Raw genomic sequence first — 72,089 nt, 5'->3', positions numbered from 1 at the left:
TGTTCTTGCAGGGAGTGCATTCTCTGATTGAGTGCGTGATTCAACATTATGGTGCAAATTTTTATTCAGCAATTTTTTAAGCTAATTACAAAGTAACTCGCATTACATTTTTAAAAAAGTAACACAAATATTATTACCTAATTGTTTTAAAATAATACATAACTTGTTACTTAGAATTTATTATTACTTATTAATGTCTTAAAATTTATAAATGTTACTCCATGATTCATGTATACACCCTCAACATCCATACATGCCTGAACAAACTAAACTAAGGGAGAAAATAGATGAAAACAGCAAGCCAAGCACAATTGATCTTAATGTGTTTTGCAAATGTTGTGTTTTCAGCATCGGCGCTGGAGTTCAGCCCAGGCTCGAGAGTTTCTGCATCTCCACAACACTCTGGCCCTCATAGTGCTGCACACTGACCTCACATCTCAGCGGACAGAAGGTAAAGCACATTTCGAAAACCAAAACTATTAATGATGGCATAAATATGTAATTGGTGAACACATTTGGTCTGCTGTGCGTTCAGCTCAAGGAGTGTTCAAGCAGGGCCTCATCAGGTCTGGTGGCTCCGTCTTCAGTCCTCCTGCCTCTTCATCCAGATATCAACACTCTGCTCTTCAAGGCTGATGGACAGGCGTATCTGATGGAGGTAATTCTCTCCCTGTTTACACCTGCTGTTAAGATGCCTTTGGGTTGATTGCATCACAACTAGATGATGGAAACCTTGTTGTTCACAACTAACACTGAGATACGTCTCTTGTTCACTTTCAACCACTTTTATAATGCAGATTGTGTCAAAGCCACCTTACGTAGATGATCGGTGGAAAAGTTTTTCATTTTTATTTAAACAACTCAATTTTTTTCATATTGTGGAGTTCAAAATATGCCTTTTAAAAACTATTCTTGGTCAACATTTAATGTCTTTTTTGCTAACCCTTAAGGCCCGTTCACACCGGGATGCTTTTTGCTTACGTTTTGTTGACTTTTAAAGTCTTGTGACTAAACAAATCGCGCTTATGTGATCGTGCACACCAATGTGCAAAACGCCAGTGTAAAATCATCAGTTTGAAAGAAATGCGCCACTTTAAAACTTCTCCACCAATCAGACTGGCATTTTTGTTGCTGCTGAAGTAACAGTAAACACCGCTTGGAGGTGCTCAAGTGCAAAACAGTGGAGCTGATTCCAGTTTTACTAACATTCAATAAAGAATGTTAAATAATAAAATAATATAGATGGTTTACGGAGCAAGGAATCTTTCACAGTATTTTCTATATATTTTTTTTCTGTTGGAGAAAGTTTTTTATTTTATTTAAAACCATTTTATGGTGAATATAATTAGCCCCCTTAAGCAATATTTTTTTTTTCGATTGTCTACAGAAACAAACATATGGTTCAAAAACATCTAAATCACATTTAAAGTTGACAAAATAAAGTGCTTAACAATACACTTTATTAATAAAAAAAGTTTTTGATACATCAGTATTTTCATGGAACATGGTCTTTACTTACTTTACTGGTATAAAAAAATGGATTACTAAAAAGATACTCCATAAATTTGCCATTGTAACAAATTTAGTAACCAGAATGGGGATCCATTAAACGAAACATTGATAACCCGAACAGTTTTACATATATATTCTAGATCTATCACTAATAATATTTTCATATCACTTGTGTGAGATTCTGAGTTTTTATGGAGGTTTGTATAAATCCACAAAATTATTTTTAAAACCTTATAAACATGTTGTTTAATCACACTTAACAAAAAACATTTTAATATAAGTTTTAAACATGACTTGTTTGAATGTATCGCACACTGCTGACCAAGGCACTTGTTTTATAGGTGATGTTTGCCAGGCGTGAGCTGTCCGGCCCTTTGTCTTTTTCTCATCGAGATGATCACGTACTGCTCCTTTTGTAATGAACCTTTCTCACTTGGAGTCCTGCAGTTACTCAAGGTTGGTACAGTGACTACTTTAAATGTACAGTATTTAAATAAAATATAATTTTATGTATTCGTTATTGTTAACTAAAATAAAATAAATAAATGTACAGATAAACAATATACAAATCACAAAGCAATCTCAGCCTGCCTCTAGTTTTCTACAAATTCAAATAAACCTGCAACAATCCTTCTTATAATATGTTCTTGTGAATTGTAGAATCATTTGGAAACAGCTCCTCCTCATGAACTGAAGAACGTCTTTCAGATGCTGCTGGAATCCTAGTAAGTGTGGCATATATGTGCAGTTTAAATATTGTTTTTGAGTATACTATAATGATGTAACGCTTTACCTTTTCAGATGGTAGAAGATCCCCTGCAGTCTCAGAGACTCAAATTTGCTTTTGAATCTGAAAAAGGTCTTCTGGGTAAGAATTGGATCACTTGGTTCTTTTACTTTAGGATTTATAAGATCAGTTGATTTTTTAAAATTTATTTTATTATTTATTTTTTTACTAATATAATAACTAACATGTTATTTTCATTCATTTACAGCTTTGATGCATCAGAGCAACAATGTGGACAGCAGTCGCTGCTACCAGTGTGTGAAGTTCCTGGTCACACTGGCACAAAAGTGAGTGTGGAATTCTGGGTAGGGCTGGGAGTCCATTCTCAAAAGACTTGATTCTTTGATTCTAAGGTGGTTAGAATAGACTCTATCAGTGAGAATCAACTGCTCTTTAAGAGGCTTTTAAAATGAAAAAGAAGTAATAAATAACGTGACTCTTGCTTTGCTATCAAAACATTTCCACAGACAGAATCTTTCCCTGCAGAAAAAACTGACTGCTTAAACCAACCTAGGCAGGTTGGCTGGTTTTAGCTGGTCAGGTTGGGAGATGACCAGCTAAAACCAGCTTGACCAGCCTAGCCAAAACCAGCTATTTTCATCTTAAACCAGATTGGTTTTAGCTGGTTTAGGCTGTTCATTTTCCAGCCTGACCATCTAAGACCAGGCTGGAAATGGCTAGAAACCAGCCTAGAATGGTCAAAACACCTCTAAACCAGGCTGTTGACCAGCTAAAACTTTAGAGTTGTAAAAGTGGCTGACTGTAATATTGGTAATCTAGTAACCAACAATGAACAAGGCAAGCCTAATGGAGACAGCTCATTAGCTATGTTTCCATCCAAATCTGTGAATTAAATTTATGCACAAAATTGGAATATCCCATAAAAGATTTGTGAATAAAGCAGCATTTCCATCCAATTAGTTGAAGAGAACAAAATTGTCACTTCCTGATTAACTGGTGCCAAATATCAAACTTATAAAACGCTAGTTACATATGTAACTGTGGTTCTGTGAATTCCGGATAACCACCAGAGACGGTGCAAAGCACTAGTGGATTGTCGCTGCGCCAGCTAGACAGGTTGAGATAATATACCAAAATGGTCACATGGTGACACAGGCTGAGCCTCGAGGATATGAGCTGCTCCAGCTCAATTATCTGCCTCGATGAGCACATTCTGAGTGAAAAATTACTCTGGCGGTCGTTCGGAGTTCACAGAACCACAGTTTTTATTCCTCCTGACCAGAGATGGTGCAAAGCACTAGTGGATGACTTGTTACTAACATAGTCATGAGGAATGCCACTCACCCTGCCAACCAGTCATGCCTGATCCTGAAGTACCGCTGAACTGATAGCATGCAGGGTTAGCGATGTTGAGCTTGTAAAAATGTCCAAAAGTACAAGGGGAGGCCCAAGTAGCTGCTGCACAGATCTCTGACATAAAAACACCTCTAAATGCAGCCCAGAACATTGACACAGACGTACTGGAATGGCAAAAGACACTCTCTGGTAGAGGCTTCTGAGGTCTTTTATATGCCATATTGATAACTTCCACAACCCAATTTGAAAGTCTCTGTTTCAATATGGCGGTGCCCTTCCAGGCAGCGCTATAACAAACAAAAAGCTGGTCTGTCTTTCTAAGATGAGTTGTAGCAGTTACATAACATCTCAAGGCTCGCACAGGACACGGAAGTTATCCCCTGACTGGTCGGATGAAGATCCAGACTGGAAGTAGCCAGACTGATTAATTGGTTTAAAAACTGCGGAAGCAAAACTTGGGAAGAAAGATGGATTGGTCTAACACAACTCCAGAATCATCCAGCTGCCAACGCATGCATATCTCACTGACGAATAAAGCATGCAGCTTGTTTCCCAAAGGCCAAACCCAAAGTTGCAGCTGGGCTAGATCTGGGTGCCAACTGCACCATCCATCTGTGACAACAGGTCCTTCCAGAGCGGAAGTTGCCATGGCTGTGTCTGCCAACAGTTTCAAAAGCATGGGAAACCATGGTCTGGCTGGCCATCGTGGTGCAATGAGCAATACTCTGTGGCTGCTGTTGTGCTATCCTGTGCAATGTCTCAAGCAACAGTGGAAGAGGAGGAAAAGCATAGAGGAGACAATCGGGCCACGCGTGAGACAGGGTGTCCTATCCCCAATGGGCTGGACGGCTCAGTCCTCGCAAACCATAAGCGACAGTGAGTGGTCACCTCCGTGCAAAAAAGTCCACGTCCCGCTCTTCCGAACTGTTTCCCCATATCATCTATACTACATCTGGGTGAATCCTCCATTCCTCTGGGTGTAGATGAACCCTGGAGAGAGCATCTGCCACTTGGTTGTTTGACCTCGACAGTGAACTGCCCTCAGCAATGCTAGACGAGGGAGAGAAAAAGAAAAGGAAAAAGAGAGGAAAATGAAAAGAAGTAATCAATAACGTGACTCTTGCTTTGCTATCAAAACATTTCCACAGACAGAATCTTTTCCTGCAGAAAAAAACTGCTTAAACCAACCTAGGCAGGTTGGCTGGTTTTAGCTGGTCAGGTTGGGAGATGACCAGCTAAAACCAGCTTGACCAGCATAGCCAAAACCAACTATTTCATCTTAAACCAGATTGGTTTTAGCTGGTTTAGGCTGGTCATTTTCCAGCCTGACCATCTAAGACCAGGCTGGAAATGGCTAGAAACCAGCCTAGAAATGGGTAAAAACACCTCTAAACCAAGCTGGTTGACCAGCTTAAAAATTTAGCGTTGTAAAAGTGGCTGACTGTAATATTGGTAATCTAGTAATCAACAATGAACAAGGCAAGCCTAATGGAGACAGTTCATTAGCTATATTTCCATCCAAATCTGTGAATTAAATTTATGCACAAAATTGGAATATCACATAAAAGATTTGTGAATATAGCAGCATTTCCATCCAATCAGTTGAAGAGAACAAAATCGGCACTTCCTGATTAACTGTAGTGCCAAATATCAAACTTATAAAATGCTAGTTACATATGTAACTGTGGTTCTGTGAATTCCTGAACTCTGGAATTCCGGAACTGCCCTCAGTGATGCTAGACGAGGGAGAGACCATGTGAGAATCTTTGAGTGAGAATGTAGAGACTTGAGAGACTTTGTGCCACCTTAATGATTTAGATAGGAGGTGTTATCTGACCGAATAAGCACATGACGGCCTACTAGAACTTTTAAAAAATATTGCAGTGCCAGTAAAACCGCACGCAGCTCCAGGAGATTGATGTGATCCTTGGACCATACTGGAGACCATCGGCCACAGACACCTCTGTGATTCCATGTCGCCCCCCCCAGCCGCTGAGAGAAGCAGCGGTTGTGACTACAGGGCACACCTGAACTTCAGAATAGTCCTGGCGATTCCATGGTCTCAACGCTTGAACACAACGGTGTGAGACAACAATCAAGTGATGTCGATGTCAGTAGTATCACTGATGTGGCAGCAGTCAGCAAACCCAAGAGTTTAAGCAACACTCTGTATTGAAGACTCAACTCCCAGCCGGAAGTGAGTGATGAGCTGAAGAATGTGTCCACTCTGGTTTGTGGACAGGGTTGCAGACATCGCATGGGAGTCCAGAAACATCCCGATGTAAGTGATTTGTTGCATTGAAACAAGGCAACTTTTTCCTCTGTTTACAGAGAGACCCTTTGCACATGGTCCCAAACTGTGGGAACAATTCTTGAGAACTTTAGTGGCCGGCGCCAAAACAGCCAGGGTATATCCCCTGCTCAGAGTAGTCCAAACCCAAGGATCTACTGTAGTCCTGCCTCCAATACAGTAATTGTGGGCTTAAAAAATGTCTGACCACCGGCCCCCACCTTTTCATGCCTTGTGGTACGACTTTTAGTGGCACAGGGGAAGCTGACATAGGCCCCCAGACAATTGCCGCTGATGTGGTTGGAAAAACCTGTGTGTTTTCAGCAACCACATGGCCTATGTGAACCCAGAGGCTGTGGGGTAGGACGCTGACGTAGACGATGCTCTGGTACCATGAGAGGATGGTGAACATGAGTATGTGGAACTTTAAAGACAAGGTTCCAGTGAGTTTGGGTAAGTTGGCGAGTAGTTTCTGACAACTTCACCCTTTTATCTAGAAGCTCAGAGAAACATTAGGTCCAAAGGTATGTCCAGGAAACGATTGGAAGGTCTCTTAAAGTCTTCTTACACTCTTCCGGCAACTTAGCTTGTGCCAGCCACACTTAGCGCCGGGTTGACAGAAGCGTGGCAGTAAGCCGTACCCAGTTCACGTATGACATGTCCCACAGTCAAAAGAGCAGTTTGGAGGAACTGAGAGACTGAGGGGTCAAACATTCATCGATTGCAGAGTCCTAGTGGTGGCGAGAAGCAGTTGGCATAATGTGTTCTCTGCCCAGCTTACATATGCAGTAGACTTGTAGGCTTTCTTCAACAATGAATCTGTGTGATTGCATTGGGTGCTGGAGCAATGTGGATTACCTCGTATGGCCTCATCCGGTGAAACAACCAGGGCAGCAACGGCCTCCTCTATTTCCAGAACACAGCCAGCACCAATACTATCCGCATCAGTCATTGACGTTACAGTGCAGGCAGTCTTAGACTGTCGTTTAGGTACTCTAGTGCTCGTCAGGGCATCAGAAAATTCCGCCATAAAGTCCTTACACGGTGGCATAGAAAGAGACCCAGCCAGACCCAATTAGCGAGACCATCTGTCTTTCAGACATAGGCAAAAGACTACAGTGCAAGCAAGGGTCTGTGAAAGCTTCTTTTAAAATGTCGAATTCTTAGACGGGCATGGCAAATGTCATGGCCGTCATCGGGCAGAAGAGTATTAGGGCATAGTTTACACGGTCACACGGTGTTTAGAAGACCAATAATATAATTCAGTACGATGACAAACATCAGCAAGGCTGCATGAAAAGGAGCGATAACCACTGTATAGTAGGTTGGGCATCGTTTGGGGTTATGTCGATACCGGTGCTAAATCGATACTTTTAAAACGAACTGGTGCCAAAACGGTGCCTGAGCCGATACTTTTAGACACAAAATTATTTGACAAAAAATAATTATTTTAATCATTATAATTGAACAATATAAATGTATGTTTATAATAAGTTTAAAGTAAACATTTCATATTTTACATATTCTAATTGCATTAAAATATTTTTTTGATCATTTGTTTGTTAGCATGAATATAAGATTTGCATTAGCTATTAACATTACATTAGCTTACTACTAACCTGTGGAAAGGCTGTCATCAAAATCGGGGAACATCTTTTTCTGGTTTTAGGGCTTGTGACTACTTTTACATGGACATCAGTGATCTAATATTTTTTTCTTAATCTAATAAGACAATAATATGATTCAGGTGTTTACATGAATTGCTTTTTGAATGTACATGTTATAGCAACATAGTTCCTTTAACGTTATTGCATCACCAGCTTATAAATATTTCCTCTGTTGTTTGTGTCTGTGGTCCTTTTAAGATAATTAAAATTCACTGTTACGTGGTAGACTCTTGATCAGAATATTGTCTTAATCATATTAAAATCAGAGTATTGGTGTCCATTAGGGATGCAACAATACAGTTAGCCTATGGTACAACACATGCTTCGGTTTTTTTAACATGGTTTTCGGTTCGGTTTGGTTCTGATGGCTTGACAGCTTTTTTTGTTATTCTATGCTTAGGCAATAGGAACAGTAAGAGGTTAAGGATACATTTTTAAACATTTTTTTTAACAATTTATTGCAATACACCTTTGTTTTACTTAAAAGCCAAAAAAAGCACACTAGTTCCTAGTGTATTGTATAAAAAAAAATGTACACTGGAATCTCAGCAGCCTCTGTACAAACTGGGGAACAGATAAATTCCTACATTTTGAAAACAAACATTCATGTGAAGTTAATAAACATAAATGGACCATTTCAAATAAACATATTATTACTTTAGTAAACATAAATAAACCTTAATCTTAATTATCTTTGAAAAAGTGTGACGGTAGTATGTAACTCGGATCGAGTGCTTTTATTAGATGACAAAAGCCCACATCTCCAATCACCGAAAACGGCTGGAAATCTTTAGCAATGAACACCCCCACTGCCTTTGTTATTTTTATGCATACGGACCAGTTGGATATGTTTGCTGGAAGGATTCAGCGAGGGATTGTTGTTTTTGAAGGTCTTTATTACCTTCTCTGCTATCCTGCCTTCAGACAGTGATATTGCTGTGTGATGGAGCCGCAGATGTGCAGTCATGGTTATATGTGTAGTACAAAGCTTGCACACTGTCATTTTTTGTTTACTATTTTTTCTGTCATTGGCTTTATACTTAAAGACAAAAAAACCGAAATGTCCTCACACAGCAGATTTGAAAGGACACCGGCGCTTCCTTGTACTGTTGCCTTACTTCACCGCTGCTCATCATGTTAAAGTGTGGAATGATGGTTAAGCATAGTAATTGAATATTTACTCACGGGGAGGAGTTTTCCTCATCTCAGCTCGTAGACTTACAGGCACACACAAACAGTCAATTCGGGGAGATATAAAATGCACATAAATTATTTAAACGCAAAACCGGAAAAACCACAAGTTCACAAACGCATATTAAACCGTGGATGTTGTACCGAACGGTTCAATATAATATTGAGATTTATTGCATCTCAAGTGTCCATGTAAACGTACTCACTGAAAGTGCCAGATGATGTCACAAGCTGTCAAAGACAGTCCATTCCTCACCTTTAAGTTGATTCCATGAGCCCTCAAATCTTATAAGTTTGACATGTTTCTCCCCCTACACGCAACTTTTGTAAAGTGTCTGCTGCATGTTGGTGTGTCAGAAAATATAGCTTGTAAAATATAGCCATACTTTAGAATGCTTAGTTTATGCAAATTAGATGAAATGCAATCACGCGTGTTGATGAAAGGTGTCGCTCACCGCATTCGCCGTACTGCGCGCTTTGCCTTCTATAAGCAACAAGAACAAATGCCTGACATAGCTTGGTGTCCATATCCCTCAAAGCTGTTTAGATATTAAAGATGGTGTGACACAATGCGCACTTATGTGTGCCTTTGATGCACCCCTTGATGCTGCTTACGTTCTTATCGCAGCACCAGTGGCACTGGAATTAGGCACCGAAATTCATATGCTGATTCAGTCCGGTGCATACTGGTTACAAATGTTTCAGTATCCATCGGTACCCACGCGCTATCAAATTCTTCCAGCAGATCATACTCTCATCCAATATCTCGTTTGTCACAGAGGCATGCATGAAATATTCCTGAATGAAAGTGAAAGTGCCAAAATGCCAGTTAAAATCGACAAATTTAAAACGAAACAACCGAAATTACGTGAAACTCCTGAGGAAATGTGGATAGTGTAGTGACACAATGACATTATTGAATTATGTGCTATAACATGTAAAACAGGATCATGAAAGGAACATTCAAAAAGCATATCATAATCATATTATTGTCTTATTCTGATTAAGGCAAATAATTCGATTACTGATTTTACGTAACTTAGTCATTCATGATGATTTGAAGTTGCTTAATTGTAATCCTCAACAAAAGTTTTTGGATTTCAATCTGAGTGCAAAAAAAAAATTGTGTTTGTTTTAAAAAAAAAAAAAATTACCTCTTTCTTGCTGAAATAGTGCAGAAAAGTCTGCCGCTGCCAAAACAAAACACTCACCAACATCTGATTGACAAACTTTTTTTTAATGTTGTAATTTGATAGATCTATTTCAACATAGTTTGTTCAGTACCTTTACTGTTTGAATCTAAATAAATAATATCTTATTTGTATGCTTCTAGTAATTATGATTGTCTTTGATAAATGAAGCATTCTTTGATATATTGTGATATACGATTTGATATATCGCGCTTACGAGTCTCTGTGTGTTTGTTAGATGTTCTCCAGCTAAGGATTATTTTAAGGAACTTTCAGGACACTGGAGTTGGGCAGTGCAGTGGCTTCAGAAGAAGGCAAGAGAAAACGCACACACACACAACTTCAGTAGGTGTTTGTTTTAAGATGGCATTTACCATTCTTTTTTATATCTCCTGCGCTCCTTTTTCAGATGTCTGAGCACTACTGGACGCCCCAGAGTAATGTATCGAATGAGACGTCCACGGCTAAAAACCTTCCAGCGCACCATTTCAGCACAGGTATAGCACTATAACAGAGGAATTATATTGCATTACATCATCTCGTTACATTAATCGAAACCAATATGCGTCATGTGTTCAGCTTGTAATTGGCAAATTACTAGTTGATGTTAAAATCTTGATGTCATGCAAACTGATCAGTATACAGAGATCATTTTTGTTATTACCATTTTGAACTAGATTTATTTGGTTTTAATTTAAATTTTTAACAGTTCTGTTTGTTGCTATTTTTTATTTTTATTTATTGATCGTTCTAAGTAGCTTTCATTTATTTGTATTACATTTAACCTTAACATATTTCAGTTGATTACCAAGGGAACATTTTTTAAATCGTCTAACTACAGTGCATCCGGAAAGTATACCTAGCGCTTTACTTTTTCCACAATTTTTTATGTTACAGCCTTATTCCAAAATGGATTAAATTAATTTATTTCCTCAAAATTCTACACACAATACCCCATAATGACAATGTAAAAAAAGCTTTTTGAAATTGTTGCAAATTTATTAAAAAGAAAAAACCTGAAAAATCACATGTACATAAGTATTCACAGCTTTTGCTTAATACTTTGTTGATGCTCCTTGGGCAGCAATTACAGCCTCAAGTCTTTTTGAATATGATGCCCGCAAGCTTGGCACACCTGTCTTTGGGAATTTTTGCCCATTCCTCTTTGCAGTACCTCTCAAGCTCTTTCAGGTTGGATGGGAAGCGATGGTGTAACAGCCATTTTCAGATCTCTCCAGAGGTGCTCAATAGGATTTAGTTCTAGGCTCTGGCTGGGCCACTCAAGGACATTCACCGAGTTGTTGTGAGCCACACCATTAATATTTTGGCTGTGTGCTTTGGGTCATTGTCCTGCTGGAAGATGGACTGGTCGTCTGAGGTCAAGAGCACTCTGAAGCAGCTTTTCATTCAGGATGTCTCTGTACATTGCTGCATTCATCTATCCCTCTATCCTGACTAGTTTTCAGTTCCTGCTGCTGAAAAAACACCCTCACAGCATGATGCTGCGACCACCATGCTTTACTGTAGGGATGGTATTAGCCTGGTGATGAGTGGTGCCTGGTTTACTTCAAACTTAACGCCTGGCATTCACTCCAAAGAGTTCAATTTTAGTCTCATCAGACCAGAGAATTTATTTCTTATTTTCTGAGAGTCCTTTAGATGCCTTTTGAAAATTCCAGGTGGGAAGTGGCTTCCATCTGGCCCCTCTACCATACAGGCCTGATTGGTGGATTTCTGCACAGGTTGTCCTTCTATAAGGTTCTCCTTTCTCCACAGAAGAACGCTGGAGCTCAGACAGAGTGACCATCGGGTTATTGGTCATCTCCCTGACTAAGGCCCTTCTCCCCCGATCACTCAGCCTAGATGGTGGTTCCAAACATCTTCCACTTACGGACGATGGAGGCCACTGTGCTCATTGGAACTTTCAGAGCAGCATACATTTTTTCCGTAACCTTCCTCAGTCTCGGAGGTCTACAGACAATTCTTTCATGCTTCATGCTTGTTTGTGCTTTGACATGTACTGTCAACCCTGGGACCAATCAATGTCCAATTAACTGAATTGCACTGAACTGCAGGTGACTCCAATTAAGCTGCTGAAACATCGCAAGAATGATCAGTGAAAACAGAATGTACCTGAGCTCAATTTAGAGCTTCACTGCAAAGGCTGTGAATACTTATGTACAGGTTTTTTATTTTTAATAAATTTGCAACAATTTCAAAAAATCTTTTTTTACAGAAAATATTTTTTTTGAGGAAATAAAGGAATTTAATCCATTTTGGAATAAGGCTGTAACAAAAAATGTGGAAAAAGTGAAGTGCTATCAAAACTTTCCAAATGCACTGTATATAGATTTTGTTGACCAGAAAGAAACATTTCTTAGACACATTTGTGGAAATTTGTCATTTGAATCTACAATATGATCTTTTTGAATCTACAATAAGGCTTTATGAGGTTTAAAAGTAAAAAAGCTGGGTTATTTCAGTGTCAATTTAATGTAGCTTTAGTGAAATGTAGTTTATAATATAATAGTTTAGTTAGATCTTGTTTTATTTCAGTTGTATTATTTTAGTAATTTGGTGTTTTGTTATTTTTATTTAGCTTGTAACGTGTTTAATTTAATTAATTTTAATATTATTTTTAATAATTTAACATTTGTTTTATTCAAAGTATCAAAATAGGTTTCAGTTTTAGCGAAATATAAAAATATGTCCCTTTCTTATTTGAGAACTGCTCTTGATGTGAAGCAAATTACAAACACAAAACGGTAATATCCTAAACTGTTTAAGAATTATTTTAAGCATGTTTTTAATACATTACACACACAAAACACAAACAATATATCATCAAGGTGTCTGCCGGGTCTTAAAATGTCTTAAATTTCAAAAACTAAATTTTAAGTCCTTAAAAAGTTTTAAATTCACTGAAATCTTGACTTGTACTGTAGGTATTAAATAATTGTAAACAGGTCTTAATTTTTTTATGTCCATGTAAAGCTACCCAACACGCATCCAATTACCAAAAATCCATCTCTATAAAACTTTTCTCAAAACTATTTAGAACTCTATTTACAATATGGTTTAATTATTGTCCTTACAGTCATATTTGTTTAAAAGGTCTCTGTGTATTTATAGTCCATATATTGTGAGGACAACTGACCTGGACAGACTGTTGTGCATACATCAAGTTTATTATAGTTTTTAAATATATGTTTTATTGAAAAAGGGTATGTATACAACTAGAGTTTGCTTGTTTTGACAATTTATTTAAAAGAAATAACTAATTATAATATTTAAGTAACATAAAATTTCATTCATAAATGTCTTAAAAAGGTCTTAAAAGTCTTAAATTTGACTTTGTGAAATTTGCAGAAACCCTGGTCATGTATGTGAACTCCAAAATGAATATGAAATTGTGTGTATTTATGTGTGTGTGTGCGTGCGTGCGTGCGTGCATGCGTGCGTGCGTGTGTGTGTGTGTGTGTGTGTGTGGTGTGTGTCTGTGTGTGTGTGTGTGTGTGTGTGTGTGTGTGTTGTTTAGGACACTCTAGCTTACGCCACAGCTTTACTGAATGAGAAGGATCAGTCCGGCAGCAGTAATGGATCTGACGGCAGTCCAGCCAATGAGAACTCAGACCGAAGCCTCAGACAGGTAGAATTCAATCCATCGTCAAAAAAAAAAAAACATTATTAAAGAACTTTCACAACTACAGCGTTTCTTTTTCTCTCAGGGATCCGAATCCCCAATGATGCTGGGCGACTCCCGGAGTGATCTAGAAGACGTGGACCCATAAGCGCAGCCGTTTGTATGCAACAAAAACAACACAAAAAGGTTCTCTCTGACGGTTAAAAAACATGTTGTGGCTCTATAGAGACAATCAGAAAACTGCATTTGATCTTGTATGGACCAAAAGCAGAAAAAGGGCCCGTCGGAGCACTCGCTCGCTCTTCAGGACGCATCGCGGAAGACGTGAACGAAAAGCGTTATTTTTTTTTTTTTTTTTTTTTTTTTTTTTTTTTTCTACTGGTGGTTAAAACTGGCTGGATGAAACTAAGAGTTGTTCAGTTTTTTCGTCAAATTCGACGAGTTCTGTCAGACGATTGGGACTTAATAAAAACAAAGGCTCTCGTTTTCCTTGAGGTTTTTACGCAGGAAACTACTGCTCCACAGTGTCAGATGGGGGCGTTTTAAAAAGAAATCCAAAATCAGCGTGTATTTGCCAATGTAATTACGTAGATACTGTTCATGAGAAATGTAAAGATGTGTTCCATATGTGTAATTTCAAATGTAAAATAATATTTTAAGAATCCTTTTCTGATTTTTCTTTATTTTATTTTTTCTGGATCTGCTTGAGAGGTGCCTCAAGTCAATTTGAAAAAAAAAAACAGAAAACGATGAGAGAGGAGCTTGCCAGGTCTCTGAGAGTCAAATAATCACACTATTTTGTTTATTTCTCCCCCAACTTATCTTCATCCTCGTTGGCGTTTTTTTTAAATGCACTTTATATTGGAGTTCAGTTTGTGACAAATTCATCACATGGAGACAATTGGACAGAAATGTCCCTTGCTGCTCTCTGTCCATACTTCATATTCTTCGCTGGGCAACAGAAGACACAAGCTGTTTCACGCAAAACGAAGACAAACTTTACAGCGGAAGACAAATGCAAGACCCACAATCCAACAAGCTTTTCTTCCTGAGAAACTGCCTCTCTCGCTCTTTCTGTTTGTCCATTTTAATGTTGTCTTGTCCCGCTCCGGTGTGAGGGTCAAGGAGACCCTTTTTCAGGGTTGATTTTTGCCAAATTCTCCTTTTTTGTTGTTGTCGTTCATTTGCCTGCATCTTGTTCATTCAGTCTGCCTTATGAATCGGAGGACGGGCGAGGATGGGGCAGAAATGGGGTGAAGGAGAAGGGAAAAGAGAAAGATGGAGCTTGTTTGGAGGGATGGGACGTTTAGTAAAGTGCCTTTACTCGACTCCTCCCCAAACGCTGCTCACGTCCTCACCTTGACACAAAGCAGTTGTGCTCCACAAATGCCTGAAGCCACTCGACATGTACACACACACACACACAAGGACACCGGCGGAAGTCCGCAGGGTCAGCCAGCTGCTCATTTTGTATTTAGTCTAGAACATTTTAGTGATGTTTTGATGCTTCAGTGTTTACAGCAGAAGGACCTCAACACCTCCTTACGCAGACGTTTGCTGATGAGTGAACCGTAGCGCTGCTTTTTACCTCACTGCTTTTTACCTCACGCTCACACATGCTCTTGTTGTCTCTTGTTTTTAATTCGCTGCGCTTTGTATGTTTGTTGTGTGAGAGACTCTTTTTGCTGGATGAAAAGGGCATAAACCAGCCAGAGCTGAAGCAAACTGGTCTTCTAATTGAGAAAAACAAAAGTCTTAAGCCAGCCCAAGTGTACGCTGGTCTCTAGTCTGATCTAGTTAGGTGGCCGATAATAAGAAGCAAGCCAATCATGACTAGTTAAAGCATGTTTTTTTAATGGGAGTTTGGCACTTAAACTCTACTTTTGTTTTACCTGGCTGAGAGAGCAGGTAAAGCCAGCACACCATGTTGGACCCATTTGCTGGTTTTAAAGTGGTTTGGTGTCATTTGAAATAATGATTAAGATGAGAAACCATGTTAAAACCATCAGATCATCTTGAACTGATTTAACTTTTTTTTTACAGAAGAGCCAGCATAATTTGCTGGCTTTAAGAGCACTTAAACCCAATAGTTGGTCTCCCAACTAAAACCAGCCTACCAACTTAAACCAATTTGTTATTAATATTTATTAATTATAAAAGGTCCAATCTAGTTTGTTGGTTTCAGGTGAGTTTTTAATTGGTCAAGCTCATAGACCGGGTGTCCATCTTGGATAATTTAGACCTTCTTTTTTCCAGCTGGGTCTGGTGATTCCAGGGTTGGATTGTGCACTTAAACTCTATATTGTGTAAGCTGAGCAGAGGCTTGGTTTGCTGGTTTTCAAATGATCTGGTATTTAATGATCTCCAATAAAAGATTGGTTAAACTGAGAAACCAGGTTCAACTAAGGGATCATCTTACAACATTTTATCTTAAAACATTTTATTATTATTATATTTTCTGTTTTTCAAAAGAGCCAGCATAATTTGCTGGATTTGAGGGAACTTTGGAATCTTAAGCCTGAGACTGATCTGCCTATTGAAACCAGTTCACAAACCAAACTTTCTTCTTCTAACCAGACCAGACTGGTTTGCTGGTTTCAATGTGGTTTTAGGCACTTTTTATTTGGTTAAGCTGATAGACCAAGTGTCCATCTTGTACTAGTTACATTTTTTTTTCAGCAGGTCAGTCTGATGTACTGATTCAAACAACTCTATATTGGTCAAACTGGTAAAGCAAGACCTGGTAAAAAAAAAAAAACTACTTTTTTTTTAACAGGTTGACTGGTTTGCTGCTGTTGGAGTTTTTGACAAACCAGGAGATTAGAAAACCGGAATAAAACATAAATTCTAATCTTAATTTATAACAGGACCAGCCTGGGTATCTAGTTTTTGGTGAGTTCTGGTTTAGAGTGATTTGGGAAAGTCAACTCTGAACTGTTCTGGCTGGAAGACTATGTAAAGCTGGCTCTTGAATGTTTCTCGTTTTCCTCATTTGCTGGTTTGATTGCTCAGGCTCATAGACCAAGTGTCCAATTTGTACTAGATTTTTATTTCAGCAGGTCGGACTGATTTACTGATTCAAGAGGAGGTTTCTGCACTTAATCTCTATAATGATCAAACTGCTAAAGCAAGACATGGTAAAACCAGCATACAACTTAAGCTTGTTTAACTTTTTTCTTTTCAACAGGTTGAGTTTGGTTTGCTGGTTTTAGAGTTTCTCGTACTCTAAATCAGTGTTTCTCTGCCACGTTCCTGAAGGGCCACCGACACTGCATGTTTTGGATGTCTGCTTTGTCACACCCATTACAGGTCTTTCAGTCTCTACTAATGAGCTGATGATCTGAATCGGATGTGTTTGGTTAAGGAGACATGGAAAATGTGCAGAGCTGGTGGTCCTCAAGGAATGTGGTTGAGAAACACTGCTTTAAATGATTAAATAAGGGTGTTTGGGCAGTAAACCTCTTATTTGGTTATGCTAGAAATACCCAGTTAAGCCAGCATACCATTTTAAACTGGTTTACATATATAACTTTAGCAGGACCAATCTGGTTTGCTGCTGTTGGAGTTTTTGACAAAAAAACTCTGGGAGACCAAAAAAAGCAGAATACAAACACAAATTGGTTTCTAAGCACTAACAGGACCAGCCTTAGGTAAGTTATGGTTTAGATGGATTTGGGAAATTCAACTCTAAACTGTTCTGGCTGGAAGAATATATAATGCTGGTTCTTAAATGTTTCTCATTTTTTCATTTGCTGGTTTGATTGCTCAGGTTAATAGACCAAGTGTCCAATTTGTACTAGTTTTTTTAGCAGGTTGGCCTTGTTTACTGATTTAAGAGTAGGTTTATGCACGTAACTCTATATTGGTTAAACTGCTAAAGCAAGACCTGGTAAAACCATAATACAACTTAAGCTTTTCTAACTTTTTTTTGTTCAACAGGTTGAGTTTGATTTTCTGGTTTTAGAGTCTCTTGTACTCTAAATCAGTGTTTACCAACCCTATTCCTGAAGTCACACCAACAGTACACATTTCCAACCTCTCCTTAATCAAACACACATAAATCAGCTCATCAGAGCATTAGAAGAAAACCTCTAAAACCTGAAATGAATGGGTCAGATAAGGGAGACATCCAAAATATGTACTGTTGGTGTGCCTCCAGGAACAGGGTTGGGAAACACTGCTCTAAATTAATAAATAAGGGCGTTTGGGTAATAAACCTCCTGATTATGCTAGGAATACCAAGTTAAACCAGCATACTATTTTAAACTGGTTAAACTCATTCAATCAATCTGGTTAGCTACTGTTGTTGTTTTTTTTGTTGTTGTTTTTTTTGACAAACTGGAAGATTTGAAAACATAAATTGGTTCGTATCTTAATTTTTGACAGGACCAGCCTGGGTTGCTGGTTTTTTGTGAGTTCTGGTTAGGAGTGATTTGGGAAATTTAAAACAGTTAAATTCTGAACTCTTCTGACTGGAAAATTATTGTTTTCCTCATTTGCTGGTTTGATTTGCTCAGGCTGGAAGACCAGGTAAATGCAGTTAAGGCTGGTTTATGTACTTTTTCTATACATCAGGGTCTTTGTTTTTGACTTTTTCTTCTTTGTGTCGGCCTCTAATAGTCAGCGAAACACTGCAGTACTCACAACTGCCTTTACTTTAAATCCATGCAAATACACCACTGCAGATGTGGTGTTTTAGAATTACCTTTTTTATTTCTAAATGTTAAAAAAAGGCACAGGGTGCAGATATATGAGGGAGAATTCAATCAGATCAGTGCCTGGACATCAGGCATCTTTCTTATTTTGCTGGAATATGCACATGCGCAATGATTACACTAATTTCAGCTCAACTGCCTCAACATTTTTTCAGAAACGGAGCTTGTGGAGTCACAGTTAAACTCTTCACTGAAGTACTGTAGGGTATAGTTGCGTGAACAGGGTGTGATAAAACTATCATCAGATCCTCTTCCCTTCAATATTTTTTTAACCTTCCCTACGCCTGTAGATGCTGTTACCCAACCACTCTGCAGATCTGTTGCGAGGAAGATTGAAGATGCTTGGGTTTTTAATAACTGATGATTCTCCCATTCATTTCTGCTGAGAGTATGATGTGTAAAGGAATCTGTTAATGCATGTTCAAAAAAAACAACACATTTTAATTTGTACATCAGAGTTTGACAATGAAAACATTTGATATAAAAACTGGAATGCACAACTTTTCACAAATCGTGTCACTTTGTACGTGTCAGTAAGATTATTCATATGTCAACGTTTATATCAAATTTGTAGTGTAAAAATACTGGTTTACACATTAGCTACGTTTCCAACCACCTGTTTTTATGCACATTTTGGATATGCGCATAAAAAATGATTGATGGAAACGCCAAGATGCGCATAAATTTTAAAACTGCACATAAAAAACTAATGTGCATAACTGGGTAAGATAAACTTTTTATTCGATAAGAAAAGATGCGCATAAACTATGATGGAAACACTTTTACCAAACAAATTCCAGTATGCGCATTAAAAAAGGTCATGTGATTTTGTTATAAGAGATCATGTGATGGTAAAAATGTGTGCAAATGGCCATAACAGCGGCTGAGCACATTGTAAAACATCTGAAATGTTGTTTGGGTCATTCTAAAATGCCTTAACCATTTCAGTATTAGTGTTATTTTATTATTAAGGACCTCCAGAATCAGCGTCTCACACCTTCAAACGCCACCGCACGTTCAGTGCGTGTCGGGATTGCCTTCTGAGGCGCAAGTCATTTATTAAATGAGAAAAAGATTCACGCAGCTTCTCCTACTGCAGAAAATTCAATTTTACTGTTTACATTTGGCACCAGATAATCAAGTGACGATTTTGTTCGCTTTGACTCGTTGGATGTAAATGGTGCTTTATTCGCACATCTTTTATGTGATAATCCAGAAACATAGCTAGTGACCATGCATATAGTGCAAATTTTGATCAGTAGTAAAATACACACTATTGTTATCGTTTACAGATTTTTGAGGGTTTTTTTTCATGCATCACTATTGAGCCATATTTATTTTCTTCTTTCCCAATTTCAAATTTTCATAACCATTACCATCAAATTAAGCTTTATTACTAATATTTAGTAATGTTGTTAATGCAAATAATTTTTTATTAATTTTGCAGGATATACATGATGTTTATAACATTTTTAATACAACCAAAACATGACATATTGGTAACAGGCAGAGTTTTAATATTAATGTCTGCCTATTTTATTAGCAAAAACAAAGTATTTTCGAAGGGCCTGTAATATGTAGGATTCAGAAACTAGTTGTTAGCGACATCGGTGGCCATTAAGTATACTGCAGACAGCATATTGCTGGTGCTCGCACAAAACATATGTGTCATTAAATGCCAGAATACAAGTTTACTTTCTGTGATTAGAAGTAAAACCATTTCCCCTGTAAAGCAAATACTAAGTATAGTTGAAATCAGAATTATTAAACACCCTTTGATTTTTTTTTTTTCTTTTTTAAACATTTCCCAGATGATGTTTAACAGAGCAAGGAAATTTTCACATGTCTGATCATATTTTTTTCTTCTGGAGAAAGTCTTATTTGTTTTATTTTGGATAGAATAAAAGCAGTTTTTAATTTTTAAAAAAACATTTTAAGGTCAAAATTATTATCCCATTTTAGCCATTTATTTTTAGATAGTCTACAGAACAAACCATCATTATACAATAACTTGCCTAATCACCCTAACCCGCCTAGTTAACCTAATGAACTTAGTTAAGCCTTTAAATGTCACTTTAAGCTGTATAGAAGAGTCTTGAAAAATATCTAGTCAAATATTATTTACTGTCATCATGGCAAAGATAAAATAAATCAGTTATTAGAAATAAGTTATTAAAACTATTATGTTTAGAAATGTGCTGAAAAATATATTCTCTCAGTTAAACAGAAATTGGGGGAAAAAAATAAACAGGGGGGTTAATAGTTCAGGGGGTTTAATAATTTTAACTTCAACTGTGTATCGCATAAAAATCAGTTTCCCAGCTTTCATAGACTATAAAGTGGGGGAAGGGGGTCTTTTTTCGTATAAATACATAGAAATTCCTCTCTATATAGCCCCCTTTAAGTGGTTTATCACCTTCTATGTAGTGTGTCCAGATCAGTAACGGTTATATCCAGTATAAAATATTCCATAGTGGCAGAGCTGAGCTCTCCAGTATCCCACGTTTCAGTATCAAGTCCTTGATTACGTGTTTAGAAAGGGAAGAAAACATCCACTTAAGGCCTAATGGAGGTCTTCAGTGATCCTGTGTCCCATGCGAAGGATGGTTTCTGCAGCAGGTTGCGATGGCAGCAGCACCCTTATTTTCTCCAGATGTACGAACTACACAGGTGTTTCCCATAGCAAATGCCTCGTGAATGACTGCATCTCGAGACAGAGCCTCACATGCTGTCAGTGTCCACGAATCCTCACATAAAACCTCCACCTGAAAGAAATGAGAAAGTTAACGTTACTTGGATACATAGTCCTGTCACATAAATGTATTTAGTGCCACCACAAAAGTGCAGAACATAATTAAAAGCCTAAGCTGAACTACTGTGATCTCCGATCCCTCTGGTGGCACTGCATCAAGAATCGTCATTCATCTATAAGCGATATCACCACATGAGCTCAGGAGTACTTTGGCAAACCTTTGTCAAGTACCACAATACATAGTTACAATTACAAATGCCAGTTAAAACTACTGTGCGAAAAGGAGGCCCTTTTCAGAAGCACCGTAAACTTCTCTGGGCTCGGAGGCATCTGGGATGAACCATCACAACGTGAAAACGTGTACTGTGGTCAGATGAATTAGTATTTTTTGAGAGAAGTGGATGCTGTGTGCTCTGGACCACAGAAGAAAAGGGTCATCCAGACTGTTACCTGCAACAAGTCTAAAAGCTAGGGTCTGTCATGGTCAAGTGCCCTTGGCAAAGGTAACTTCCACTTCTTTGATGGCATCAATAATGCTGACTTACAGTATGTGCAAAAAGTTTTGGAGCACAATATGCTGCCTTCCTTTCCAGGGACAACCATGCATATTTCAACAAGACAAAGCAAAACCACATTCTGCACACATTACAAAGTCCTGGCTGGTGAGGAAGAGGATACAAATACTTGACTGGCCTGCCTGATTTCAAATATTTTAACCATTAACACATTTTGACAGCATTAAAGTCTGTTGTCTATAGTGTAGCAATGTATGAAAATGATTTATAACACCAAAATCATTGTGGTAAGTTTGTTTGACCAAGTGAACCCAACAGAAAATTTGGATAACACTTTATTTTGATGGTCTGTTTGTTGAATTTAAGTTACATGCCAAATAATTCTCATTAGATTATAAGTAGACTGTTAGGGTTAGTGTAAGTTGACATGTACTTGCAGTTTTTTATAGTCAGTTAAATATCTGTAAAAGGAGCATATCAACAGATATAAAGCAGACAGTCTACTACTACTCAAATGGACCATCAAATTAAAGTTACCAAAATTTGGAAATCTTTTACCCTCATACAAATTTTCGAAACCGTATTTTCAATTGATAAAGACTGGATTTTGTGTGGAAACTGAAGATGTTTTGTTGAACCCATTTACCCAACTACATTTGTAGTTAGTCAAAGGAAACTTGAGAGAGCTTTATATTATGACCAGGATTGCCAGGTCCAATGACAACTCAAAACCCAACCAAAAAGAATGAAAAGTAGCCCATTTTTTCCCTTTATCCAGTCTGAATCAATTGCTAGTTTCTCACAAAGGGAAAGGTTTTTGTTGATATTTTGAGATGCACATATGTGTAGGTATTCACACTCCAAACAACACTTCTGTTTTTCTCTGCTGTGGAAGAAACTGACGTTCTGCTCATTTAATATGAAATGTGACTTTAGATGGTTTTACTGGCTCACCGGCAGTGATTTCTGGGTTGGCAGGTATGCATTGCAGGATCAATGTCAATTAATAAAATTATTCTTAATTATTCTAGTTCTCATTTTATATTTGTGAGAAAGAAACTGGTAAACTGGTACATACAGCACATTATGAAAGTAACATAAAAAAAGCAACTTACAACTTCATATTTTGTCCCACGATGGCATTTCAATTAAGCATAATCATGTAGAAAAACTACAAACCTATGACATTAAGTGGTTTAGCTTTAATTAAATTAGGTGAAACATTTATATGTCATACAAACTGGACCTAAGTTGTTTATAACACATTATAATTTGTTCATCTCACTCATGTCTTATATGTTTGAAAGCTGTTAAAAAGAGATTTGCAGATCACTTAAACCTGAATTATTCTTTCTCTAAATGTGATTGATTACAAGAAGATGAAATTACATTGTTCATACCAAATACTATTATAATTGATTTTATTTAATAACTGTATAGCCTATACAGTTTTGTACTAGTACCATTACAATTTGTGTTTTATTTAATATTATAGTATAATATATAGGGCACAATTATGTACTAATTTTATACCTATTGTAACCTCTGACTTGATTGTGTAGTGTGGATATAGATCATCATTTTTAGAAACGCATAATTTTCAGTGATAAACTAAAAAGCAATACTGTTAAACGTAGCCTAAGTTACATTATTAGAAGACATGGGATCAGCTTTCACTGCTATGCAGATGATACTCAATTATATATTTCAACTAAACCTGACGAGACGTCTAAACTGTCCAAGCTAACTGAGTGTATTAAAGATGTTAAAGACTGGATGACCAACAATGATCTTTTCTTAAACTCAGACAAAACAGAATTATTACTTATTGGGCCTAAATCCTGTACACGGCAGATCTCACAACTCGACCTAAAATTAGAGGGATACAAAGTTAGCGTTAGCTCTACTATAAAAGATTTGGGTGTCATATTAGACAGCAATTTAACTTTTAAAAATCATATATCCCATGTCACAAAAAACTGCTTTCTTTCATCTGAGAAATATCGCTAAGTTACGAAGTATGCTATCCATCTCAGATGCAGAAAAGCTAGTCCATGCTTTTATGACTTCTAGGCTGGACTACTGTAATGCACTGTTTGCTGGCTGCCCAGCATCCTCTATTAACAAACTTCAATTAGTACAAAATGCAGCTGCCAGAGTTCTTACCAGGTCTAGAAAATTTGATCACATCACCCCAATTTTATCCTCCTTACACTGGCTGCCTGTTAGGTTTCGTATTGAATTTAAAATATTGCTTCTTACATATAAAGCTTTAAATAATCTAGCTCCTGTTTATCTAACCAATCTTCTGTCTCGCTACAATCCAACACGCTCTTTAAGATCTCAAAGGGCTTCTGGTAGTACCTAGAATAGCAAAGTCGAGTAAAGGAGGTCGAGCCTTCTCATTTATAGCTCCTAAACTCTGGAATAGCCTTCCTGATAACGTCCGAGGCTCAGACACACTCTCCCAATTCAAAACTAGATTAAAGACCTATCTGTTCAGTAAAGCATACACTTAGTGCACCACTTAGGGGGCTTCCACACAGGTTATGCGTCTTGTTGATATACACAACAGCAGCTACGCTAATTATTTTCTTTATTCTCCATTTCCACCTGGGGTTACTCTTCCCGAGGCCCTCAGACTATGCAGAGTCACTGATTCGATCCAAGACCAACGACGAGATGATCCCAAGGTTTCCATATCCTGGACCTGGCCGAATCCTGAGCAGCTACTGTGATGGTCATGGAAGAGTGGAGAACATGAGACTGATTCCTGTGACGCTCCAGAGACAGACGAGTCTTCGCTGAGGCCAGCTTCCAGCCTCCGCCACTGAGACTGCAGCTCTGCACAAGACGTTTGGCCAGTGGAGAAATTAAAATGATTGTGCCCAACTGAGCCTGGTTTCTCTCAAGGTTTTTTTTTTCTTCACATCCGCCATTTAGTGAAGTTTTTTTTTTCCCTCTCCGCTGTCGCCACTGGCTTGCATGGTTCGGGATCTGTAGAGCTGCGCATCGTTGGATTTGCCCTTCAATATTTGGACTCTCAGTAGTGATTATTAAACCACACTGAACTGAGCTAAACTGAACTGAACTTGAACACTACAAACTGAACTACACTGTTCCTATTTACTGTGACCTTTTATGTGAAGCTGCTTTGACACAATCTACATTGTATAAGCGCTATACAAATAAAGGTGAATTGAATTGAATTGAATTGAACTAAGTCACCTGTTGGCTGAGAGTGGTGAGGTGCTTTTCTTTCAGTCTGCACTCCAGAGTGGACATGTGGCAGCAAAAGGCATATGACATTATACCCTTTTTAGAAGCACATGTCCTGCGGCTACCATGTAGAGGCCGATCAGAGACTGATGCTTCTCCAGATAAGGAGGAAAAGCTGCAGCCTGCAGGAAAGGTGATTTTAAGCATGTGCTTAAAATGTGAAGAGAAATGTACTTAACCCAATAGTTCACCCAAAAATTAAAATTAAAAATTTAAACCTTTATTAGTTTGTCTTTACAAATGAAGATAATTTGAAGAATGCGGATAGTTAAATTACTATGGTAGTACCAGCAACCAGCATTCTTCAAAATATCTTGTGTTCAACAGAATAAAGAAACTCAGAGTTAGAGAGTAAATGATGACAGAATTTTCAATTTTGGGTGAACTATCCCTTTAACAAATGAGTAACGTTAATTTATTACATGGACTTACTATAGAATTAGTTAAAAATATTAAAAATAAATTAAATTTTTTTTTTAAATAGAAATAGCAAAAAATGTCCAAAGATTCTGTCTGGCTCTAATAATTACTCAGTATTTAAATGAATAGTCACACTGTGACACAGACACCTTAAAATAAAGTGTAACCAAATAAAATGTTACCAAATAAAAAAAAAATCCAAAAATATGAATCCACAAAATTAAAAAAAAATGTATTTAGGTCTCTTCCTCTGGCTTTTAAAACATAGAAGTTGCTGTGGTTTGAAGATTTACACATGGCAAATGACAATGATATCTTTCCCTCAACATAAGACAAGGCCACAACATTAGGTTGTCTTCAGAATGAACTTGCTTAATACTAGTTTTGCGTTTTCACAAGGCAATAATATGTGGTCTTGGCAAAACTAATTGAACCAAACATGCCTCTTACTCCGTGATTTGTTGAAGCAATGCTATAATTGTGCAGCAAAATATGTTAGTTATTTGATTGGCTTACATAGTCAGTGAGTGGAGACCTCTTATTTGTGGATTTCTGAGTGTTTAAACCATTCTGCAACCCCATAAAGGTTTGTATTTATACATTTAATTTACTTACTGTTTATATCCATAGTAGGACAAAGATTACTAGTTTCCAACATTCCTCAAAATATCTTATTTTTTGTTTACAGAACAACTACAACAAAAAAGCAAGACCTTTGGAACAAGTCAATGGTGAGTAAATGATGCTAGACTTAATTTTTGGGTGAACTGTCCTTTGATTGACACTGCTAATAAAAATAACGTTTAACATGGACATTATTACAAGATTTGCAGTAACTGACCAAAACCCACTATCTGCTGGACCCTGAATATTCCAGTTAATAAAGGTGTGCAGTGTAAGAGTATCAGTCACCTGTCAGATGGTGCTCCGGTGGGCATTCAGTACCCGCTCCTTTCTCTGGACCCTCCAACATCTGACACTGAGCTCTGTGTCCTGTACAACAGCGAGCGACCGCAAACACTCCTGGCCCTCCGTTCACATTGACAGCCACACACTCTTTCTGCCCTTCTCTCTCCTGTCAGAAAATAAATTAATTTCTTTAAGAGCATTGATTCAACAGCAGCAGATTTAGAAAATGATTTATGTGGTTGCATGAAAATTATAGGGGATGGAAACACTGAATCAAGCATCATTGCATGTCTTTTTGTGGATTCAATGAATGCTAAACATATACAGTACTGCTTCAACAACTTTGCTGTTTAGTTGTACTGTAGATAGCAGGCAACTACTTTAAGAAACACAAATTGTTTTTAAGATTTATTTTTGCCATTATTTGATAGGGCAGTAGTACTGTATGTCAGGAAATGTGGGACATGGGGGAATGGGATTGGGAAAGGTCCAGTTGAACTTTATTGTCATTCCGCTACATGTGTGGACATACAGTTGAACAAAATGTCATGTCTCGCAGGACATAAAAAAAAAAAAAAAATATTAACACAACACTGGATGTAAGAGCTTCAGTGCATCCAGAAAGTATTCACAGCGCTTTACTTTTTCCACATTTTTTTATGTTATAGCCTTATTCCAAAATGGATTAAATTAATTTATTTCCTCAAAATTCTACACACAATACCCCATAATGACAATGTGAAAAAAGATTTTTTGAAATTGTTACAAATTTATTAAAACTAAATAACCTGAAAAAGCACATGTACATAAGTATTCTCAGCCTTTGGCCAATACTAGGTGGATGCACCTTTGGCAGCAATTACAGCCTCAAGTCTTTTTAAATATAATGCCGCAAGCTTGGCACACCTGTCTTTGGGAATTTTTGCCCATTCCTCTTTGCAGTACCTTTCAAGCTCTATCAGGTTGGATGGGAAGCGACGGTGTACAGCCATTTTCAGATCTCTCCAGAGATGTTCAATTGGATTTAGTTCTGGGCTCTGGCTGGGCCACTCAACAACATTCATTGAGTTGTTGTGAAGCCACTCCATTGATATTTTGGTGGTGTGCTTTGGGTCATTGTCCTGCTGGAAGATGAACCGTCACCCCAGTTTGAGGTCAAGAGCACCAGGTTTTCATTCAGGATGTTTCTGTACATTGCTGCATTCATCATCTTTCCCTCTATCCTGACTAGTCTTCCAGTTCCTGTTGCTGAAAAACGTCACCACAGTATTATGCTGCCACCACCATGCCTGGTTTTCTCCAAATGTAATGCCTGGCATTCACTCAAAAAAGTCTCATCAGACCAGAGAATTTAGTTTTTTATGGTCAGAGAATTCTTCAGATGCCTTTTGGCAAATTCCAGGCGGGAACTAGTTTCCATCGGGCCACTCTACCATACAGGCCTGATTGGTGGATTGCTGCACAGATGGTTGTCCTTCTATAAGGTTCTCCTCTCTCCACAGAAGAACGCTAGAGCTCAAACAGAGTGACCATCGGGTTATTGATCACCTCCCTGACTAAGGCCCTTCTCCCCTGCTCTCTCAGTTTAGATGGCCGGCCAGCTCTAGGAAGTGTTTCCAAACATCTTCCACTTATGGATGATGAAGGCCACTGTGCTCATTGGAACTTTCAGAGCAGCAGAACGTTTTTGTAACCTTCCCCAGCCTTGTGCCTTGAGACAATCCTGTTTTGGAGGTCTACAGACAATTCCTTTGTCTCAATGCTTGGTTTGTGCTTTGACATGCACTGTCAACCCTGGGACCTGTGTATGCCTTTTCAAATTATGTACAATCAACTGAATTTACTGCAGGTGAACTCCAATTACGTTGCTGAAACATCTCAAGAATGATCAGTGGAAACAGAACGTACCTGAGATCAATTTAGAGCTTCAGGGCAAAAGCTGTGAATGCTTATGTACATGTGATTTTTCAAGTTTTTTATATTTAATACATTTGCAACAATTTCAAAAACTTTTTTTTCACATTGTCATTATGGGGTATTGTGTGTAGAATTTTGAGGAAATAAAATAATTTAATCCATTTCGGAATAAGGCTGTAACAAAAAAATAATGTGGAAAAAGTGAAGTGCTAAGTTTGACCATGTAAACAAGGATTTTATTTAACCTACCTCCACTCTTTCTCCAGCTCTCACGCCATTATCTGAGAAACTGGAGCAGCTCAGCATCTCTTCAGTGGAGCGACAGCGAGAAACAGCAGTGGAGAATACTGGAGCAGCTGATCTTTCAGACCAGACTGACCTACAAAGCAGATCCTCTCCTATAAGATAAAACACACAACACAAAGCAAATCATTTAATTTTAATTTATTTTATTTTATACTAAACTACACTTAAGTACTGCAAATGGTGATATTACTGGCTGCTTGCCAGAATGAATGACATAAATCAACCCTTATGCCTCTATGATGTTTCAATTTGAAGATTTTCCACTTCAAGTTTGCATTGCTAGGGTACTGTACATGTTTGTTTGGGCATGGCCTGGGAGCATCATGATGATCCCGAGAGACTGATTGGTTATTGGAGTCAAAGGAGCGCACCCCAAGTCTCTATGATACGTGTTGTGTAATGATAACACTCGGTGACATTGATACGGATAGCCTATAAGATCCACTTACTTTAATGGGCTATCACTTCCCCATTCTATTTCAATGAGTCAAATTTGGGCAGCTGTTGCTCCCTGGGGTACAACTTTTCTTTTCTCATTATGGGATATTTTCTTACACAGCCTGAAACCCTCTTCAGATGTGGAAAACCACATGCTTCTACAAAATTCTCACTTGGCACTATAAGTTCATTTCCACTTAGCAGTACGTTTCACTACAGTACAGTATGGTACACATTTATTTTAATTTCCAATGTCAGAAGTACCCAAATAGCAAACCATAATGTACCACTTTTTGCTAAATGATACTGGTGTACAGAGAATCATCACGAGTAACAGTGGACAACACGGGAATATTTAATATTTTAAAATATCATTAAATGGGCAAAACCAGACAGTCGCAGCAATAAGCTCAAAAAAGGCTTGTCGTCTTCTTGTGAGAAACAGCCACATGGCAAGAAGTAAGAATAGAACTGCTGTATGTCCTCCAATGTTGTTTATGGGCATTTCACAAAAGATGCAATATGTGAACAGCCTGTATGGCTTTCTTCTTCGAGCAAGCCTACCAAGTAAGGGTATCATTGGCAGTAGAAATACAAGCTTGATCAGAGTGACCCATAACAAATTGTCATGTACTGTACTCAAATTTGTCAAATCTGTCACAATGTTGTCAATTAGATTTTTTGGGTGGATATTTGCCTCAAACACCTTCGAAGAGTCAAACCAAAACATGCTTTAATAACCCACATGATTTGACCCCTCATTCAAGGGTCTATGCAGGGTTCCCACACTTTCATGAACAGCAGTTTCAAGAACTTTCGAGGACATTTTTAATTACCATTCATTTTGAATCAAGCACCTTTGTAATTCATACCCTAGCATATGTCATGACGCTGTACTTAACATTTCACTTACACGTAAAATTTGCATTAAAAAATGTCAGTAATTTTCCAAAACTTAGACTGTTTTAAAAAGGTATGTTCAAGAACTTTAAAAAATGTGTTGAATTCAGTACTGGTAAAATTCAAATGCGGTTTCTGAAATATTGATTAAATTTGCAATATTTGTCAGTTTTATTGTATAAGATTTAAATCTAAGATTTTTCATTTAGGAATACCTCTTTTATTCGTTCTGTTTTTGACAATTGAGTACAACCATTGAAATAAAAACATAAACATATTTATTTTAAATTTAATTAGAGCACTTTCAAGGACCTGTGTTTGTTTTTAAGTACTTTCCAGACTTTGAATCCATATGTCTGAAATTCAAGTACTTTTAAGTACTTTGAAGTATGGAAACCCTGTCTATGACAAACAGTGTGGGACTGGTTACACGTGTGCAAAAAAGATGATGTGTGCAGAAAGAGATGATTCCCAAACAAAATAACAAAAGTGATGTTTTTCTAAACAGGCATTACAACAACACTGATTATAATATAATATTACATTATAATGGAATTTATTGCAATGCCCTAATTAAAACCATATTATTACTGCGGTTGCTTTTACACATTATGAAACTCTGCTGGTGATCTCTGACCTGTGAGTGTTGATGTCGGGTCAGGCAAAGCCACCACCATGTTAGGTGTAGTGAGACGGTGCATCACTGGCAGAGACTCTGGGTTGATGACCTGTTTGACTGAATGGTAGCGGAGCTGCTGAAGAACCTCAGCAGAGCTGGAGTTTGGCCTCAGGTTCAGGAGAACTGCTGCTACACCTAAAATCACATACAGAGCAATCATTAAGTGTTTTTGTGTTTAAAAAAGACAAACAGACGTCTGAGCATATACTTCTTCAGCAAGGCTAAATTATGACTATCAGTGATCATCAAATATATGTCTAACAACAGTTAGAGTAAAATTAGAGTAGTCATCAAATACACAAGAATAAATTCATTTGAATTCTGTCTAATTTGATTTGAACTGGTTTTGAACTATTGTTCAAAATGTCTATTAGATTTTTAATGACAGCCCAAATTAAGCCTTGTTTAGATGTCTATTAGATGTATTTTAAACACAAAATTGCTTGATGTGTTAATTTTACACTTTGATTTTAAAATACACAATTATTTTATGTTTTGCCCTAGCATCCACTCTAATCTGAATTTTTTGACCCTCAAAATTGGACACATTTGCAAATACTGCAGACCCTGTTTTAGTTTGAAAATCCTGTAGTTGCATTTCAGTGTGAACACACCAAAATACAGACTTTTGACAACCTCTGCCTCTGGATTTTCTCTTCACTCCCGGATTATTAACTTTTTGTGACATGCATTTTAAGTTCAAAAAAGCTAAGACAGCAGAAAGCACATCATGTATGCTTTCCTTATTTAAAAATGCTTCATTGTTTTATTTTTATTGTGGGTTTTAACAAATACCAGTTACTCATTACAGTTTCAATGATGTTACTCCTAAATTTATGATAAAAAATACTTTTATCTGTATGATATAAATTCCACATAACAATGACAAAATCCGTAATGGCGTCTGAGTCTCTTGCTTGCACACAAAATATCATACTGTAGCATCGCTAACCTGCAGTCAAGCAAACTGTACAAGCATAGAAATAGTCACACTGTGCAGTTTAAGTGGTCAGTTGTACAGTCTGTGCTGCCAAATGATGATGTTGTATGTGGATACTGGAACACAAGTGAAGTTCAAAGCCTTGTTCCCATAAAAGTATTTACATGTGACATTTGGTTGCTAAACTACTATGAATATTCATTCCAAATTTTTAGCTTTAATCAAATTTGGCTGCTTTTCGTAACTACTGCCATTATAATGTAATAGAGTTAGGCTGGTCTGTAGGTGAATTTGGCCATCGCCATGGAGTGTCGGTAAGGACACGGAGACTTGAACCACATTCAAAGTATTTTAATATCCATCACATTAATGTTCAATAAGTACACAGCATTTTTAAGTGTGTGTGTGTGTGTGTGAGTGTGTGTGTGGTTTCTTATCACGCACACAACACAGATCTGACATTAGGTGGAAAGCAAAGCATGCAATCTTTCTCTCTATCTGAACAGAATGAAACTTCGATAGGGTATATGCGGTAGTATGCTAAAGGACTTTTAATTTGTCAGTAACCTGGGTTAAGCGCTTCCGGTGAACTGTGTGCCATTACAAAATCACTGCATTTAAGGTCTGTTTTCTTTAAAAATCAGCAATCTCCACTGGCTGAGTGATATGCGATATAAAGTGGGTCTCAGAATGTCCAAGAAGCACTGCATTAAATTACATTTTCCCCCACCATATCTTTAAAATATGAAAATTTTTATACCCCAGTATATTCAATGGAGTTTCTGCGCTAGCCTGCTGATCTGTATGGGCGCTTTCGAGTAAACGGCTTTTTGTCTCATTTTACGCTTGAGCAACTAAATGAATGCCAAAGTCTAATGAACTGATTGTATTTTAATTACATTACAACATCGATGCTGTAAAAGGAACCATATAAAATGGAAAAAAGTGACATTAACCGTTCACCGGTAGTGTATCAGTACGGGAAGAATCACTAGCTCTGCAAATACCCTATAGACTCAATGTACCGCAGACCTAGGCTGCGTTTTGATTGGCTGTCTGTACTCAGCGCATGATCAAGTGCGAGCTCTGCAGGAGTCTGCTTGCGATGTCACAGCCTGCATGCGTGAGGAGAGAGCACAGATCGTGTCCAGCTATGGGCTCAGCTCACCGACCTCTTTTACAATAATGTGTGTTTGATCTATTAATTGTACATACATATTTTCCGCTATACAATTATAGCTACTTTATGTTTGCTCATGTATAAACACTGTTAAAACGAAAGCACACAAGTGTAAACATAGCCTGAGACAATTTATCTGATTCCTCTAAAAATATGTAGCATATTGTAGTAGACTTAGTATGTATGTGTGCTAACCAGCAACGTGCGCGGCTGCCTGCGATGTCCCACTCTTGGTGGTAAAGCAGGTGGGGCAATCACTGGATGCACTGACGATGTCGTCACCCGGTGCAAACACATCCACACATCGGCCCAAGTTAGTTCCCGTCATCCCACTGCTCAGTGGCTGGTCGGCAAAATTAACAGCTCCTACTGTGATCACCTGCAGCACAGGAGTGAATGGCATCAAAAGGTAACAGCAAAAGCTTTTGTCATGCACTGATCTTGATTTTTCATGGCTGATTCCAATTGCTGATTTGCAAATTGTCCCATTCTAATAATGATATTTTATAAAACAGTTCTGTCTGGTTCCCCTTCATAAGGGAACTTCTACGTGTGTCTGTATAAACAGACTTTTGGGAGTGCTTTAGACGACCAATCACTTCTGAAGATAAGAAAACGGGCCAATTGAATGCCAATTGAATTGGCGGAGCTTAGCTCCACAGCTGAAACTGATGAGCCAATTAGGGCTATATCAGTCGGCTGCTGGAGCCAGCTCATCAGAATTGTTGCTTCAGACCCGATCTGAGACTGAAGAACCCTTCTGCTAAGCTAACTTCCAACAGTGAAGAAAGCATTATTCTCACCAGTGCGAGGGAAGACATTCTAGCGGCGGTCGAGCTGGGTTTCCCATCCCCTTGGCGTTTCGATGGTGACCTGAAAGAGCAGTTTTTTAAAAGAGCAGAATTCCCTAAGAGAGCACACGGTCGTGCAGCGCGTCTTTTTAAAGATGTCGTTTCGACCGTGCGTTTCTGGACGTGGTGGTTTCCTCTCCCCGGATGACAGGCAATGACCGATTATGCTCTCATGACTATCAAATCGGCTGCTCGTGCCCTGGGGAAGACGATGGCCACATTAGTGGTCCAGGAATGCCACCCTTGGCTGAGCTTGGCCGATATGAGAGACGTTGACAAAGCTTGCTTTCTTAACGCTCTCATATCCCAGGCTGGCCTTTTCGTCGACACCGTCGGGGAGTGCACCCAGGAATTCTCCGCGGTGAAAAGCAGTCCAAGGCGAGGGGTGAGGTCATCTCTCAGCGGGCTCGAAAAACTGCTCCTCCCGCTGCCCCTTCCGCTGCGGCTGCTCCTCGCCGAGGGCGTCCACCCACGGCTTCAACATCTGCTCCGCTTCCGCTGCCCGCTCCACCGGCCAAGCAGCAATGCCGAGCCTCCCGCGGGACTGCAACGCCCCCGCCCCAGGGCGCCGCTAAGTCCAGTAAACGGACCATGAAGCGTTCCTGGGACGGGCCATTTGGAGAAGAGGGGACTTGCTCTTTCCTCGGTGGGGGGCCGAGGATTATTACATCAGTCCACAACAACTTTAAACTCATCGCTGCCGGCCCCTGGGCTGGCAGCAACCAAATTTCTAAAAGAGCAGTTTCCTCTCTCTCCGGATGCGCAAGCCCGAGTACTGCCAGTCTGGAATGCTCCGCCTTCCAGCTCGCAGCACCGGGACCCTTCGCCTCAGGCCCTCAGAGTGCAGCAGAACGGACTCCTTTCTCTCACTCTGGCCTCACCGCGGGATCCAGGGAGGAAGGTAAGAGAAGTTCTCTTATTTTCAGCTCTTCCCCGGAACGCACCGCTTCCCAGGATGAGCACTCCCATCCCGAGCTGCCCCTCCGCTGGCACATCAGTGATCGCTCCGATGGTGCCATTAGCGTGCGCTCTGCCAGCCTGGTTAGCGCTGCCCAGCGCATCGCGGTGGCTCATACAGACGGTCAGACTCGGCTATGCGATTCAGTTCGCTATTCGCCCTCCCAAGTTCACGGGTGTCCTTTTCACGAGGGTTATCCCAGAGAGTGCCCCTGTCTTGCGAGAGGAGATTGCGGTCCTCCTGGCGAAGGATGCAATCGAGCAGGTCCCTCCAGCCGAGATGGAGTCCGGGTTCTACAGCCCGTATTTCATCGTGCCCAAAAAGAGCGGGGGGTCCAATCCTAGATCTGCGCAGACTGAACTGTCATTTACACTAAATGCCTTTCAGAATGCTTACGCAGAAACGCTTGCTTCAAAGCGTCCATCCACAAGATTGGTCTGCAGCCATAGACCTGAAGGACGCGTATTTTCATGTCTCTATTCTTCCACGCCACCGCCCCTTTCTCTGGTTTGCGTTCGAAGGACGAGCGTGGCAGTACAAAGTCCTCCCCATCGGGCTCTCTCTGTGTCCGTGGGTTTTCACCAAGCTCGCGGAGGGTGCTCTGCGACACTGTGGCTTACAGGCATCCGCACACTCAACTATCTCGATGACTGGCTCATTCTAGCCTCCTCTCGCGATCAGTTGATTATGCACAGAGTCAAAGTGCTTCGGCACCTTGACCAGTTGGGGTTTAAGGTCAACCGAGAGAAGAGCAAACTTTGCCCTGTGCAGCGGATCTCTTACCTCGGGCTGGAGCTGGATTCGATTGCTATGGTTGCGCGCCTCTCCGAGGAGCGCGCCAGGCTAATGCTTTCCTGTGTAAATGAGCTCCACAGGAAAATAGTGGTCCCACTGAAATGTTTTCAGAGGCTCCTGGGGCATATGGCATCCGCAGCCGCGGTCACGCCGCTTGGTTTGCTTCATATGAGACCACTTCTGCGTTGGCTTCGCGATCGAGTCCCCAGACGGGTACGCACCAGGTGCACATCACTCTGCTGTGTCTCCGCACCCTCAGCCCCTGCACGGATCTGGCTTTTCTATGGGCCGGAGTGCCCCTAGGGCTAGTATCCAGGCATGTTGTCGTAATGACACATGCCTCCAGCACGGGCTGGGGGGCCATGTGCAACGAGCATGCAGCCACAGGTTCGTTGTCCGGACCCCGCCTGCATTGGCATATCAACTGCCTGGAGCTGTTGGCAGTGTATCTGGCTCTCCACCGCTTTTTTTCGGTGCTGGAGCAGAAACACATGCTGGTCAGGACGGACAGCATGGCGGCGGTGGCTTATATCAACCATATGGAGGGTATGCGGCTGAAATCACTGCGTGCCATTCACATTCCGGGCGAGCTCGACCGTGCAACCGATGCGCTCTCATGGCAGCTAGTGTCCCGAGGAGAGTGGAGACTCCACCCCGATTCGGTCCAGCTAATATGGGCGCGCTTTGGGGAAGCCCAGATCGATCTGTTGCTTCCACCGAGAACGCACATTGCCAGCTGTTTTATTCCCTGACCAAGGCCCCCCTCGGCACGGATGCACTGGCTCACAGCTGGCCATCGGGCACGCGCAAATATGCGTTTCCCCCAGTGAGCCTAATCGCACAAACTTTGTGCAAAGCCAGGGAGGACGAGGAGCAGGTCTTGTTTGTTGCGCCCCTCTGGCCCAACTGGACCTGGGTTTCGGAGCTCACACTCCTCGCGGCGGCCCCTCCTTGGTGCATTCCCCTAAGGGAGGACCTCCTCTCTCAGGGATGGGGCACCATCTGGCACCCACGCCCAGATCTCTGGAACCTCCACGTGTGGTCCATAGACGGAGCGCGGAGGACTTAACACCATCACTCAGGCTAGAGCACCCTCTACGAGGCATGCCTACGCCCTAAAGTGGAGTCTATTCTCTGAGTGGTGCGCTTCTCGCCGAGAAGACCCCCGAACTTGCCAGATTAGCATTGTGTTATCCTTCCTTCAGGATAAGCTGGAGCGTAGGCTGTCACCCTCCACACTGAAGGTTTACGTGGCTGCGATCTCCGCTCATCATGACGCGGTGGATGGCAACACGCTCGGGAAGCATGATCTAATCATCCGATTCCTCAGAGGTGCGCGGTGATTAAATCCATACCGCCCCCCCTCTCATGCCCTCTTGGGATCTCTCTATAGTCCTGGTGGGTCTTCAGAGAGATCCGTTTTAGCCACTCGATTCGGTATCTCTGTCATTAATGACAGCTCTGCTGATCGCATTGGCGCCATTCAAGAGAGTTGGGGATCTGGAGGCATTTTCGGTCAGCGAATCGTGCCTTGAATTCGGGCCGGGTTACTCTCACGTTGTCCTGAGACCCCGACCTGGCTATGTGCCCAAGGTTCCTGCCACCCCATTTTAGAGATCAGGTGGTGAACCTGCAAGCGCTGCTTGCGGAGGAGGCAGGTCCAGCCCACTCCCTGCTTTGTCCCGTTCGCGCTTTGCGCCTTTACGTGGAACGAACGCAAAATGTAAGATCATGTGAACAGCTCTTTATCTGTTACGGTGGTCGGCAGAAGGGAAGTGCCGTATCAAAACAGAGGTTGGCCCACTGGTTAGTTGATGCCATTGCCCTTGCTTATCAATGCCAGGGCGAGCCGCACCCCCCTAATGTGAGAGCGCACTCTCTGAGGTGTCGCTTCCTCATGGGCGTTAGCACGTGGCACCTCTCTCACAGATATCTGCAGAGCTGCAGGTTGGGCGACACCTAACACATTTGCGAGGTTTTATAACCTCCGAGTAGAGCAGTTTTCTACCGGTTATTGGGTTATCCCAATCAATCAGGCGGGAATTAAGCTCGGTGTCACAAACGCTTGCTGCATCAGGCTCCCTAACCCAAAGATGCGTGCGCTTTTCCTACTCTACTAGTAAGTTCCCCTTCCCAGGCAAACCCTAGAGAATTCCTCCGAGGCCCCCAGCATCGACTCAGCGGAGGAGTCGAGTGCATGGCTCAGTGTGCGGTTGGTATGCCCATTTGGTCTACACGCATATTGAGGATCGGTGCCAGCTATGTGCATCCCCATTTGGTGATGTCATATGCATTATTACCACGGTGTGTTCCCCCTTATTAGGTGGTCCCGTGTCTTCCCTAAACCGCTAACCAGCTTATCATATGTAGCACTTCCCCTTATTAGGGCTAGTCCATATGTCTCCTTACCATCAGGTCTCCCCTTTTAGGGTAGCAGGTGGTCTCCGCTGCGTCCTCCCCCTTCGGGGACTGGCACGCTTTCCCAACGTACTGTCGTATTTCCAAAATCCCTTGTCTATATTAGTTAGGTAAAAGCACACTTACGACCCCCGATTTAAAACTTTTATTCCCATTTAATAGCAATATGTTGGGCCTAGGGGATGTTGGAAGGTTGCGCTCTTGGTGATGTCAGTGCGCTCACACTTTGGCTTGGCAAACTACACATCAGGAGCGCGACAGGCTTAGCTGCTGTGGCGCTTTCCATACAGTCTCCCAAAAGTCTGTTTATACAGACACACGTAGAAGTTCCCTTATGAAGGGGAACTTCCTGGTTACGTACGTAACCCACGTTCCCCAAATAGGGGAACTCCTATTCTCCACTGCCACAGCACCTGAGTCTCCAGCTGGGAGCTGAGCGATCGGCTCTTCAGCAGGCAAATTCTGATGAGCTGGCTCCAGCAGCCAACTGATATAGCCCTAATTGGCTCATCAGTTTCAGCTGTGGAGCTAAGCTCCGCCAATTCAATTGGCATTTCATTGGCCCGTTTTCTTATCTTCAGAAGTGATTGGTCGTCTAAAGCACTCCCAAAAGTCTGTTTATACAGACACACGTCTCCGTTCCCTATTCGGGGAACGTGGGTTACGTACGTAACCAGGACGTTCTTGTATCTGATTGGCTGATAGCCGTGCGATATTCTGATAGTAACAGCACTAGTCCAGCCTCTTAACCCTTCATCCTTGTGCGGAGGACACTCTACAGTTTGACAAATTCTGCCGCTGTTGGGTAACATAATGTACTTTTGAGGCTTTTTTAGATGAGTATGTAGTTGTTTAGATTGCAACTGTGCAGTTTATTTATAAGGATAGAGCCTATTTTGAAATATTTATAACTCTGAGGGACAGCGTGTCGGTGGCCATTAGAAAAGATCTTTGAGAAAAGATGGTTGACGATGTTCATCCACAAGATGGTGACAGAGACGCATAATAAGTCCTAAGAGAAAATCAGCAGAATTTCAAACTACACATTATTAAACAGGTCAATTACTTTCTAAGTTGATCTCTCTCTTTTGTATGTTGTAGTGCTGTATTTACACCACAGTAATATTGTGATCTCCAATTGCAACAGAGAAATACTGGGAAATCTCAGTAGACTGATGGTATTTCATGCCATTCAGACTTATAATCTTAAAATGTGAGCAAAATAACCTGTTTTGTCATCACTTTAGACATTACGCTAGAGAATCATTCAAATACTAGCACTAAAGTGACGTTAGTGAATGAGCAACGGTTTCTGCTGTTCTGACGTCAGCTGCAGATGTGAAGGAATGGTGGAAGAAAGTAGTTCCTCTCCGTGTTTAATTTTCTTTTTTATAAACACGATTATGCCATCGAACTAATGTATAAATCAATTATACCGTCGAACTGTTGTATGCCTGTGGCCTCGTACCAAAGCACACCTTCCACCAGTGCCAATATACAGACACATCGCACTGCTACTTATATGATATTGCTCATTTACATTTCTTTAGTATTAAATTAAATACAATTGAATTAGATTGTAAATTTCCAATATTTTAGGTAAACACTTTAGTTTTTTGAAAGTACGCTACACTATAAAAATGATATGACAAAAAGTCATAACAACAAATGTTTTTATGTTACTTAAACTAATTTTAATGGGTTAATCAGGTTTCAACTAAATATTTTTAGTTACACAAACTTTAACTTAATATTTTAGTCTGTTTGACTGATGTGGGCTGAGATGACTAAAAAAAGAATTTGATTCAACTAAAAAAATTTAGGCAGCAATATTTTTTTTACAGTGTAAAGAAAAACAGAAGACAAGCTGAATAAAATGCTTATTTATGCCAGGTGGTTGCCCTTACAGAACAGCAGAAACTGTTAACTGTGTTTTCTTAGTTATGGATGAAAACAAAGCAGCTATGCTGGTGTTTAATCGTATGCATTACACAGAGTTCATCTAAACAGAAAATACCAAACTTTTCTAAAGTGAGTTCTCTCTATACTATCATAAAATCCCCTTCCGCCAACTATTTGAATATTTAAGATTTCCTTCCAGTATTTTGAGTATTAATAACAGCTCTGTCTGTCAAAGGTGCCCATTAATGTTTAAACCAAATAATACACAAAAATGTAAAAAAAAATCAACAGATGTTCAAATATGTTTACTGAAGCCTAATAAAGGTAGTTCATCTAAAAATTCAAATTAATGTCATCATTCCCTCCCCCTCCCTTTGTTTCTTTTTTCTGTTAAACACAAAATATATTTTGAAAAATTTTGAATACGGCGGCTGACTTCCATAGCATTTATTTTTAATATAATAAATGGTTACCAGTTTCCAACATTCTTCGAAATATCTTATTTTGTGTTCAATAAAATGTTGTGAATGTATGAATAAAGTAAATAATGAGTACAATTTTCTTTTTGGGTGATCTCTCCCTTTAAGCATACTTGTTTCCTTTAGCTTTAGACAGAGATTTACATCTATTAAATTAACAAATATATCAAGCAAATTTTCCAGGGATTGCCTAAACACAAGCTATAATGAAATCTGACATAACACAAAAGTCTACAATATTTTCATCTAAAATTGAAAACATCACAGAATCGCAAAAGAATTAATTAAAAAAAGGTCAGTATTTGTTAAAATTGTAAATTGCTTTATCTCTGAATTACACTGAAATGCATATCTGGCACGAGCTGCTTCCCAGCACAGCATGTCTGTTGGTATATCTGTTCTCCATCTCTGACCTGTGAATGCTCTGTCTACACGCTTTGTACTTTACAAATATTTTAATATAATTATTTTAATAATTTGTAGGAAATCCGAAACAGAATTTGGCTAAACTAAAATAAAAATAAAAAAACGCCAATCTAACATTAACAGAATATTTCTGATTCTGATTTCTATCAATGCATCTCTTGACACTGTGAGCTCAAGTCGTACCTCAGGCTCTGAGGCTGGTGAATACAGACACGCATCATCGTTATAGTTTCCCGCTGCAGCAATAAGCACTGCGCCAGACTCAACCATTTTTCGGCAGGCAGTGTTGAGGGTGCGACTAAAGCCCCCTACAAATGGCAGCAGCAGGATAACAGGACTGACAGGCTGAGAGGCCAGAGATGATTGGATATATTCCAGACCTGCAACAGAGAATATATAAAGATCCTGAAAACATTCTGCATAAATTCAGAGAGAAATATTCTTCAAGTCATGACCACACTTTCTTTTATCCAAACACTAAGCCTACAAAGTAAAATCCAAAGCACAGATTACTGAAAGTAGGACAAAACAAAAACAATACTCTCATGGCTAATATCGAAAAGAAAAAAAAGTTAAATTTAATAATATTTAGCTATTTTATTCATTTTCCTTCTGCTTAGTCCCTTAATTAATCAGGGGTCGCCACAGCGGAATGAACCGGCAACTTATCCAGCATATGTTTTACACAGCAGTTTACCTTCCCTCTCCAACTCAGTACTGGGAAACCTTCACACACACTCACATGCACACACAGGGGAAACCGGAGCACCTAGAGGAAACCCACGCGAACACAGGGAGAACATGCAAACTCCACACAGAAATGCCAACTGACCCAGCTGGGACTCAAACCAGCGACCTTCTTGCTGTGAGGCGACAGTGCTAACCACTGAGCCACCGTGTCACCTATAAGACTTATTGTTACTTGAAATCAATTACTCATTAATTTGATACATGAATGATAAATATTATATTTTCTATATCTGAGTATTTCCCAGTACTAGGTTGTGACTGCATCTGCTGCATAAAACATATGCCAGAGTAGTTGGCGGGTTCATTGCACTGTGGGAACCCCTGATCTATCAGCGACTAAGCTGAAGGAAAATGAAGGAATATATCTGAATATAGTGTTTGTAAGTTTAAGCGATCTGTATTTTTATCCACTGCATCTGGCTAATATCTTAATGCCTATCTATGAGTTTAAATACAAAATATTAACATAATAGCAAAAATAATAATTTATAAATACATTGAAAGCATATTAAACACAAGTAAAGTGTTTTAAATGTTCCAGATAACTTTTTTCAAAATAAACAATGGGTAAAATAGTATTCCATTAACATTCAGCATAACAGGTAAATGTATGTAACAATGAAACACTTATTCTGATCTGTACTTATTAATACTGTATATATAAAATAAGAAATCATAATAAATTTTATTATATTTTAAATCATTTAAAACTTCTTGTTAAACATTGTGTAAAACCTATTGGTTACAATTGAATGATGTATATAATTATGTTAAATTCTTTAAATACATCATTGAATGATTCTTGCTCTAAAAATAGCTGACAAGAGTTATTGGTATAGTTTAGTTTTGTTTTTGTAAATTAGGGAAAAAATGTGTGATCGTCACTTTATTTTATTTTTAAAATATCTGTTTAAAAAAAGTACAACGGCTCTGTAACCCTAGGAGTCAGGTGATAATAGAGTTGAGGGTCCAAACGCAGTTTATTAATAGCTTAGTCAGACAGGCAATGTTCAACAGGAACAAACGGTATCATGTATACTCCAAAAGCATAGTCGTGGTCACAGGCAGTGGTCGGTGCTGGCAGCAAACAGGATAAACAAAGAAAAAAACAAGGGTCAGGAAACACAGCAAGGCTAGACTAGGGTACGCTTTGTAATGTTACAGACAAACAACACTCAATGTGTGTGAGAATGTGAGGTGTTTATATAGTCTAAGTAATCAGTCTTCATGAACTACACCTGTGTGCGCAAACAATCAGTGGTAATCTGGAACTGGTGTGTGTGTGTGTGTGTGTAAAGTGCCTAAAGGGAAATGTAGTGCAGTTTAGTGGCAGAATTTTAGTCTGGGTGATAGTGAATGTCTTCAGCAATCTTGTGACAGGCACATTATGGAAAAACAGAATCAATTCTGTTTGGCCTCAATTCTATTTTACAGTATACAATGTAACATAATGAACTGTTTTTCTACACTGTAAAAAATGCTGCCTGCCCCAAAATAATTTTATGCTGTCCCAACAAAAATCGATTAAGTCAACTTAATTTTACAAATTTAAGTGGATTGAACAAAAAACAATTACTTTGTCACAAACAAAACCTTAGGAATTGTGTTAATTCAGTTTTTTTTTTTTTTTTTTTTTTTGAGCGTTGATTTATTTTTTTTGAGTGTACCTGCCAAAGCTCCAGACACAGTACCCTTGCCCTGGCAGTTCAACACTCGGACGCTGTTCACACTGGCACCTCGAGCGATACCTGAGTCCCGTCCACTGACCACCCCTGCGATGTGTGTGCCATGACTATCACACTGACTGGCCTGTGGACAAAACACAGAAGGAGGCAATGAACTAATGCTTCTCATTGGAACTTACTTCTCATTGGCACTTGGCAAATACACTTTTACGTTGACGAACCTGCCTGTGAAATCTGACCCCATCTTCCTCTGGCACACTGTTGAAGTCGGTCACCATCACTCTGTCCTCAACCTCACGATGGGTCACCTGAACGCTCGTGTCCAGCAGATACACTCCCACTTTAGCTCCGTCATCTACACAGAAACACACAGATGAAATACAGACCAAAGACAGTTATTTGCCTTGAATTTTATTTCAGTATGATGCCGTATTTACAACTGAAATTAAATATTGAGTAAAGGGAGGGCTTTGTTGTGCTTCTTCTCTCATCTTTTACTTGTAGCAAACTAATGGTTGGAGGGGCGTGGCTTAGCATATTTTGCCCCAGCCATCAAACTGACATCATCAGAGAAGGGCTGCCATTCCAGAGCGAAAGCAAATGGTCAGATTTTGATTAAAGATTTTCAGTAGATTAACTTGCAGGGATTATTTGTTCACTGTCATGCCCCTTTTTACAAGATGTAAAATAAGTCTCTGGTGTCCTTAGAGTGTGCATGTGAAGATTTAGCTCAAAATAACAAACAAATAATGTTTTAAAGTCTTTGAAGCTGCCCCATTTTAGGCTTTGATCCTAATTGTGACATTTTGGTGACTGTCGCTTTAAATTGCAATGAGATCTTTTCAAGAGTATGTCAATCAAAGTGCTTCTGCAGTTTTTATGAAGTGTGATTATAACCATTTTTACCATTAGATGCTGATTATATTCACAGACTGTTGACACACAATTGTGTTTAAACCCCTTATTTAAAGGATTTTTGCATAATAGGTCCCTTTTAAGACTAACAATGTATGCTAGCAAAATAAACATTGAACATTTTGATTTCATGTAGACCTTAAGGGCCATATTAACAGTGCATATTAGTATCAAACCACAATAGCTGCTGATGAGAGTGGACAGTTTCTCAAGAAGAAAGCTAAGTTTCTTATGAACCAGAATCTTAATAAGATATATTTAACTATTATAGACTTACATGCATGCAAATTTCAGACAAATAATTAATCTCAAAGTATTTTCTGGTGATGTGATTTGACATACGTCGTGTTAGTGGCACCAGTGTGATACTAATACTGCTTTAAAAATACCAGTTGTAATATTAATTTCATGAGAGATTCAAATAAAGCAAAAATGAAAATGTACTTATGATTCAGTTTTCACTATGAATGTTGTTTTTATTTATTTTTAAGTAAACACTCAAGTAACAGTATGTTAGTTTTGATAACTAAACACTAACATTTTTAAAACATTGCAAGCTTTTTGAAACATCTTACAGTTACGAGAACCCAAAACAGAACATTCCAGAGATGTTATGGGAATGCTCTATTTATATGTAAAACATGAATATGAAATATGAAAACTTTCCTGGTTAACGTTCCAGGAAATAAAATATTAACATTCTCAGATTATTCTGTAATCCAATCTTTTTTTTTTGTTGTTGTTGATACACTGAAAAAAAAATCAAAGATGAAAAAGCAATGGATGATGCACTTGCAGAAAAACAATGCATTACATTTTGGACGGTTAATGCACTAAAATGTTTGTTTATCTAAATTCTAACAAAGCAAAATTTCTCTGGACCACACAATCAGGTTTTGTTTGGCCCACATGCCGCAGTGAATTATGGTACATGACTGTACCAAGTCTGGCTTCCAGACAAGGGCCAAACATGGACCATATCTGGGTCAAGTCACAGCCAGGTTAATAACTGGGCCTGAACTGGGCCAGATAGATTGGTGTGTCTCAATTGCAATGAAATTTATAAACCCATGAAGCATTGCGCTTCAGGCACACTATAGGTGTGTTTTTTCTCAAAGAGACCTGATTGGTAGATTTTTTTTTCTTCACTCAAAAAATATTTTTATGTATTTTAAGTATGGGTCAAGACAGGCCAAACTTACATGGCCCACATATCAGTTTTTAACATCTGGGCCAAATACTACATTTAACATCTGGCCCAAATCGTGTGTGCCGCCTTAAAAATGGTGCCACCTCTGCCAAACCCGGAACATGTTTGGCCCAAATGCTGTATGCCAGCTCCAGATGAATGCCTGCTGTGCCAGCTTTATGTCAAATCTGGGACAGAATTCTTTGCTACCTGGGTTGTCACAGCTTTAACTACACAGTAGAGGGACTAGGGCTTTCTGACTCCAGACTGCACAGGATGTAATTTTATAGTGCATTAAGTACAAAGTGTAGCTTATAAGTGCATATATTGTGATTTGGGACACAAGTAAGGTGTTAGCTCACTGGGTGGCGAGTATTTTCCAGCCTCCTGTTTATTTTGAAGGATCCGCTGCAGATTCCATGGGATGCTTTGGGCAAAGATAGAGGAATCCTCTTCAATGTATTCCACATGGGGCAGCTTTACTGTCTGCCAAAAACACAGGTGATGAAATGATGGAAAAACACAGGTCATGTTTTCAGTTTAGAGTTCCTTTTACGTGTGTGTGCGTGTGTGTGCGTGCGTGTGTGTGTGTGTGTGTGTGTGTGTGTGTGTGTGTGTGTGTGTGTGTGTGTGTGTGTGTGTGTGTGTGTGCGTGGGTGTGCGTGTGTGTGTGTGTTTGTGTGCGTGTGCACGTGTGCGCGTGTGCGTGCGTGCGTGTGTGCGTGTGTGTGTGTGTGTGTGTGTGTAAATAACTGTCCAAATATTGTTGGATACAAATGTGACATGTTATGTTATAATGTTTGCAGATTACCATGTGAAGAACATCGCTGCTCATTTTCACCAGAAACCCGCGGAAGGCTCCAGAGTAAGTCTGCAGTATCTCGATCAGGTATCCGCGTTTGGCGGCTTTAGCGCGGAGTCTGCGCGCGGTGCGCTCCACCTGGTTCACGTGCGTCCCGTTCCGCATCACAACTAAATACTGACCCGGCATGCTCCACGCGTCCTGTGCGCAAAAAAAAACGCAGGGGGTTATATGTCATTCTGATAACCTCCAGATTTTACACGTGCTACACGTACAGTACACGCCACAAATATGCTGTAGTCTTTTTTGTTGTTGTTGTTGTTGAAAATTACATTAATTCAGTGAAAATCGACAGCATGTAATTAAACATATATATATATATATATATATATATATATATATATATATATATATATATATATATATATATATATATATATATATATATATATATATATATACGGTGCTCATCATAATTGAGTACACCGTATTTTGAAAATGAATATTTTTATCCATTTCTAAATGAATATAGCCAATGTATTTCGGTGCATTTAAACAAAACAGATTTATTAAACAGATGTATTTATTAAAATAATATTTTAGTCACGAAACATATTTAGAAACTGAAAGATAATACAATTAAATTCTAGCAAAATATTGCAAAATAAATTACAACCTACAAAATTTCAACTAAATGCTTCAGTTTTTTGCTTCTCTTGGTATTTCTCTTTTTAAAATTTTTATTTAACATTTATCTATGATATATATAATATTTTTCCCCAAAACTATTTTTACCAGCAGTCCCACAAATCACAGCCCTGTTATCTTACCTTGGTGCACCTGTAAAACTGCGCCGATGGCATGTTGTCTGCTTCAGGCTGAGTGTCATCCTGTAGAATTAGAGACAGGATCATCTCGTCTTCATCCTCAACATAGTCTTCATCACATTCCACGACAGCCACAAGAACCAACAGAAAACCCAAACAGCACACTGTTACGACGCTTCTCATTCTCTGTGCTGTCAGCTCAAAGTATGTGGATTTTTTTTCTCTGTTGCTGTTGGTCATATACTGAGGCAGAAGCATATGAAGCAGAGAGATTTGGAGATTTATCATTAAACGTGAATCTCCGACTGACTGAAGGTGGAGCAAGCTGAGTGACGTCTCACTGTCCGTGTATCGAACGATATGCCTCGTTAATAAATACAGCAGAAGGAGTCAGATTACAGTCCACCCACATACTTATTAAACGCTTAGATTTCATGCACAGGCTTGAAACACTTGCTGAAATGAAACCTGTAACTTGAAAGCAACAGTTAGTTAAATATATTGTCAATTATGTCAATAAAATGCTGTGAAGTTAAATTCTAGTAAAACGAGATTTTACTACAATTAAATTTAATTTCAGTGTTTTAAGAAAGCTCATATGTCACCTGCACGCGTCCACGAGACTCGGATATAGCGCGTGTCGGATGCTGCAGTCAAGAGCAAACAGATTTACGTCGTCCTCTGTTGGTCATATGGTGGTATAGTTATGTGTGATTTGGATGTTTAATTGTATAAAAACGCACATAAATAAATACTGAAATATTTAATAGGCTATATAATTTGTATTATATGTAAACAGTTTCTCAAACATATACAGTACATTCATTTATATATTGTAGATAATAAACATTTTTTTCTTGTGATTAGTAATAAACCTATCATGCTGAAGATATGCTCAAGATAATTTTGAATGCTTTGACCATATTAGATTTAGAGCATGTTATGTGAATGTTGAAATTTTACAACACTCGGTTAAAGGTATAGCAATATTTGCACATTGCACATTACAATTTATGAATTGTGAATTATGGAGGAATATTCTTCTTCATTTCTAACTTTATTTCTAAGCAGTAATACAGGAACTGTTTTGATTGTTCACAGATTTCAGATTTCTAAGTTACAATTTTCAATCACTCACATTTTGTAACAATCAAATTCAAAGGATTAAAAAATAATTATAATTAAGACATTATTTTTTTAATTTGAAGAAAATTGAGCAACAATATTTATATATTTTAAAATATGTTTTCTTTACTGGGTTTTGCTCTGTTTGTCCAAATATCTCAAATATGCACAAGTAATGGGTGATAATGTTGAGTGATACAACAGGATGCAAATTACAGGGAGGGGGGGGAGGACATCAAAACAAGATGTACCAGCCCTTTAATAGTCAGAAATAGCTTTCCCTGTTCTCTAATATCTTAAATATTAATAATAAAAAATGTATAATATAAACACGCATTTGATCCCCCTATAACAGTTTATATCATTGTGAATGCATTATAACACCAATCAATGCTAGAAAAAATATCATTCAACAGTCTGAACCTGGCAGTTCAAGAATACCGATAGACACACTGTTAACCCTTACTGTACAGTAGATAATGCAGTAAATAACTGTAAAATAGCCAGTGTTTTGTTGTAATAAAAGGAAACCGTATTCTACTGTAAAAAAAAAAAAGCCTGGTAAGGTCTAATAGTGCATCGTAAGTATTCAAAAACAAGTTTCTGGTAAAATAGGTGTTTATTTCTGCATGTAGCCTAAAAAAGAAACATTAGACACATAATTTGTATAGTCTGACCTGTAGTAACGTCTAAAATAGTCACTAAGTATCCCTCAAAACACTGGAAACTTATACATTTTTATTAATAAATTAGATGTAATTTAATCATTCATGAATTTGATGACCAAACTACTACCGAAAAAAGTTGTATTTCTAATCAGTTATTAGAAATACAGTTATAATAAAACTATTATGTATAGAAATGTGTTGAAAACATCTCTCCATTAAAAAAAATGGGGGGGGGGATAAACAGGGAGGCTAAAACACCTCAGTTCACAGCGACCTGCTTCGCTTCATATCTCTTTAAATGCTAATGAGCTATTGCTCACCCCACCTCTCTCTTAAGCTAGATCAGGAATGGCTGGCAGACTACTGATCCATAAAACCAATGAAGCACACACACAGCACATAGTCAGGTCTCCAGCTTTTGCTGAGTTTTTCTGTATGACTGACATGAAGCTGTATATGAAGCTGTTTTCATTTTATAATGAGGAAATGTGAGATTGTGTCAACCCTTTTCTAGTGTGTAATTGCATTTAAGTTATAATTGCTTGACACTGCAGCCTGCCATTATTAGTGTAAAATGTATTCAAACAAACATCTATACCAGGGGTGCCCAAACTTTTTCTTATGAAGGGCCAAAAACCAAACTTTTTTGAGGCTAGTGGGGCACACGTAAATATAGTTGCCATGGGAAATTTCCTAATTTATTTAATAATGTAATAATAAATAACTAGAAAAAATTGCTTATATTAACTATTACAGTATAACATATTTTTGCATTTTATAATGAACTTATTACAGTCAAAACAAACATAACCTAATTTATTACATTATTTAGTTACACTAGTTTTTGCCTTGATTTGCTCGCCGATGTCTTCTGCATAGTCTTCTATGTCAGATTCATTTACATTTAATTGAAACATTTTAATTCAGGTTGCTTTTTTGTAGCTCAGCAATAAAACAAATAAGCAAAAAAAGGTTACATCAAATTAAAATTGACGATCTCTGTTAAAGGCATTCGCCCCAACCCTCTCCATCATTCTCAGATAAGATGGTGGGCCAAATCAAAGGTTACATTGTGCCAACTTTGGCCTGCGGGCCCTACTTTGCACTTCTGATCTATACTGAAGTGACACTGGTGGCCTAAAGTAATGCTCAGCTCTACAGTCTCTGAGCTGGTTAGTGTGGAACCAACAACACAAAACAGGATCTAATTTGAGTGATATTTAATCAAACACCAGCACACACATTTATTTATTTAGCAGATGATTCACTGTTTACTCCTACAAAATTTATTTTTACATTACTAAAAAGCTTAAGAAACCAAACAGTACCTCTTTCTGTGTACCAGTCTTAAAATTGACACTCAAGGTCAAGGTCATAAGCATTTCTTCACCTAATGTTTAAACATTTTCCAAAATGATTTCCCTGAGAGTCAGTGGAATTATCTTAATACCATGTGCTCCTGACAAGGTCATAACCAGACCTTGTGCATTAACATATCTACTGTAATGTGACAAGATTTGCCCCTATGTTATCACTTATCATACATGTTAAAAAGGGTTTATAAATCATCATTCAGAATTAGAAGTTATTTTAGCTGAGGTTTTACAATGCCGGTTGCTGCCCAGCTAGCAAAATTCATGTGGCTCAAATCCTGCTGTTTATGTTGACGTTGTTGATTTTGTCACTTTTAGTATCCTTTTTGTGATGTTTGTGAGTTTTGTTCATTTTGTTAATTGTAACCGTTGTTGAGGTTCATACGCTGATTATTGATGTCTTTGTGTGCAGAAGTCAGCTTATAAACCTTCATAATTATGTGGCATGTGCAAGCATGTTATTACGTTACGTTTAATAATGGATTAAACATTGGTTAACATCAGTGAATTATATTATTTCATCACAGGTTGTTTATCACTTCATTTTATTGGCTCATATCTATCAGTTTGTTTGTTTTTTACTTGGATTGTTTGCTGTAATGAATAAACTTTTCAAGCAAACTTCTTAAAAGTTACAGCAGCCCAAAAGTAAATTTATATTAAGAGGTTTAGAGCTGTGAGCCCAAGTATAGCAAACACTTTTTTCTATGATGACGACTTTAGTCTATGCGGTCCCCATATGTTTTAAGAGAACTGGGCAACATTTGCCATATCTTCTCTAAGCCGCTTTAGGCCCACAGCAACATTAGCCAGAGCTTACTGTGCCAAATATTAACCAAAAGTGGCCCACATTTGTTTTAGGATAACTTGGCCACATTTGCCATACCTTCTCTGGGCCGCTATGGGCTAATGGCTGCATTAGCCAGAGTTTACTGTGCTGAATAACTGCCAAATGTGGCCCACATATGTTTTAAATAACTGGGACACATTTGCCATATTTTCTTTGGGCCACATTAGACTCACAGCCACAATAGTCAGAACTTATTGTGCCAAAAATTTGCCAAAAGTGGCCAACATGTCTTAAGATAACTGGGCCACATTTGCACTTACACGTGTGAGCCACTTTAGACCCAGATTACCTTTAGATGACTATGCCACATTTTTGCCAACTGTAGCCCACATTTGTCCTCCATCATTTAAGCCAAATTTATCTTTTCCACATTGGCCACATTAGGCTCACATTCAGATTACATTTTGCCATATAGGTGCCAAATCTTTGCCTTAAATGGCCCATATATAAATTTGAATCTTTGGCCCCCCTTTGCCATTGTACAGGTGGGCCACTTCAGGCTCACATTCATTTTGTCTGGGCCGAAGAAATACCACCAGTGCCGCATAACTGCCTAAAGTGGCCCACATTCTTATGCTATCTGGGTGGTAGAACAGTAATTTACAAAATAACCATTGCATATTCATGTGAAACAAATTCAAGGAGATCCTGGGATCATTTCATAAAATAATTGTACTGTTCATCTCACAGAAGATTGGCAGGCAACATTAGGATCTGTTTAGGCTTCTGCTATATAGACAAACAAAGAGATCTGGTATTTTAAATAAGTCAAAGACAGCCATTAATAGGCCTTTTTCACACTTCCTGGTTCCGGTAAGCGAAACGGCGGACTACAACATCCGGTTCCAATGGAATAGAGTGAGATAGAATGGCAGAGTCATCTCGTCGCTGTTATTGCAGCGTTCCCGGCTGCTCCAGCTTACAAAAAACAACATCCTTACCTCAGTTTCCACAAAAAGACACAGGACAGAGGAAACCATGGGTGAAATTAATTAGACGGAATGAATGTCCTTCATTTCAAGTGATATGCCAGAATACGCTCATGTGCAGTATGCACTTCAAAGCGGAGATCATTATGTTTTATCAAATATTGGTGGTCTTAGTTTTATTTAGATGTGAAATTATAATATAGACAAAATTCCAGTTAAGTTATCTGCCTTCTGCAAACAAGTGCTCCTATCAAGATCATTACTATATAAGCATAATTTTCCCCCACATTGGAATAATAGACAACTAATACAAATGCTATTTTTTTACAACAAAATTAATTTGGTTAGTCAGTTTTATAATAAAGATGGTATACCTACCATAATGAATTCCTTTCTCATCACAGTATTATTGTAGTAGTTATTGGTTCAATTTTTTCAGAGACCCATATGTTATTTAGTGGTATTAATCAAGACCATCGTCTTTTGATTTTACTAAATCTTATGTTGGCAAAACTTGTTTTACAGTAAATACCAAGAGTAATAATAGAGCTTTTCAAGCTCTTTTCCAAAAAGAAATCACTACTGTTCCTTATATACAGTTTTATTGGATGTCTTTATTAGAGGGTGACTTGATTTGCTGAAAAAAGTGTGGCTGTTACCACAGAAATATCAGGTTAGAAACAAAATTAAAGAAATATCCTATAAACTTCTCCAGATTTTATCCAGAAAAACCTTATTTACAAAAATTTAAAAGTGGAATTGATGTAAATTTTTGTAATGAATACGAGGAGACGGTTTTACACTTATTTTGGCATTGTACATACTCAGTCAAAAGGAAGAGCTGCAAACAAGTATTAACAATTTTCAGTGTTCAAAACCCCTTTTATCATTGTGGGAAAATGTACTTTTTGGCTTTACTGTCTAATTTACTAATAAGCAACCAAATTTTAAGGTATTGATCACTGAACTATGCTTGTTTATTACCAGCATCAGAGACTCTTTGAACAAGGAAGCCTACCCACTTTAAAAAACTGTGACCTCTATAATGTAGTTATTTAATTATTACATATGTACATTTTGTATATTTGTATTTTATTTATAATTACCCCCTGGCATGTATATTTTTTGTGTTGTAAAATGTTATTTGCTGTTCTTTGAATAAATAATAAAAAATTAATAAAAAGCAGATGAACAAAATGAACTGGAACATGAGCTAACTTTAACCTGAAGATTCAGAAACACACCCTATACGCTACAGACAGACTGTTTTGAAGATATTTGCTTTAAAATTTACAAATTTAGTAATTAGTGTTAAACTGAAGTGCTTCAATAGAATCGTATTCAAACACTGAACACAACAACAATCATCTTTACTTTTTCCGGCCAGTTGGAGCTAAATTATGTTTCCAGACTTGAGTAAACCTTACGAGGATTAAGCAACCTGTCATTACAGGGCTCCTCGTTCTTTCGCATTGACCGATAGCAACTCGCCTGTATCTGACCCTGAATACAAAGGAAGGAGGGGGTTAGCACAGCTTACGGACAACTACTAACATAAAACTAATCCTGCTGGATGGTAAATAATTTTTTTTTGCTAACGAATGGCTTGAGTTAGCAGATCTTATGCTGTTGGCTGCGCACCTTACTGTCACCTAACGTTGCAAACGCTTCGTGTAAGACACATTTTCTGCACAAATTTCTTTTAAATGCTGATTTATTTAGGCTACATCAGTTCATTAACCAAGCGAACAACCTGTTCTTGTCCAAATTAAGGCAAAGTTGACAGTGAAAATGTCATCCGATGTCCTGAGGCTGTCATGTTTCTGCGACTGTCAGCGAAACCGGAATTAGCTCGGCATTGCTTCAGAGGGCGCTTCCAGTATTCAATTCCGCTGTGAAAAAGGTCTATTGTGATTTTAATTTATTCCATGTGCTGATAAATGGGATTAAGTCTCCGTTCATCTGTTATCTTAAAAATAAATGTATGACAAGCCTAAGCTGTTTATTAATAATGTGAAAATGTGTATAAAAATTCTGAAAATCTTTAAATAAATAAACAACAAATAATACGACAAATAACCCAACAGATTAGGATGGAATTTTTACAACCATATTAGTCATTTTAACGTGTGTGTGTCCACAAGGCTCTGTACAATATCACCTTCCATGGCATGTTTATTGCTCCTCTGTGACTTGATTTGAGTCACACACACACACAAATAAAATAGTTTGATGATTGTGGATAATCATATTTTTATTATTTATTTAAATTTTTTAGTTAAGAATTTTATTATATTTCATTTGTTTTAGTATAACCTCTCAAGTAAAAGTTGATAGTTTATGACCACAGATTAACACTGGAGTGTCTAATTTTAATGTGTTCTTAAAAAAAAGATTGCATTGCAAGATTGTCAATTTTTAAACCATTCTTCACATAATAAATCATGAACTACAGTATAGGCTTTAAAAAATCTTGTTTGGATAACTTGAAACAGCATTAAGCATGACCATGAAAGTAAACGAATTGTAGCTTTTATTTAATTTTTGTTCCCGAATTATGTTCCAAGTTTCTGAGAAATGTAAATGTTGTTTTGACAGTTCTTGAGGCTCCTCTGAATGAGACCAAATTATAATAATAAAAATTTCAACACCCTTTAAGTATATATATGTATAGGTTTTGTCCATTTCAATGGACATTAGGTCAGAATAGTTGTACTTTCCGAACATTACCACCCGCTTCTAATGTTATCACTCGATTGAATGGGCGTTATCAGTTGTTATCAGTTGATAGATATGGGCCAGTAGGGGCCTTCTTCGCCTACTAAAAGTCTTAGAAGGCTGTTATCTTCCATCTACATGGTTGATCAGCTACACTAATAGAGAAGACTCCAGATCCAGATCTGTTTTTACATTACTGTCACAGTTGGGTTTAGGGTTGGGGTAGGGGTAGACATTAATAAAATACAATTAATGGGAAATTTAACAAATAATGTAAATAATTCTCATGGTTAATCAGCTAAACTAATAGACCCTTTTCACATTTTTGGGTTTCTCAGTAGCGGAAGTTGTCTTAGTTGGGAAATCTTAGAGCGCAGTGAATGGGAGAATACAACAAATAATTGTTTTACAATTATATTTGCTCAAATAATAAAAGAAAAACTCCACAATTATTTTATAAAGACTTTCAGAAAAAGGAAAAAAATGTGTGAGACTTATGACGGCAGCCAGAGTCTCTTTAATAACGTCAGATTTACTGTTCCACCCCATGGCACTGCATTAAAAATGCCTTGCATAAGCTGTAATTAGTTTTGTTTTTTTTTTGTCATTTGAAGCAAAGATGATATAATGCATTCATAAATACATATAAATGTGCTTATGTTTTTAATAAAACATATACCCTACTGGCTCATATCTATCAGCTGATAACCACTGATAACGTCCATTCAATCGAGTAATAACATTTGCATCGGCTGACATTACACCAATATAAAAATTCCAAAACAAACATACATGCTTGCTGGTATAATCTTGAAATTCTTTTAAAAATCACAAACATTACCATTGTAACATTTCTAATTTAATTTTGAGGTTTTTGTTGTATAGATTGCTTCTTGTTTATAACAAACTTTATCTTCATCTTCCTCACTCCACATAATGTTCACATCTGAGATGTGATCAGGGTCTTAAAAAGTCTTAAAATGTCTTAAATTTCAAAAACAAAGTTTTAGGCCTTAAAAAGTTTTAAATTCACTGAAATATTGTGTTGTAGGTCTTAAATAATTTTAAACAGGTCTTAATTTTAATAAAAGTTTAAACAAAAGTTTATTTATTACTCTATTTACCAAAATGGATTAACTATCTTTTTTTACAATAGCATTTGTTTTTAATGTTTTAACAAGGCCATTAGAAAAAAATCTTTAGCTTTTAGCATTGTGTACGTCTAAAATGTCATTCATAATGGTCTTAAAAAGTCTTAACTTTGATGGTGAAATCTGGAGAAACCCTGATAAATAAAAAAGTTCAATCAGCATTACTGGAGAATTATTTTAGTAACAGATCTTGAAGCCATTGTATATCCTTCAGGACAGACATATTTGAAAAAAATCCTGATCTAAAGCTTACAATGTTACAGAAGATTTGAAACTTTAATTAGTAAGTGCAATCCTTCTTTTTTACATACAATCAATGAAACATTGGCAAACATATAAATAACTCTGACTAAAAACATTATAAATGTGGCTTACGTCTGTGTATGGAGTGAAGGGATGCCATGCTGTTTTTCAGTGTAGAGAATTTTTTTTAAATTGCAACATGCCGAGCCTTACCACCATTTGATTGGATGACAATCGAGCACTCTCATGGACTGCAGGCATTAAATTAGATGAAATGCTCAGGAACCACAAAAAAACATGGGATGACATGCGATGTCCATTGTAATGGGCACTGAGATCGAAGGGGATATAATTTTTTTTAACACAGGTTTCAGGCAAATCTTGTTTTATTTCAGACGTCAAATGTTAGGGTTGCACTGTTAAAGATTTTTGTCAATTACACAGTATTCAACTGTAATAAGAACTGATTTTTACTGTAGGTCAGTTTGCAGTATGTTACTGTACTTGAAAGGTGCAATGGGAATATTACTGTATATTTTACAGTAAAGGCACAATACTGTAAATACATATACAGCAAGACAAATGGTGCTGTAAATGTAAATAGAGCATTTTTGCTGTAATTGATTTACAGCAAGTTACTGGTGAACTGCTGCCAGTAAGTTGCTGTAGATTCTACAGGATATCACTAACAGTGTAGGGTTAGGGATAATCAGAAGGTATTAGTTAAACTATTTGAAAAACATTTGGATAAACAGAAACTATTCACTCTCCAGCTCAGATGTGGGGTTACACGAGTCCTTCACTTTCCCATAGTACATTTCTCTATTGGGGTCTGGTCTGGAGGTTTTTCTGTCCGTCTGTGGAGAGCTGGAGCAGGTCAGAACGCTGGGAGAGCTTCGACACGTTTGGAGGACGATGACGCGATCACTCCGTTTACTCTCAGTGTAGAGCTTTGGGTCTGCAGATATTTCTGCTTCATCATCATCACAGAAGCCAGCCAAAGGAGCTTTTACTGGTTTAGCAGCACTATGACAGAACAATAAATGTGAGTTTTATGCATTTTATTTGGTAACACTTTACTTGAAGGGGTGTTCATAAATGTGAAATCTTTATGACCCTGACTTGACGCGTCATGAATATGAATGAGATTTTATGCATGCTTATGACAACTGTCATTAGCTCAGTTATGTAATTTTTAATGCAAAGATGACATTGTTTAAGATGTGTTTGTCATGACAACTTGACTTTACCAAGACAACCAACATAGGCTCATTCTGAAAACGTACCCCTATATACATTTCTGGAGATCACGAATTATGTAGCCTGAGCTGTGTATAGATCAGAGCTGGGCAAACTACGGCCCGCGGGCCATATGCGGCCCGCTGAACACTTTCATCGGGCCCGTGAGGGAGTTTTTAAAATGCTGCTTCTGAGTAACGGTTATCTTTTAGAATTAGTAAATTAATGATGCAATACAAGTGAACGCCATGTGATGGCAGTATTGCACCCTTAGCACAACCAGTAAAATTAGAACACACTCTCGGGTATTAAAATGCGTTCGAGCGCTAAATGACTGAAAATGAGTTAGGCAAACACAATGGACTCTGAATGCCGTGTGTTTAAAGAAGAATGGACAACAAAATACTTCACCAATATCAGACAGAAAGCGCTAGGTGTAATATGCCAAGAAAGTACTGCTGTTTTTTAAGACTACAACCTAAGAGGCCGATCACAGCGAACGCGCATTTACATTCCAACACCGCGAGGTGCAGCGTACTGCCTTTCTGTTGACAAGAAATAAAGAAGCGCCGTGTGCTTTTTTTTAATGTCGTTAGCCAACGACTGAATCAGCTGGGTATTTTGCGAGTGTTACTGTTGAGTGTTACAGACATCCCAAGTCTCGCGGAAGTTCCAGGAGTCTCTCGCAAATGCATAGAGACTCCCGGATACCCGCAAACGAGTGACAAACTCCCGGAAATCACGTGTCTCCCTCCCGGTCCTCATGTAAGTTGCGCACCCTTCTCAGACCTCACCACCGGATCCCTCCTCACACGTCGCGCGCACTCTCCACACCCCCCCCCCTCTACCACCCCCCCTCCCCCGCTCTTCTAATGTTTCCCATAGTAACACTCCCGCACAACGCGACACTCTCGCCCGGGAATGATTATGCTCAACCTGGGATGTCTGATATTAATATAACTTTATTTTCAGGCTCATTGTTCACATTAACACACTCCTAACAACATGACTTGGAATAACAAAGACTGAGATTCTTCCTCCGCTTTATCTCATAGTTTTATAATGGTTGATATGAGCATATCAATACAATCTCAAATGAGATTATTGTAAATTTAACTCATATTATATAATAATTGCTGTTTAATTGTGTTCATTTTTGTCTTAGAATATATTTTCCATGGATACATCTACTTTAAACAGTTCTTTTATCAAAGATTTGTGGTTGTCAAGTTTTATGATAATTTATCTGTATATTCTAAAAGCAGTGCAAATTAGATTATTGTCAATTTGACTGAATAATAAACTTTAATAATTATTTTTAATGTGTTAATATGAGATGTTTTCTATCAGACAATATCTTTTCTATTCTCCACTGTAAAAAAATTACATTATTATTGTTATTATTATTATTATTGTTATTATTATTATTATTATTATCATAATTATTATAGTTATTATTAATATAATTATTATTATTATTGTTATTATTGTTGTTATTATTATTATTATTATTATTATTATTACTATTATTATTATTGTTGTTCTTATTATTACAATTATTATTATTATTATAATTGTTATTATTATAATTATTGTTATTATTATTGTTGTTGTTGTTGTTGTTATTGTTGTTGTTATTATTACAGTATTATTATTATTGTTATTATTATTAATATTATTATATTTTAAGGGATTATTATTATTTTATTGTTTTATGATGATTGATAAGAAAATATTAATAGCAGTGCTAATTCATTTGACTTGTAAATTTGACTCAATAATAACTATTTTTAAAATCTGTTTTGTGTTAATGTGACATGTTTCTGTCTGATATTACATGTTTCATGCCTGCTGCCACTGTAAATAAGTTATTTTTTGAAGGATTTGACATGTGGCCCTTCACTTGGTTTGGAAAACTTGATGTGGCCCTCGGGTTAAAAAGTTTGCCCACCACTGGTATAGATGCATTTAGTCTTCAAAAGAACGCTACAGGGCAGTATGACGGCATTCCTTTTTCTTGCTTACCAGCTGACAGCTTACCTTCGTATGGATGGCTTTCCCGCTGTTACCAGTTTGTCCGGTAGCTCGACATGTACTGTACGTCAGTGGACCTGAGACGCAAAGCGGAGTTGACTGCAACAAGGGAGTTTGAGTTTGAAGAATAGTTCCAGAAAGCAAGTAAGACAAAAACTAAATAAATAAAAAAATAAACAAGTAATTTAAAGGGTGAGAATGTGGTAAAATCTGAGAACGTGGTGAAAATCAGGGGGCTTTTCTTTTTTTGGATTGCTTTTCAAAACACTGTGGTTGGGTTTAGGGAAGTGAGTGGGCGAGTCAATCGGTACTTTTAAAACACTATTGGTTGGATTTAGGTAAGGGGAAGGGTGGGTCAGTCGACTGGTCAGTCAGTCAACAGCTGCTTCTGGTAGATTCACATAAGAACAGCATGCATGAATGGCGAGAGAAATTTGAGATCTGAAAAAGCATACACAGCGGCCTCTGGTGGATTCGCAAAAACAACATCGTCTTCAGAATGAGCCTGGGTTGAATACAACATAACTTGTCATAAATCTGTCATAAACATGATTGTCATGAGACAATTGTAATTGTGTCATGAATTTTATAACAGCCTCGTTAATATTTTTATTGACTTTAACTACAGCGATACAAATTGAGTTTGTTATTAAAATGTCATAAAATTTTGATGACACTGTTATAAAATTGACACTTTTACTGAGAAATTGTAATGACAAATTCAGTTTGTTTCACTGAAATAAAAAAATAATCAAAAAAATAATCAGAAAAAAATTTCACATATGGACACAATTATGATGGCTTCATAATGGTCTTCTGTAAAAAGCAGTTTAAATATACATAGTGATGGTTTTTGCTTTAGTTTCTTCCTTATTGTGACATTCTATTGAAGTGAATTCTCAACACACAAGAAAAATCTGGTGAGCCATGATTTTATACAAAAGTAATAGGATCATTGTTTGTTATGGCTGTAATCGTGTGGCTAATATATTTAAATATTCTAGGGCACATGAATCAAACAAAAATATGTGTATGCGTAATTGACACAAATACTGCAATTTTCCATTAAAAATTGTTACAAAGTGTGGCTTGGAGCCAGGTTTGGAAACCCTACACACACACACACACACACACACACACACACACACACACACACACACACACACACACACACACACATATATATAAAGTTGAAGTCAGATTTATTAGCCTCGCCTATTTATTTTTTACAGTCTGATAATATTTTTTTCCTCTGGAGAAGTCTTATTTGTTTTATTTCAGCAATTAAAAGCTGTTTTAAATTAGTTAAAAACCATTTTAAGGTCAAAATTATTAGCCCCTTTAGGCTATATATTTTTTCAATAGTCTACAGAACAAACCATCATTATACAATGATTTGCCTAATTACCCCAACCTGCCTAGTTACCTTAATTAACCTAGTTAGGTCTTTAAATGTCACTTTAAGCTATATAGAAGTGTCTTGAAAAATATCTAGTAAAATATAATTTACTGTCATCATGGCAAAGATAAAATAAATCATTAATTAAAAATGAGTTTTTAAAACTTATATGTTTAGAATAGTGTTCGTTTCGTTAAACAGAAAATGGGGAAAAAATAAACAGGGGGGTTAATAATTCAGGGGGGCTGCAATATATATTACAGTTTTTTACAGTCGCTTTGGTGCATTTCTCACAACACTATTTACATTTGCACAACAGTTAATGCATTTATTAAAACAATTAGTACAAACTGCAAAACCTAGTTGATAACCTGCAAAAGCGTGTCACTTGCTCAAAATGGATAGCTCATTCCTCAAAAGCAAGTATTCATGTCAATGAAAGTGTCAGTGTCATCAAGATGAAAAGTCCTGACACCATAGTTTATGAAAAAGTCATGTTTTCATTATGACAGTTTACTCAATTTTTGAACTCATTTTTTTCAATGCAAAAAAGTCAGATTTTGGTGACACTTCCTGAAAATGCTCAAGACAGCACTATATACTATTTGCACAGCCATTTGAAAAGTACAGTAAAGTTAGACATCACCGCATTTAGTGAGGTATCTGAGTACAAGACACTGAATATGTATGTTTCACATTTTTACTTCATATGCTTTTTGCAATTCTAATTTATTCACAGCATTGTGCAAAAGAATAAATACACCCTTATTTACAACAAACATAAACTTCCTTTGGGCAGAGCTGTGCACAACTGTAAACAATAGTGCAAAACTGAACCAACATACATGTAAATGTAAATAGTGTTGTGAGAAATGCACTAAAGCGACTGAGAAAAACTGTAACAAAACCTTTGTGTTTTTGTCAGATTTTCATATATTTATTATATGCTTCGAATCAAAATGTTTAATGTTTTAATTTACTACATTTTGTTTGTTTTAATTCGAGATTATAACTCCTTAAAGCATTTTAAGTCCCATTGGCTAAAACAAATTAAACAATTTATTAAAACAAACAATAGTACATTTTGTTTAATTCATGCCTTATAACTCCTTAAAAGAGCATTTTTGGGTAAATTGGGTCTCATTGGCTAAAATGAATAATGTGAATGGCCATTAAAATTCATTCTGTTGTTGATTTAGATTGAATGGTGTCTTTAACATCATACAGCATCCTATTGTCACAATCACTGGCTGCTAATTCTGATATGCTAAGGGAGTATTGTACAGTATTAGACACAACGAATGAAAATTGGCCCATGAAATAAAGATCAGCACCTGTATGACTGAAGAAGCAGAATATATCTGATTAAGTGACACTATTTTTATGATTGATCATAATGATGGTTAAGATGCCTTTTTCAGGTAAATGAAATAATTACTGTGTAGAGCTCTTCAAGTCATTAGTATCCATAAAAATTTACATAAAAAAAATAAATCTGACAAAATTGGTAAATTGATTGATTGATGAATGGACGGACGGACGGACGGACAGACAGACATACAGACAAACAGATAGATAGATAGATAGATAGATAGATAGATAGATAGATAGATAGATAGATAGATAGATAGATAGATAGATAGATAGACAAACAGATAGATAGATAACAGATAGATAGATAACAGATAGATAGATAGATAGATAGATAGATAGATAGATAGATAGATAGATAGATAGATAGATAGATAGATAGATAGATAGATAGATAGATAGATAGATAGATAGATAGATAGATAGATAGATAGACAAACAGATAGATAGATAGACAAACAGATAGATAGATAGATAGATAGATAGATAGATAGATAGATAGATAGATAGATAGATAGATAGATAGATAGATAGATAGATAGATAGATAGATAGATAGATAGATAGATAGATAGATAGATAGATAGATAGATAGATAGATAGATAGATAGATAGATAGATAGATAGATAGTTGTTGAGTTGTGTCCTTGTCTCTTAACAATTCTTCAAAAAATAATCTTATTATATAATTTCATTTACTGTCTGTCAGATTCAATTAACTCAGCGCTGAACACAGTTGTGGGGGAGTGAATTTCAACTCCTAAACTCTAATAAGTCCTTCAGAAAATAGATAAACACACAGAGCTCAGTGTAATGACAGAGAGATTGAGTTAGACTGGATCAATGAATGGACGGTGGTGGAGGAAATCATTTACAGTATGTTTACAAGACCGAAAAAAATAAAAACACGACATCTTAAAATTCTGTCATCTGTTTATTTAAAACATTTCCAGAGACCTCTTATTGAGACAGCTTTATTGAGACCCTTTTAAGATTTACTTTTATTCATCAAGGACTGATTTTTGTGGCCAATGGTGACAGTAAGTATTATATTATGTTACAAACAATTTTATTTTAAATAAACCCAGTTCTTTTGAAATTATCACAAGTAAGATGCATTACAAAGAATATGAAGCAGAAAAAAATGCTTTCACTATTCATATTAAGAACTATTAATGATTGACTACCAATGATAATTGATTATAATGAGCAACAAATTAGCATATTAGAATCATTTCTGAACGTTCACACGACACTGAAACTTTTGAGTACTGTTACTCAAGTAATGTAGCTTGGAATAACAGGAATAACTTACATTTTGAATCTATTTTAAACATTTTAAATGCACATAGAAAACACATTTCACAATATTGCATTTGTGATCAAATAAATGCAACATTGGTGAGCATAAAATACTTTACTTGATATATTAATAAATCTTATAGACAAATAATGACTTATGAAAAGTGTGGTTTTTGAAGATATATTCTTAAAAAGTAATATCCTGCAATTATATGATCGTGGTGATAAGATGTTACTCTAACCTTTTTTCATTTGATCTTCCTTCAATCAGGTCCTGTTTTTCAGTCCCACAGAGCTCTTCCTTCTCCTGCAGTATGACGGTCACCTATAAGACATGTAAAACACTATTTCAACTCTAACTTTAATAACATATAGTGCTGTGATTTGAAATAAACTCCATATATTTACAATCCAGCATTAAAAGTCAGTGAATAAACTCTTCTCCTCAACAAAGCTGCATTTATTTGATAAACACAACTAAACTGTAATTTTATGAAATTGTATTGATATTAAATAATTGCTGTCAATTGCATGTTTCATAATGTCATTCTTTTTCCTGTAAATCAAAGCTGAAGTTACTCCCTTTTTCAGTTGCACGATCCTTCAGAAATCATTATAAATGTTTTCTTGCTTCATAGTTTTGTGAAAACTGTTATGCAATTTACTTTTTAGTTCTTTGATGAAAAAAAAGATCAACAGAATTATATAAAATAAAATGTTTTTTCGTTATAAATGATCTTTCACTAATGTGTCCTTGATGAATAAGGAAATAAATTTTATTGGTACTTTTGAACGGTACTGTTTTCATTGATTATATAGCAGCCCTTTTCATTTTTCAACACAAATAATACTTGTGCAACACCTTTCATCTAAAATAATAATAATAATAATTTTTTTTTCTTGAGTAGTGGATCATCATGTAAGAGTGTTTTCTGAAGTGTGTGACAGTAGACTGCACTATTGATCAAGGAAATTGTTTTAATTCACAGGTATACAACTACACTGAATAAGATACATTTAATAAAATAACATTTTAATAATATTTCACAATTGTATATTTTTTACTGTATTTTTGATAAAACAATTGCAGCCATGGTGAGCATGGTTTAAAAACATTTGAAAAAATCATACTGATCCCAAACGCTTGACAGGTAGTATAAATGTTACAACTATACTAATAAAATCAATCTATTAGCAAACAGTAGTAACACTCTTACCCTGGGGTAACACTGGCACACAGTCCAAACAGTCCCCATGCCCATCATTATCACGCCCATAGAGCAGAACGTGGCGAACACATGAGGCTCCTCCACAGAAATCATGAACATACCCAACGCCACGAACGCCATTCCCAAAACAATGAGACCATAGCGGTACGGCTTGTTCTCTGCCATTGAGGAAATCTAGAAGTCCAACGGTGGCTAAAGTTAAAGTGCTTTATGTGTCCTTGTGGAGGTGAGAGGGCAGGAATGACTGACGTGACGCAGGACCGGGGGAGAAGTTAGATCCGGATCATTGAACTTGTAATGGGCCTCAGTCTGGTGACCTTCCCTCAAGTAAAGTTACATCTGATTGAGCAATCCGACTACACTCCTTTCAAGAATGCTTAACTTTGAGGAACATTCCACTTTTTAATTTTTTGAAAAAAAAAGCTAAAAACAACCCAGGCTCATTCTGAAAACGTACCTCTGTCTATTCAGTATATACTTCTGGAGACTGCCAACATGTCCGAGGAGCTACGTTTTTTTTTCTGCAGTTTTGTTTTCGTGATTCCACCAGAGGCCGCTGTACGTTTATTGAGATCACAAATTTCTCTCTCGAGTGCCATTCGCACCTGCTGTTCTCGTGTAAATCCACCAGTCTGCTGTCAACTGACTGTTTGAATGACTGACTGACTGACTGACCGATCGACTGACCCACCCTTCTTCTCTAAACCCGACCAATAGTCTCTAAACAATTTTATAAAGCAGTCCAGAAAAAGAAAAGCCCTCGTCTGATTTTTACCACATTTTACCACTCACCCTGTTATTAACTTGTTTATTTCATTTTTAGCTTCTGTTTTTGTCTTACCTGCTTCCTGGAACCGTTCTTCACCAGACTTAAACCCCGTCATCGTGGTTATCCCCTCTCTGCTTCTCATGTCCAGCGACGTACATGTCGAGCCACTGGATAAACTGGTAACAGCCGGAAAATCATCCATACGGAGGTAAGTGGTCAGCTGGTAAGCAAGAAAAGGAACGACGTCATACCGCCCAGAAGCGTTCGATTTAAAAACGAAATGCAGCCATACTTCTGGCTACATAATTCGCGATCTACAGAAACGTATATACGGCTGCGTTTTCAGAATGAGCCAATGTTGCTTAAAAAAGATGAAACATTCAGCAAAAATTTAAATTTTTTAATCCATTCAGCTGATCTTTAGGACTGGAGGGAGCGCATTTATCTTAGCTTAGCCTAAAGTATTGGATCAGATTAGACCATTAGCATTTCACTCAAAAATGTCCAGAAAGAGTTTTGATAATTTTCCTATTTAAAACTTCACTATTCTGTAGTTACATTGTGTACTAAGACCAACGGAACAATGAAAAGTAGCTATTTTCTAAGTCAACGTGGCTAGGAACTATACTTTTATTTTGGCATAGTAATCAAGGACCTTTGGTGCCGTAACATGGTGCTACGCAGATTCTAACTGGTGGTGCAAGTGTGGATCTTGGTGCTGGGGACTATTTTCAGGCGCTGTGGAATATCATTGTTCCTGCTAGAGATATGGTACGGCAGTAAAGTTACTTGATTATTATGCCAGAATGAGAGTATATAGCTATATCAACCTAGAAATAAGCTAATTTAAATTTAATTTTCCATCAGTCTTAGTACACAATGTAACTACAGAAGAGTCAAGCTTTAATTAGAAAAATTATCAAAACTCTTTGGTTAGTTTTGAGAAATATGCTAATTGTCTAATCAGATTCAATGACATATACTAAGCTAAGCTAAAAGTACTTCTTTCAGACCCGGGTCAGTTGAATGAATTCATAACGGTGAAACTAAACTATAAAAACATTACTATTCAGTTTCTCGCATAGACTGATCATTAAAATTCATTAGACCTATATGTACAATATCACCATTAGCCACAGGTAATCTTTATGTGTTTTTTTATTTTTATTTTTTGACTCTCAAAGTGCTGGTAGCTGTCACACTTTATGAATCACCAAAATCACCAATGTTCTACTAAAGAAAAAAGCCATCTGCACTGTAAAAAATAGCCATTAATTAACGTGTTTCATTTGTTGTGGTTCACATGGTGTTTTCTGTTTATTAACGGTTGTGAATTGCATTATGGGAGTTATGTTTATCTCTGCTCTGGTGACTTTTGATGTTGGAAATTGAACTCTACAGTTTAACAAAGTGATCTTAATTGGCATTTTTTTTGTAGTTTGAGACAAGATATTGTTTAAGAAATAATATATAGAGAATTAAGTCTGTTAAACAACAGAAAAAGTACTGGCAGATTATTACCATGTTTTTGTAAAGTAATTTACAACACAGGCATGCTTTGGAGGAAAGATCAAGATCCCATAATGCAAGCCAAAAGAATACATAAAATAAAAAATAAAAATAATAATAAAAACATAAACCACAAATATTTTACAAAATACTATCTTCATAATATATCTTACAATGTGCACTAGTAAAATAGACTATGTAAACTGCAATTTTATACAGATTTTACATGTTAATGAAATAAAAAATAGGGTAACACTTTATTTTGATGGTTCATTTGAGTATTAGTAGACTGTCTGCTTAATATATCTTGATGCTGCTCCTTTAACAGACATTTAAGTGACTATAAGAAATTTTGCAAGTACATGTCAACTTACACTAACCCTAACCCCAACCTAACTCTACTTAAAATCTAATGAGAATTAGTTGGCATGTAGATGCAATGTAACTTAAATTCAACAAACAGACCATCAAAATAAAGGTTTGTTAACAGTGATTGCTTAAAAAAAGATCAACAACTAACACATTGACTTCATTTTTATCATATGGTGTATTTAAACACACAGGTGATATGTAATACACTTCAACAATATGTGTTACTGACAAAACATCACAGGAAACATACATATTCAGCATTATGTGATACTGTATAATAATAATAAAACTAAAATCAAATAGATATAATAGATTATGGTAGGCCTGTTAAAGTGACAGTGAACGTAACATTCAGGAGAGTTAGCTTCAATTCTGCATCATAATGTAGGCCTACCATTTATGTACAAATAACATATAGATAAGGAAATGTCTAAATCTTTCTCAAAAACATGTTCTGGACATTAAGAAAAATCAAGGCACAATTTAAGGTTTGGTTCAGCTTATTAATAAGGTGTTATTAGCTTAGCATTTTATTCTTAAAGAAACAGTTCACAATTGTTTTAACATTTAATTCTTCAATCTGTTTCAAACCTGAATTTATTTCTTCTGTTAAAGATAAACAAAGACATTTTAAAAATGTTGGTGAACACATAGTTCACTAATTAAATAGTAAGGAAACAAAAAAATATATAATTACCAACATTTTTCAAAATATCTTCTTTTGTGTTCAATAGAAAGAAATGCAAAAAGGGTTGAAAACAGTGGAGGGGCAGTAAATGATAAAACAATTTACATCATAGGGTTGATTTTTCAGTAAAGTCAGTAATATACACTACCATTAGGAGTTTGGATGAATTTTGTTTCATTATTATTTAGATTTAGTTTTTATTCATATGTATTATTATTATTGTATAATGTAGATAAAATAATTAAATTGATTATATTTACTTTCTAGTCATCAAAAAATATATAACGGTTATACAATTATATAATGGTTTCCACAATAACATTAGGATCTTTTTTATTATTTATAGCAATAAGAAATATTTATTAAATTTAGAATAAAATTTTCCAAATTTAATGCTGTTACTGTATTTTAAACAAATAAATGCAGCATTGGTGTAACTACTAACAACCAAAGACTGGAATGGTAGTGTATGTGTAATTAAATACTAAGGATATTCTAAAATTTATTTTGTTCCCTCAAAAATATTTGTAATCCTTTTCAGTTAATCTGACCTAATCAAAACCCAATAAACAAATATTACTTACAGTTGCCCCATAATGTTTCACCACAGAGTAGGAATGCACATTTCATCAACTGGGACCTTTTCAGTAATAATTTATGACATTTTTTTAAAACGAGATGCTAATGGTCTAATCTGATTCAATGATCTATGCTAAGCTAAGCTAAAAGTGTTCCTGCCAGACTTGTAGTTTGGCTGAATGGATTCAAACATGGTAAAACCACAATGTAAAGAAAAACCATAAAACATCCTTCAATGTTAAGCTCTTTTTGAACACTGAAATGGTCTTTTGAGGTCTTTCAGATCCCAGCATGAGAAATAAATTGTCATAATTTGTTTCTGAGGTTACATATTATTTGCCCCTTTATCTTATTTTTTTTTTTTTGTCTCATATAATTACTTTAGGGTCAGAATGATTGTTTTCTTTGACATTTAGTGTGATTTGAAGTCTTTGGATATAAGCTTCAGAACATTGGAAATTTCGATTCAAACACATCCCTAAAAATGGATGTAATTAAAAATTGAGAAACTGAATTTTTTATATCAATTAAGGCACTTCATTTTCAAAGGTCGCTTTGGATGACAGGATCTGCTAAATAATTTAATGTCAATTTAGACAGAAACAAAGCTGCACAATATATGATAAATATATTGTTATATTCAGTTTGTTTTTCATTCATTGTCAGTGTTGCTTTTTCACTTGTTTCCCTTTAGATTACATTTTCGGTATTTATCTAACAATTACCTTAATTGACAGATCCAGTATATAAAATGATCAAACCCATCAACCACTCCGTTTCTTAAATAGTGCATGCCGAGCTACATTCTTTCATGCATAAAAAAATGTGAAATTACTTGGTTTATTTTTAATTGCCAAAACGAACTTTTTTTGCCTCAGCAAATAAAAACTAAAATGTATTTTATTAAAGACAAATAAATGTTTTGGATTTTTAAACATCTTAAACATTCATTTATTGATTTTCTTTTCGGCTTAATCCCATTATTAATCTGGGGTCGCCACAGCGGAATGAACCGCCAACTTATCCAGCATATGTTTTTACGCAGCGGATGCCCCTCCAGTCGCAACCCATCACTGGGAAACATCCAGACACACTCATTCACACACACACTACGGCCAATTTTAACATACCCAATTCACCTATACCACATGTCTTTGGACTTGGGGGGGAAACCGGAGCACCCGGAGGAAACCCACACAAACACGGGGAGAACAAGCAAACTCCACACAGAAATGCCAACTGACCCAGACGGGGCTTGAACCAGTGACCTTCTTGTTGTGAGGTGAACGTGCTACCCACTGCGTCACCACATCGCCCACATCTTAAACATACTAGTATTTATTTTCATGCAATAGTACTTCAACGTTTTAGATGCTAGTATATCTTATTAACTATTAGTACTCCAACCGCTTGTTAAGCGTGACGTCACACGAAGCGGCTTCTGGGTCCAAGAGATATTCAAACTGTACGGGGAGACTAAACAAATGCTAATAATAAACGTTTACAAAGTAATGTAATACTTTGGAAAATCACGATTGTAATATATATAAAACTATGTCTAATATCAGATGGCCAAACAGTGATACATTTTTTATAAATTGTTAAAATATTGCTGTCTGTGATGCAGCAAGAAGCTGATAAACCATGTGGATGGATCATAACAGGCTCAAAAGTTTGTTATGGATCATAACAAACTTCTGAGCCTACTAGTAGGCATAGAAGGCCTCTATAGGCCCATATCTATCAGCTGACAACCACTGACAATGCCCATTCAATCGAGTGATAACATTCTATTTATTAAGTAATAATAAAAAAGATTAACTTATATTAAGAATATTAATATATATTAAGAATATCAAGAACAATAAATATTAAGTAATAATAAACTAATAAATAAGAACTAGTATCTATATTGAATATGTGCTAGCGTCTTTTTAATGAGAACTAGTATATAATGAATGTGCTAGAATCTATTTATTAAGAACTAGTAACTAGTAAATAAGAACTACAGAATATGTGCACTGAATAGGTATCTATTCACTGTAAAAAAATAATAATGACAATAAGCCAAGAGAACATATATTTTTGTTGTTTAACTTATTTTAATAAGTTGATCAGGTTTCAACTAAATTTTTCACATTTTTAAATGTTGTATTCAAATTTTAACTTAATATTTTTCAGCCATTTGATTGATGTTAGTTAAGATGACTAGAAAAGTTAATTTGATTCTAAAAAAAACATAAGGTAGCAAGATTTTTTTTAACAGTGTTAAATAGTAACTAGTATCCAATAAATAAGAACTAGTGTCTAATGAATATGTGCTAGTATATTTTTAATTCTAACTAGTATTTAACTAATAAGAACTACTATCTAATCCCAGCAGGCACCGGACGTCACACAGACGTAAAATTGAGGTTAGACTCCAATGTCAGACTAACTTTGAATTTTGGTTGTATAAGAAAATCGGGTTGACGTCAGAACCCAATGTCAGTTTAAGGTCAGATTTCAATGTCAAAATGAATGTAAGTTAGTTCACGACACAACATAAAATCAACGGCTAATGATGTTAGCTTTTGACATTGTATGGACATCAAAATTTGACATTAAAGTTGCATCGAATTTTAGATAGGTAATTACACAACCTAAAACCAATCAAATATCCACGGCAGATGACGTCGGTCAACGCAATCTCATGGCAATTCGTAACTTTTTGATTTAGTGGCTAATTGTATCAATTCGTACGATCTAATTTGTACAATTTAGTACGCTTTACTCATCACCCAATGACAGTTGGGTTTATGGGTGGGTTTGAGTGCCATGCCTCCTTTTTAAAATCGCACATTTTTCATATGACTGAACTCGTACGAATTTGTACGCATTAGCCACTAACTGACAAAACGTAAAATACATAAGTTTTCTCTTGAGAGCAGGCTGAAGAGGTGCATGAAAATAGATACCAATACATTTTTAAACATTTAAAATGATTTGTTGCAGCCCTATACATTTTCATTTAGATTTTAGTGATTATAATATAAAAAATAAATAAATTAAAAAATTGAACAGATTTCTAATTTTAGCTATAATTGGTTATCCATCATAAAAAATAAACGCTGGCCTATCGCACTATAAAAATCGATGAGTTGACTTTACTTGAAAAAAAGAGCGTAAACTTGTTGCTTTATAATTATTAATTAAACAAACTATGTGCATAATTATAAAATTTAAGTCAATGGGTTTTATGAATTTTTAAAAAATAAAATCAGCTTGTTGTTTTTTAAGGCAACCGGTTTACTCACTTTTTAAAAGTAAAGTAACTAATCACTTTTTACAGTGCAGTAGGATTTTCATATCTAGGCATGGCCTGTTAGACCAGCTCATCAGTCATTAACGCTGCTGTTCAGAGTGCCAGCAGTGGCTATAGTTGGTTTACAGCTGTAGTGGTCTTCATAACAGTCTCGTAGGATGGCGGAGGCTCCATCTGCCAGGGCGGAGGGGTGGGAGGTTGGCTCTGTGGACTGGCATCTGAGGCGGGAGGCATCTGGACTATACTGTGATCCTCTTGCGTAGCTCTCCGAATACGATCCAGCCTCCTGGGGGAAAGAGAAGAGCAGTGACTCGCGAATACATGGATAACATAATATTAGAAATGGATTTTGGTGCATTTGGGGGGGGGGGGGGGGGGGGGGGGTATCATCTTTGATATCTTTGATATATGTGTTATACAGAAGTTGGGCAATTAAGATATCTGCAAAGTTAGCCCTGTGTATTCAAAACCCATGTGTCAGTGGATGTATAGCTTTTTCTTAGTTCCGATCAATTTGGATTATCTTGTGCTTTACTTCAGATTTCACCACAGCCATGTAAAATGTACATTGAAAGCAAAATAAAAGGAAGCTGCATTCAAATTCTCATACTATTCTGGCACAATAATCAAGAAATGTTGCTGCTGTACCATGGCTGCAGCAGGAACAATGATTTTACACAGCAACTGAAAATAA

At 37.3% G+C, this 72,089-nt stretch overlaps 3 protein-coding genes and 2 long non-coding RNA genes across 6 annotated transcripts in view; 2 read left to right on the top strand and 3 right to left on the bottom strand.

Moving 5' to 3' along the window:
• The first annotated feature begins 2,312 nt into the window (after positions 1 to 2,312).
• LOC130213846 (uncharacterized) lies at positions 2,313 to 10,268 on the top strand. Its single transcript, XR_008835503.1, has 3 exons — positions 2,313 to 2,380; positions 2,508 to 2,586; positions 10,193 to 10,268. It is a non-coding gene; the product is annotated as an uncharacterized LOC130213846 (long non-coding RNA).
• A 106-nt stretch (positions 10,269 to 10,374) lies between these two features.
• On the top strand, positions 10,375 to 13,770 carry LOC130213845 (uncharacterized). Its single transcript, XR_008835502.1, has 3 exons — positions 10,375 to 10,451; positions 13,493 to 13,603; positions 13,683 to 13,770. It is a non-coding gene; the product is annotated as an uncharacterized LOC130213845 (long non-coding RNA).
• Positions 13,771 to 18,732: 4,962 nt separating this feature from the next.
• pcsk9 (proprotein convertase subtilisin/kexin type 9) lies at positions 18,733 to 46,879 on the bottom strand. 2 transcript variants are annotated; one of them, XM_056445653.1, is made up of 12 exons: positions 46,548 to 46,879; positions 45,727 to 45,918; positions 45,278 to 45,401; positions 43,033 to 43,166; positions 42,794 to 42,935; positions 40,560 to 40,756; positions 32,743 to 32,926; positions 30,386 to 30,562; positions 28,354 to 28,502; positions 26,191 to 26,353; positions 24,808 to 24,980; positions 18,733 to 21,077 (listed from the first exon to the last, which is right to left on the bottom strand). In XM_056445653.1, exons 1-12 carry the CDS (start codon positions 46,830 to 46,832, stop codon positions 20,889 to 20,891), a joined length of 2,109 nt encoding a protein of 702 aa, XP_056301628.1. In that variant the 5' UTR covers positions 46,833 to 46,879; the 3' UTR covers positions 18,733 to 20,888. The 2 variants fall into 2 exon arrangements, with proteins under 2 accessions (XP_056301628.1, XP_056301630.1); XM_056445655.1 differs by lacking the exon at positions 24,808 to 24,980 and having other exon boundaries at positions 20,959 to 21,077; positions 46,548 to 46,878.
• Positions 46,880 to 55,601: 8,722 nt separating this feature from the next.
• On the bottom strand, positions 55,602 to 64,399 carry bsnd (barttin CLCNK type accessory subunit beta). Its single transcript, XM_056445265.1, has 3 exons — positions 64,163 to 64,399; positions 63,188 to 63,270; positions 55,602 to 56,627 (listed from the first exon to the last, which is right to left on the bottom strand). The coding sequence occupies exons 1-3, from the start codon at positions 64,337 to 64,339 to the stop codon at positions 56,360 to 56,362; spliced, it is 528 nt and encodes a 175-aa protein (XP_056301240.1). The 5' UTR covers positions 64,340 to 64,399; the 3' UTR covers positions 55,602 to 56,359.
• A 1,770-nt stretch (positions 64,400 to 66,169) lies between these two features.
• si:dkeyp-51f12.3 (uncharacterized protein LOC107988041 homolog) overlaps positions 66,170 to 72,089 on the bottom strand; it is a 33,326-nt gene continuing 27,406 nt past the window's right edge. Inside the window, 1 exon segment of the mRNA XM_056481635.1 lies at positions 66,170 to 71,681. Coding sequence (XP_056337610.1) covers positions 71,507 to 71,681 — 175 coding nt within the window. The 3' untranslated portion in view covers positions 66,170 to 71,506.

Source organism: Danio aesculapii, chromosome 20, assembly GCF_903798145.1.
Source record: "Danio aesculapii chromosome 20, fDanAes4.1, whole genome shotgun sequence".
NCBI classification, from domain to species: Eukaryota; Metazoa; Chordata; class Actinopteri; order Cypriniformes; family Danionidae; genus Danio; species Danio aesculapii.
This window is presented reverse-complemented; position numbering and strand designations above follow the sequence as displayed.

Coding starts and splice junctions, on each gene's coding strand:
- pcsk9 (XM_056445653.1), bottom strand. CDS start 46,832: ATGATAAATCTCCAAATCTCTCTGCTTCATATGCTTCTGCCTCAGTAT. Junction 45,402..45,726: donor GCAGCGATGTTCTTCACATG/GTAATCTGCAAA, acceptor TGTTTTTGGCAG/ACAGTAAAGCTGCCCCATGT. Junction 21,078..24,807: donor TCACCACTCTCAGCCAACAG/GTGACTTAGTTC, acceptor CATTTCTTTCAG/GTGGAGGTTTTATGTGAGGA.
- bsnd (XM_056445265.1), bottom strand. CDS start 64,339: ATGGCAGAGAACAAGCCGTACCGCTATGGTCTCATTGTTTTGGGAATG. Junction 63,271..64,162: donor TGTGCCAGTGTTACCCCAGG/GTAAGAGTGTTA, acceptor CATGTCTTATAG/GTGACCGTCATACTGCAGGA. Junction 56,628..63,187: donor GGAAGATCAAATGAAAAAAG/GTTAGAGTAACA, acceptor GTTCTGTCATAG/TGCTGCTAAACCAGTAAAAG.